The sequence below is a fragment of the Nuphar pumila genome, chromosome 3 (genome assembly GCF_984573655.1).
Source record: "Nuphar pumila chromosome 3, dmNupPumi1.hap1.1, whole genome shotgun sequence".
NCBI lineage: Eukaryota > Viridiplantae > Streptophyta > Magnoliopsida > Nymphaeales > Nymphaeaceae > Nuphar > Nuphar pumila.
Genome location: NC_143251.1, coordinates 120,320,966 through 120,393,054, shown reverse-complemented (window position 1 = coordinate 120,393,054; position 72,089 = coordinate 120,320,966). Strand labels below are relative to the sequence as shown.

The 72,089-nt window shown below is 37.2% G+C and overlaps 1 protein-coding gene and 1 long non-coding RNA gene across 13 annotated transcripts in view; both read left to right on the top strand.

Annotated features, from left to right (window-relative positions):
• Window positions 1-1,322, top strand: part of LOC149843493 (uncharacterized) — an 11,568-nt gene extending 10,246 nt beyond the window's left edge. For 2 of the 3 annotated variants that reach the window (XM_090001851.1, XM_090001849.1), the window contains exon 5: window positions 937-1,322. In XM_090001851.1, coding sequence (XP_089857977.1) covers window positions 937-938 — 2 coding nt within the window. In that variant the 3' untranslated portion in view covers window positions 939-1,322. The remainder of the gene's footprint in view (window positions 1-936) is intronic. The other variant, XR_016431138.1, reaches the window with a different exon arrangement.
• A 33,059-nt stretch (window positions 1,323-34,381) lies between these two features.
• On the top strand, window positions 34,382-52,816 carry LOC149843492 (uncharacterized). Of its 10 annotated transcripts, none has more exons than XR_016430894.1 (4): window positions 34,387-34,498; window positions 34,641-34,887; window positions 35,148-43,057; window positions 43,212-46,344. It is a non-coding gene; the product is annotated as an uncharacterized LOC149843492 (long non-coding RNA). The 10 variants fall into 10 exon arrangements; XR_016430893.1 differs by having other exon boundaries at window positions 34,395-34,533; XR_016430895.1 differs by having other exon boundaries at window positions 34,414-34,533; window positions 34,637-34,887.
• Window positions 52,817-72,089: the final 19,273 nt, after the last annotated feature.

The following is a 72,089-nucleotide window of genomic DNA, read 5'->3' as shown; positions in this document are numbered from 1 at the left end:
CAAGGTGCACCCGGTGTTCCACGTGTGCAACCTTAAGTAGTTCCATCCAGATGATGGAGACCCGGAACGCAATGTGCCGCAACGCGCTCCCATCATGCAGAGGGCCCCGGCAGCACAACGGGCCGAGAAGCACCTCAGTCAGATCCTTCGCCACAAGGTCAACTACTTGGGGCAAGCGAAGAAATACTTGGTGCAGTGGGAGGAAACAGCGGAACCAACGTGGGAGCCTGCATTTCGAATGAACAGCCGCTACCCGGCTGAAGTCAGGGCTTACCACGAAACAGATGGCGCCGAGGACGGCGCATGATTTGAAGGGGGGAGCATGTTCCCTTGCGACTTACAGTGTACAGTTGCGCTAGAGTCTGTTTTGCTTTTGTTGAGTCTGATGTAAGCTGCCCGGTTCAGGTGAATCAATACCCCGAAGGGGCAGCTCGTATACTTGAACTGTAATAGCCTGCGGGCAAAATTGTGAATGAATTAAATGCGTTGAGCTTTCTTTTGTTCACCCTCGTTGTGATTGCAACTTCTCTCCCTCTATTCTCTCTTGCTCTCTTGCACTCTGATCATAAGCTTCCGCGACCGGCAAGCGAGCTGACGAGTAGGCTTGCGGCGGTAAGGAAGGACCGTCGCGCCGCGCTGGCCCATTGAAGGAAATAGGCCCGTGACATCTACTGTAGCTCATTTAATTGGCTGTTTGAGTTCTGCTGCGGTATTTTTCTTCTTTTATACTTGGGTAGTGCTTGATAATGTTATATTGTTGCAAACCAGCTAAAAACTGAGCAGTCTATTAGCTTTGTGATTGTTTGCTCATCAAGCGTGCAAAAACTGAGTAGTCTATTGGCTTTGTGGTTGTTTTTGCTCATCAAGCGTCCAAAAACTGATTTGTCTATTGGCTTTGTGATTGTTTGCTCATCAAACGTGCTTTTGGCATTGCAGAAGAGGAGGGGGCTCAAGGGTCTGGAAAGCATGGAGAGTGATTCTGACTAGTTCTGTGAACGGTACATAGAATTGGTCCTTTGAAGATGAATGGAGAAGGAGAAAAGTTTACCTCAATCCACCACCTCAACGTGATCAGGCCATCTAGAGGGGGGAGCAGATTGGTGTAGTTCTTGTTTTTACATTCATCACTGCATATAATATCTCTGCTTAGTCCTATTTTAGCCGGGGAGCTGACTGTGCCCAGGTGAGACGTAAAATATTTTTTGTAAAACACCGCGCAGAAGAGAAACATTTCCGCCATTGTGGAACTTGCAGCTACTCTGCGTACCAAACTGGACAGTGTCTGGGCTTGTATTTCCTTTTTATATTACGCTTGTCACCCAGTGTTTTCCCTGATCCGCTCTCGCTCAAGGTTGACTAACAAATCAAAGAGCAGTGTGATTGCTGCTCGGCTTGTTGCGTGCTTGTTTTGCACATGAGGAAGCAAGCTGTGTGTTTCCCTTGTGTTTGTTCCATTGATTCAGTTTGATCAGTGCAGACCTTCCACTGTGCTTCCCCTTGATTCAATTTGAAATGTGGGGGTTTCCCCCCTTTTTTGCCATCTTTTTGAGTCCTTGTGAACTCCTGCACTTGTGCAAAAGCAGTTTGGTCAATGAGAAATCTGTTCAAGCTTCGGGTGCATGCGTCCGCACTGCGCCTGCTTGCATGAGTGTAGGTGACTTTCTTCTCCTGTTAGGATGTTTTGAGATTAGCTACAGTATTGGACTCTGGAATTGAAATTCCAACTTAGTTGACATTTCCACAGTTTGGAATTGGATCATCCCAATTCCAGAACTTGCTTTCCAATAAGTTACAAAAAGTTGTTCAATTTTCAGGATTTTAGATCCGCTAATATTTTGAAGTTCACAATAAGTGCGGGAACTTGACGACTTTAGAAAACTTTAACTAAATTCTGGGTTACAATTGATGAAAGGCACCTGAATTTCCATTTCCAGCAAGGTTGATAAAAAACCTACCAAACAACAAATTTTCAATAGAAAAAAGAAAGTGCTATAACTTTATTTTCAAATACGGGCCTCTGTTTGCATGCATTTATTGTTCTCCTTTAATTCAATTTTAATCATAAAGAGTTTAAACTGTTTACTTTTTCTTTCTTTGTTTAAGAGGAAAATTCAGTATTTTTCAAGTTTCAACGAACAATACCGAAAACCAAAAATAAATCAAGTTTTCCGATATGATAGATGTGAAATCCTTATTTGACTGTTTTCAGCAAAAGTTTGGCTCATATCTGGAATTTCAGAAAAATGTAGCTCATATATAGAATTATAGGTAAAATGTTGGCCCCTAAATCAATTTTCTCAAAAATATAACTATGACAGAATGGTGCAAATAGATTTGAAGGAAATCGGTGGAAATCAATCACAAATCCTGATTTTGGGATTTTTCTTGGCAAGGTTTGTTTTTCTTGATAAAATAGGGTTATGTTTAATTTATAAAAATATGTTCGGAAATATATAAAATATATGAAAATGATATATTGCGTTATTAATGTAATAATTTCACTATCGAAAACTTGTCTGGTAGGAGCAGCTAGTGCAAGTCCCCTTGCGTTGGGATGTTGTAGGTTCAAAATCCATGGTATAGTTACTAATGGCAGTGGACTGAGTATGAAGGGTAAAATCAAAACCCATGCAGGGATGAAGGGCAAAAATTTGAGACAGAAAGGGAGTGGCGACCTTATCCCCCACCTCTCCCCCGTTCTACTGTCATCCCTAGGTATAGTTGGTCTGCCTAACCTCAGCTTGCCTTTAAAAAAAACAAAAGGGAAACCGATGACCTATCATCTCCATCTAGGGATGTTAATGGACTGGCCTGGATCCGATTAGTGATTCGGATTCGGTATTAATTTTGCATTGAAATCTGCCGAATCCGATTATGTGAAAATATTGAGTTTTAGACTAGTCGGATATGGATATGGACATGGTTTATCTTTTTTTTATCCAACTACAAATCCGATTAGTTCGGATCCATTTCAGTTTTATCTTTTTTCATCCAAATCCGATTCCAATTGGACCCGCTGACATCCCTAACTCCATCCAATGGAAAAATAAATTTAGGTCAAAGGGATTTTCATGAGATTTGCAGGCACACCTCAGGTGTGACTTACTATTGCCATGAAAGTCTCTCTCTCTCTCTCTCTCTCTCTCTCTCTCTCTCAATTGTACGTAGGTTGGATATAAAAATGCCAAATTCAACTTAATCGGATCTAATATCAAATGGAAATCGAATTTTGGTTTTAATGTGATAAATTGAAAGATTTGATTTTTCTTGTGGTTTTTTTTTTATCAAAATCAGGCTAAAATTTCAAATAAAAAACCAAGATTTGCAATTTTAACAATCCAAAAGTATAAAAAACCGCGATTTTTGTCAGCAGACATTTTTGCGTTTTTCGTTTTTTTTGAAAAAATCTCTGATATCTTCAGGCCTGATCTTTTGCTTTTATTTGTTTGTTTTAGGAAATTATATGGTATAACACTTTTGTAGAGAATCTTATCACGTGTTTGATGAAGATTAGAGAGAAAAAAAGGGCCTGTTTTATTTTTTTCTTGCTTTTAAATTTATCCCTTCCGACCAAGCCTTGAAAACCATCCCCACCCGATTTTTATAAAACAAGTTGCGGGAAGGTAGAGAGTGCCGCTATTGGTGGGGCAGGTAGGAGTCAGGACATTTGAACATGGGTATCATGGTGGGACCCACGTGTGGCTGCCCTGTGGGACCCGCTGGTTTAAGTAGGGGTGTCGATGGGTCGGGTTTGGTTTGGACATAGGTAAAACCAAATCCAAACCTGATTTGAGATGATGGTACCGGAATCCGGGTCTAATCGGACTCACCATAAGAGAAACCATACCTGGATCCTATAAGGATTCTATGAACTAGACCCAGACCATACCCAGTAAAATATTAATTTTTTTAATCTTTTTTACATTGAAAATTCATGGATCTTAGTTGAAACTCGGGTAAGGCGTGGGTCTGGTCCAAAATTTGGAAACCATATCCAGATTCATATATTAATCAAACCCTCTGGGTCCTTCCCAGATTTTAATCAAACCTTGTTTATCACCAAACCCTGACCCTATAGGTTCAGGTCAAACCCATCGCATTGACAACCCCGACTTATAGAGTCTTGGTCCAGCTCTTTTTGTGGGTCTCAAACAAAAGTCAGTTTGGTCTCGTTAGGTGGCCCATGGGCACATGGCAATAGTGGCAAGTGACAACACACCACTAGCTCTTTCAACGATTACGCTATGCTCCTAAAAGAATTACATCAATGCCATCATCTTGTCGAAAATCATGAGATTCGTGACCCACCAAAAATAGAGGATCCCTAAGACATAGGCCCAAATCTAGACCCAATATATATGGTTTAACTGATCCTTTAGCTATTCTTTGTTCATGAAGTGGGTGGGTATGTTTGATGTCTCGTCCAAGCTTTGACGACATGAATGAGCATAATAAGCATAACACATGTTTTGTGTAACAATTGTACTAAATTCAACATGTTTTTTTTACTTGTGCAGACAATGTAGACACACATGGATAATGGGTTGGATAACTTACTCGATCAGCCCAACCATACGAGTGTTTTAACATGTTAATATAGATTTTAGCCTCATATATGCGTCTAGGATTGGATCTAAAAACTAAAAAAATATTTAAAATTTGAGTAATTTAAAAAAAAATTGATATATATATATATAATTTTTAATCAATGTCATATTACATTTAATTATAAAATTTTATTATAAAAATATCAAACTCTAAAATCAAATTAACTATAAAAATCATATTATCAAACCCTACTAAATCACAAAACCTTAAAATGCAAGAGAATAAATCATAAATAAACAAAAAACCTTAAATTATAAGAAATAAATCATAAAATTAAATAAAAACCCTAACCAAAGAAAATAAAAAAAATAGCCGTAATTAATTACAAGAAAAGACTTAATTAAATTAACAATAAAAAACCTTGATTAAAAATTTTGATTCAAAGCCCTATTCATAGAATCAAATAAAAAATCCTAATCAAATTAACTACAAAAAGCTCTAATTTAATGAATTTGATTCAAAGTCCTAATTAAAAAATCAAATTAAAATTTTTAATTAAATTAACTAAAGAAAAATATAATTTAAAAATTTTGATTCAAAACCCTAATCAATGAAAAAACAGAACATAATCAATAAAAATCAAGGAAAGACTTTAATTAATAAAAAAAAAAACTAATCAAACCCTTAAAAAGAGGAAGGAGAAGATAAAAAAGAACAAGAACTAAGAAAAAGGAGAGAGAAAGGAAAAAAGAAGCGAAAGAAGGAAGAAAAGAAAGAAAAAGAGCTCACTGTCGGCCTTACCCCTAGTCATTGCTCGTTGTAGGTGACCAATGGCTTCATCGCTTGGCTGCAAGAGAGAGAGATGAGAATGAGAGTGTCTTGGGACTCCTCTCTCCCGACTTTCTTTCTTTTTTTTGTTTAAAGAGTGACCCCTCGTCCTATTTCCACCAGGGGGTGTACGTGTGTTGCACGCATTTGCCACGTCCATAGTTTGTTCCAATGAGCGTGATTTGTGGTCGTACCGTGCCAAATCACGCCTGTCACACGGCATCAAACATGCCCTTAGTTGAACATATCGGTCTGATTTGGTTTTAATAGGTCATTACTTGGATACGGATATGGATAACTATATGGATCTTAATGTTGGATCCGGTTGAATCATTTTGCTGATCTTGGTAGGAGCGGACTTGAATCCTAGAGGACAACAGCTCAACCCTTATTTTATCGTATAATTGCATAGTGTTGAATAACTTAAATCAGTTGTGGGACCCATGCTCCCTTCCTCAACAAGGATTGCCCTTGGTGTGGATATACGGATGTTAGTTTTTGGGGTAATTACCATTTAGGTGGAGATGCCATTGGATCTGATTTTATCAGATATCCAACAGAACTCTACTTTCTTTATTCAGTTTGGTAAGCCAAAGCCATATCCGATTAAAATGGAGTGTAGATACGGTTTTTATTTTTTGCTACTAAATCCGACATATATCTGAATCCGATTATATATATATAAAAAAAACAGATTTTGTATGAGCTTTTTACCATCGTATAAATTTAGCCAATATCTAACTAGTTGGATTTGGTAATGCTTACATCAGAACTGAATCCAAACCATTTACATCCTTACATCGAGGTAAAACTATTCACTGAAAATTCCAAAGATACCAATACTTTTTTTACCTTAGGGATGGCAGTGGACCCGGGTGGGGGCGGGGGACAAGGTCTCCACCCCCGCCCTGTTTCAAAATTCGAACCTCCATCCTCCCATGTGGAGATTTTAACCTCTACCTTCGCCTCCATCCCGTTTCATATCCTTCATCCCCTATCCAAACGGGGGCGAGGCGGGGGCCGTTTCTCCTTGGTCTATAGTCATCCCTTGAAGGATTGGGGACGCTTCGGGGCAGTGCGGGGCAAGGCAGGGATTGGGGTGGGGATGGGGAGGGGTGGGGGAAAGGGTAAGTCTATCCCCGCACGGGGATAAATTTTAACCTTCATCCCCGCCTCCATCCCCATTTCATGTCCTTCATCCCCGGTCCAAACGGGGTGAGGCGGGGCGGGGCCCAGTTGTCCCCCGGTCCACTGCCATCCCTAACTTAAGGGCCTTCTTTAAATCAATTTGTTTATGATGTCGCCTAAAAGAATCAAGCATCATGTAAGTTGTAGCCTGAAAAAATCAAGGGTCATGTAAGTTGTTGCCTGAAAAAACAGACGTGTAGGTGACAAAGGGCAAAAGTGCCAACTGAACAGTAAATTGCTAATGCTTGTTAGTGTGGATAGGAAACCGTGCTGGTGAAAGACAGCCCAGGTCAGAAGAATCTTGCATCACCGGATCCAAAAGTCGGTCCAAACCTGGATCAGTATTCTGAAGAGTGGATGGATTCTAGATCTGGATCTAAATATGATCGCATAGTATAGTTTGGTCCAGTTATGATATGAGGCCTTGCAGTACTGGATCCACTGAAAATGAGTAAAAGTATAATGATTTTCAAGTGAAAAAGCAAAAACTGATTGCGTTTGACAAAGTTCCAGTTTGACGCCAGACCCGAACGTATTCATTTGCCTGATTCTGTCTAAATCTGAGTATGCGTTTGTCTCGGATCAGGGTTTTCCTGAATGCACCCAAATAATAAGGTTTGGGTACCCAACCCTGATTACGTCGGGTCACGAAAATGAATCAATCCGACCCATATAATTTAGAAGGGTAACTAAAGCGCATATTTACCCTAAGAATACATATAAAATAGTTGGGTGAGATGTCTGGGAAAAATTATATCCCAAACCCGATGCAAATGTCAGTCGGGCCAGGTTCAGCTCGACCCGAATGTTATTTGGAACAGAATTTTACATGACCATAACTGACCGGGTTTATGTCAGGTTGGGTATCCGACGCAAACCCGACCCCCTAAGTATGCCCAACAATATCTGCTCAGAATCTGATCTGGATTTCGATATATACCATCTGGATCCCAATATAGGTGGAATCAGGTTGGTACCAGGTCATATGTCTGACCCATTTGCATCGCTTATAAAAGCGGGTCATAATAATGTCAGATCTACATTAGACCTGGAACCAGTTTCATCTCCGTACAATTTGCAATTGAATCCGATTGGGTATGTAAATTGTTCGGACTCGGATTGGATGTGACCGACTCTATATCCAACTAATCGGATGTTGGCTAAACTGATTCGAACTCAAATTTGGATCCGGATGGTGAAAAGTGCATACCAAATCTGATTTTTTACATGTAAACAGAATTATATATCCATTAAATCTGTATATTCTTCGGATTCAACAGTAAAAATTCAAAACCATATCCACATCTGCTTACAATTGGATATGGTTTTGGCTTACCAAATCGTACTAAGTGAGGTTGGATTCGGTCGGATATCCTGTAAAAACTGATCCATTCAGACCCATAAGGGTAATCCTCTATTACTATCCTCTAAATTTACAATTCTAACCATCGCTGCCGCGCAACGCAAGGACGCCATAAAATGAATGAATGGTTGCATGCCCTCAGGCAAGGGTGCTGACTGTTTGGACTTCGGACCCAGACTCCGAACAGCATGAAGATATGGGATCCAAAAGGGCCTTCAAAGTTCAAAGTTTTCACTACTTCGCACTCACAACTGGATTTCACAAACCTGGGTCTGAACCGTTTTGCAGACCCATTAAGGGTACCCTAAAAAAAACATTCAAATTTCTAAACGTTGCGTCCCGCCGGTAAGGCTTGGGAAGGGGTTCATCCCCACACCAAAGTGAGGCGTCCCCTCTGCTCTAAGCGCCACCATGAAGGGTCGCAGACTGCTAGCGGTTCAGGCCTTCAAATGGCAGGGACTCCAAACCGCTGGGGTCCTCCATCGACACACCTTCTGCCCCTTCCAGCAAAGACGACCAGACCGAGCCCACCACCGAACCCAGACCTGAACCATGGACCATATCACAGACCATGACCTCAGGATGTTTTATGGCAACGAGAGACGGCTTTTCCTTCTCTTGGTTCAGGTGTATCACGTTGACCACATACAGGCAATCTTTATCATTGCACTGTGGCTATTCCTTGAGAACTCTGGGAAACCAGAGGTGGTTTACAGAATCTTAGGAAGTGATGACCCTGACTGGGTTCGGCTCCTGGTCATGGAGGCCCAGACCATTGTGGGGTACCTCCGCGACCCCGGCGCACCCGTTACCACAGGCATTGGCCTGACCGCCGGTCTCACGAGAACCGAGCTCGACATTGAGGAATTTGCGGAACGACGGACGGAGATTGTAGAATTCATGAACGATTTGGTGGCCGGAAGCCTTAGCAGGGCCTTCAGGGACATATATGTTCTACCTGATCATGCACTGAGGTACCTAACTGAACTAGTTGGGTTGAGCTATCAGCCGCACAGGGCTACCTTGATCGGTAGTGGTACCGGTACCGGGCTCTTCCCACATGCTCGTGCCCACCCGTACCCGTTATTAGAGTCCTGGACCGAACATGCACAGGCTTCACGAAACGCGGGACGTGTAAGTATTATACATCATGAAGATTTGAGAATGGAGGACATCCGGGGGAGGTCGCGATCGCCGGCAGGACATGAGGGAACGCAGTTTGTGCCCGTGGACAGGCCCGAGCGTAACTGGCTTCCGGCACATGGTGGGAGCTGGGGGTCGGGTCAGTCATTTCAGCAGCGGGTACTGTCATTGGGGAGGCCGTTTTGCCCCAGTAGGTATTATAACCGGGAGGCTGGTAATCCACCATCTGCTTTCAGACCACCAGTAAGTATAAATATACAGCCAGGACCGTCGCCAATGCCAGATCCGATACAGCCTGGAGCCGGGTTTTACCCGTACCTATATGATCCGAATTTAAGATGGATTGCTGTGCCCCGGTATATGGATGAGGGTACGCCTGGTGCGGTGCAACAGGTGCCGAACCCAGTGCAACCTATGGCAGTGAGGCCACATGTGGGGTACCCAAGGGATAGGGATGAGCAGGAGTCGATGACATACTGGACAGGGCAGGGGTTTGAGTGGGAGGAGTCTGGGTCCGAGCTGACCGAGAGCAGCACGAGCCCGGGTGGCCCTGTTGGGCGCACCCTGTTCGTGACCTTCTCTAAGGGTCACCCCATCGCCCCTATGGAACTGCGACACCATCTTACTAGGTGACCCTACTTGTGCCTCTCTCTCTCTCTCTCTCTCTCTTGTAAAGCATATTTACCTTTGAAAATATACAGTGTGTATGGGGACATCGTCGATGAGGTGATTCCTGAAGAGACGAATGGTAAGGAGAGCGCCCTCTACGCAAAGGTGGTGCTGAAATCCCCGGACTACGTGGGAATGGTGCTGCAAGGACGTGGGAAGGTGCGGATGGTGGTTAACAACAAGGACGCCTGGGTCAGGCTCTATGTCAACAGGAAGTCCAGACAAGGCCGAGGCCAAGGACAAGGACAAGGCCGCCCTCCTCAGCCTCGTCAGCCTAGGAAGGACCGCAGTGCCTAAAATTATAAGACCACCTTCTTCTTCTGTCTGCTTTTTACTCCTTTTTTGTGTGTTGGTGGTGGTGAGTGCCTTGGAATAGGCAGGAGGTGCAATTTGCTTTCAAATAAATGTTGTTTCTCTTTTCTTCCTTCTTCGTGTTATTGTTGGTGAATGATTTGGACCAAAAGGAGCAATATGCTTTAAAATAAATGTTGTTTTTGGAGACTAGTGAATGTGTTTTGATGCTAAAATGCACTATTGTGTGTGCAGTCTGAAATTTGAGTTGGTTGAAGGCTAACTAAAACCAGTGGGACCAATCATAGTACAACCAAAAACTTTTGGACCTGGACCTGATGAACCACTCGTTTCAAAGCGTCCCTATGTAGGTCCTGATGTGCAATTTTGGCATGATATATTTTTTTTGACGAATTTGGCATGATATTTTAATTTTGAAATATAGAGCGCAGTATTGCTGATGATTTTAGACAGAGATTTATTGTCCAAATGTAGAGCAATCTGAACGTCCACATAGTACAAAAGGTAAGACCTAATAAGAGAAATTAACTTTAGCACAACACGATATGGGATAGAAACCTAATCCTAAAAAGGAGAAAAAACCATCACTGAATAATCATAGGAATAGAAGAAATAGGTTCAGACCAAGTTACAAAACTCTCTATGAGTTGGGCTACATAAAAGATCCTATTCTAAAATGGATGTAGGCTCAACTAAAGCCCAATGCAGGTTGAACTCTATGGAATCTAAGCCTCACTACCCTCTTAGAGGGTTACAAGGAATTTTTGGCCGGCCAAAGAGTTTCAAGTTTGGGTTAAACCATAGGTGAAAGATAGCCTAAACAAGCTAGGCCTAACAGAAGGCCCCATATAGATTCAGCTTAGGGGTTTATGACAGATTGATTGATGGACCTAAGCTAAACTTATAAGATTGAACCTAAACCAAAGCCTAAAGTGAAGAAATTGGGTTCAACTAAGCCCTTAACCCACTGCGCTCACCTCTACATTCATAGCTTTAACCCTAACAGGTCACTTCACTCGCTTTCGAGATGGATTAACTCAGAAAATAAGATGTTTTGTCGAAGAATAAGAACCTTCTATTTATTATCATTATCAAAGACCATCTCCGGTTCTTGGAGTGGGAGTAGGGTCTATGTTGAACATCTTCCTCTACCTGCTAACAAAAACCCTGTCAATGAGAGAAGAGGATTTACCACCTTCTGATAAACCTTATCTTGCAGGTGACGAGCTTGACCCCAATATAGGTGTCGGGGCTAAAGTCATTTCGTATGTGATCAATGGGGAGGAGCGAACGGGATTAATTGGTTTGGTGTTCCCCTCATTTAGTTTAGGGACACAAGTTTGATTCCCATAAGGGATACCATCATGCAGTAGCTGGAGACAAGGGACTGGAACTCTTTTAAGGAATCCTCCTCTAAGGCGACCCTTTCTATCGTATCATGCCACGTGATATCTGATCTTGGTGGACCTGCTAAGAAAGAAGTTCAGCCTTTACCTGAGAAGATGACCAACTTTGCATGTATGTAACGGTGGGTGTGGAGAACTATCCTATCGTCGCGTAAGGACAAGGCGCATTAGCCTATCTATAGTAAGCCTAGTTTTGGAGTTTTCCGTAACCACTAATAAAACGTTGGTTGGTAGAGGAATAAGTGCCACCAAAATGTTTAACTCATCTGGTAGTCCCTGTTTCTGGTGTTCCAGTCACCTTTCAATGGCTCCCTTAATGTATGTGACAGGAAGTGTCTAAAGAAGGGGGCTACTCCCCAAAAATGCTCGTTCGTTTGTCGTTGGAGGAATTGTTGCCTAATTGGTTCCTCTATCCTTCCCTCGGGTGGGCTAATTCTCACATAGTTGTTCAACAACTGGAGCTACGAGTCCATGTTGTTAACATCCGATATTCTTGTACATATCTTTCTTACTCAAATACCCCTTACAATGATACAAAAGAATAAAGAATGAGAGAACATATACAATACACATGCGCTATCACCGGGCCCCGAATCTTTGGATTTCTTTTATGGATGCCCAGAAGGGGAAGAACCCCGTCTTCATTGGACCAGGAGGAAGGAGAAAAGGGGGTCATAACCCAGCTTCATGGACTTGTAGCATTCAGCTTGTGGTAGTCCGGTTTGATCTTGTTGATTTTACACTTAGAAGTCGATTCGATGAAAATACGTGTAATAAAAAACAAGATGCATCCTCCTTGCAATATTAAGGAGTAACGAAACTTACAGGGGCTCAACCCTTGAGAAGATTTATCTCACAAGCTAGCATTCGATGTGCATCCATGACTTCTCAATCAAGAAGAATGCGAAGTTCGAATGGACTGACAAGTGCAAGGAAGACTGAATACTGCTAAAAAGGTACCTCATTCATACGTTGATGACCTCCAATCCCTGGAAGGCCACTACTCCTTTATGTGTCTATCACTGACACCGCAATGGAACTTTGGCACAACATGACGACACTGGAAATAAAGGGAAACTACTCGACTCACTAAAATAGTTGCTAACTGCCTTAGCTACCCCAGTAGAGTTAGCTGCTAGAACCGAGCTACAGAAATGCCAACTGTCTTTGCTGCCTTAAAGCAAGCTGCTAAGACAAGGCTAGCAACAGAGGTATGCCATAAGGAGAGGGGGCATCCCATCTGTAGGGTCCAGAGCAGAGCGAGATCATGCCAAAGGGGTTTTGTCATTTTGATTCATTTATATACAGAGTAGCGGGAACTACCAACATTCTGAAAGCTTAACTACTGTTTCCTAACTAATAGTGGGGGCGAACTCCCTATCTTGGTCGAAGTCCTAAAGGGCTGAGTTATGGTAGTCCTAGGTCTAGAAGACGTAGGCTTGCTGATGGAACTGCATAGTAAATAGGAACCAAGTGCTGGTGGTCGGAGCGTGGGGAACTCAGGCCGCTGGTAGTAGAGGAGAGGCTCAAAACCCATTTCATGGCTCATACTAGATGATATGGCCGGGAAAGGTTGCTCAGTATCTTACTTAAATTACTTAAAAAGGAGATCTTGCTTGAGGGCTTAGTCTGACCAATCCAGTAAAGGGGCGGCGTGCAGTCTTCCTCCGTTCCCGCTTTGAATCAAATAGCAAAGAATGACCTCCATTCTCTTATTTATAAAGAACTGCATTTCATTCCTTGCCGAGCGGTGAGAGCACGAAGCCCTTTTTCTTCGCTCTGATGGTAGCCAGATCCTGAGTCCATCTCTGAACAAAAGAAAAAGAAAATACAACTACAATAGTGTACTCACTTGGTAACTCATCGACTTGAATAATCAAGTAGTGAGTACTGATGTGCCACGAACTTGATGCGAAAGCACAATGTCCACCATTCTTCCAACTAGCACCTGTCGTGCATTTTTTTGGACTGGGACTCTGCTTAAAATAGTCCATGTCTATTTGTTATTCGAATTTTCTCTCCAGTTCCATGTTCTGCATCATTGGTTGCTCTCGGGAGACCTTGATGACTTGGTTGAATCTCTTCTCACAGTCGGGCATGTATTCTATTCTTTCTATAAGGAAGAAATCCATTATGTAAATCGTGTTGTCACTGGTCTTGTCATTACTGATTCCCATTTCTGCTTCTTTTCTTTCTTCGTACTAAATGGGAAGGAATTGATTGGGTTCATCTGGGAATCTGTGTAAACCCTGTCAGCTACATGTTGAGTGAGATTGATTAATGGCTGCCTTAGGATCACACGCACCTCAATCTGGAAGCTATCAACATTTCTCCTAAGTCCTTTACCAATAGAAGACAATGGAGTCCATGGTTAGCAAGCATCAACATTAAGCCTACACAAACCTTCGATTCTGATGAGGAGAATAGAATAATTCAAATAAAGATTGACTTCCTCTTCCAATGGCCATCCTTTGAACTCCCTTATTGCAGATCAAAAGAATTTCGTTAAAGTCAATCATGACTGCTTGCATCATCCGTAGAGAAAGACAGATCAAATTCCATACTTCTTGAAGTAACTACAAAAGAGTACTGCTTTCTGCTATAGGAGTAGGAAGATGACAGTCCTTTACCAGTTTCAGCTCATGGGTCTCGTGGGGAAGACCTGTTGTTTGTTGATATTGAAGCACTAGTAGCATTTTGCTGCTCCAACGATCCACTGTATTACTCCTAACACTTTGGCTTCACTATTTTCACCTGCGGTGGATTCTGATGCCGCATCAGTCAAGAAAAAACTAACTAACAGGGATAAGACCTCTGGCTGCACACCTGTGATATAACTCCCAAACCAACCATCTAAAACAAAGACCCTTTCTCTGAGGGTTCTCCTTTGGATTTTGCACATCATCGAGTTGCTTAGTGAGAAAAGAGGATCTAAATAAGTCAGGCTTGAGAGACAGACCGACGAATTGCATGCTCTAATCTGGACTTTCGGGTCTTTTTTCGACATCAGTATCTTTCTTGTTTGTGTGGCCTACTCTCATCTAAAAGTGTTCTGGTGCTCTTGAACTTGCCTATAACAATCTTACCAAAGATCTTTGAAGTCTTTGGTTGACTTTGTAGAAGGTCTTTTTTTAGCTCCCTTCAATCCAGTCATAGTCCTGTTCCTTTTTTTATTTTGAGAGGACTTCCAATCTTCAGACATGTACTCATCATAGTTCTATATTCAGGTTATATATCATCACGTGCTGAACTATTCCTTCGGTTCCTCCTTGTTGATTATAGTTTAGGCCGAAAATCAAATGGTTTCGAAGAAGTAGAAGGATTTGGTGTTTTACTGACTCCTTTTGACTCTTCCTTGCTTCTGTCACTGTACTTGTCCTTTGAGATTCTGCATCATTGCATCCATCTGTGCTATGAGCTCCTTCTGTGAAAAATCTGAGAAAATAGAGTCCATCATCTTCATTCCTATTTCGCTACACATATTCCTTAATCTTTAATTGTATGGATCTCATGAGCTTCTAATATTTAATTGTAAAAAAGTCACTGTCAGCGATGAAGGTCCCCCCCCCCCCCCCCCGACGGCCTGCTGCCTACGAGAATAGCCGCTTTGCTAGCTGTAACAACCAACAAAGAGGCTTGGAGTCTCGAGAGGTAAGGACTAAATGTGAGGGCATGACAAGGCAAAAAAGACCGATAGAAAGCCCGAATTCTAGCGAGCAATGCAAGAATGCCAACACACCCATATGTGCAGTGAAATGCGAGGTGTGGGCCCATAACTCAATGTTGGCGTTCTTAAAAAATCCAAAACCGAAATGTTAAAAACAACCAACAGAGGCTTGGAGTCTCGAGAGGTAAGGACTAAACGTGAGGGGATGACAAGGCAAAAAAGACCGATAGAAAGTCCGAATTCTAGCGAGCAACGCAAGAATGCCAACACACCCATATGTGCAGTGAAATGCGAGGTGTGGGCCCATAACTCAATGTTGGCATTCTTAAAAAACCCAAAACCGAAATGTTAAAAACAATAACACATACCGATAGACGTCATAGATGAAACGAGCATTAGGGCAGGTGTACAGGCCATCAAGTGGATGGTGAGTAGGACCCTGAACCCAAATGAGAGAAAGTGGAGACCTTGGTTGCACTCAAAAAAACCATGCTCGAAGGAGAGTGGAGGGTTAGATACATAGCATTCATGTATGTGAACCCTTCACATGACATATTGAATGTGAAGTCTTTGCATTCACCTAACCCCATCCCTACTAACTCCTCGCGAATGCCTTCATTAGTGCCTTGTGTCAAACCCTGTCAGTCAGGATTTGACCCGATCCAAAATGTCCAACACCAAATCCTCACAGGCAGTGCAAGCATTCACTAAGTTGGACAATCTAAATTCACCAGTCTTCACCCCACAACAAATCCTGTCATCAAACAAAAAGACGGCTTGCTCACTACGATCATTCCTCACATAAGCAGAAAATAAAGCATTCCATGACACCTCAATTCTTTCACGCATTTTATCAAAGAGCCGGCGTGCTTCCGGAAGCTTCTCACATTTCGCATACATGACAACCAACGTGTTGGCGATGAACGCATCGCACTCGTACCCAGTGACAACCACCACACCATGGGATGCTCTGATTCACCTAGTGAACAACATTGCTCTGTATCCTTTCACAAACACAAGCACCATGGGATGCATGGCCATCGTTGGGCCAGCCAAGTACTCGGCCCGTTAATTGAATCTCTTGCCCTCGTGCGTGGACTCAGGTGCAACATCCAGTAGGGCAGCAAACAGAAAATGGTGTTTGAATTTGGGTCACTGGGCCGAGTTTTTGTAGAGAGCCGATCCACAGGACTATTAAGATCACTTCAGTTTGGTTTGATTGAGGTTTACCCTAACACCTGCTCGGTCATTTTTGGAAATGCGTCATGTTTATCGGTCATTTTCCAAAGATCTTTCTTATTGGTCCTACCCAAAAGAAAGGAAAAAGGAAAAACAGAAAAAGAAATCACTCCAACCACACAAAAGACCCTCTCTCTGCCATTGCCTTTGCTGTGCTGACTTAACATTTGCCTTAAATAAGGTGGCCGGTATTTGGGGTCCAAAGGGATGCTTGGATAGTAAAGTTGCACTATCATAGTCGTAACTGAAGGGTCTCAGGTTCAAATCTCACCAGAGTTATCCCCTGTCTTGCCTATATTTTAAATTTTTTAATAATAATAATAATAAGAGTGACCCATCTCCATGAAAATGTCAAAGACAGGAATCAGGCACTGCACCCCGCCTCCCCCCGGCACACATGCATGCACAGCAGAAAACCAAATGATAGAGGAAAAACCAGCTGTGTTCAAGGATTTTATTGTTGTTATTCTCACTTACAAAAATTGTGCTTAAACAGAATGAACCAACTCATGCTCCTCTTTTAAGCAGCTTGCCATTGACTTGCCTCTCTTATTTATCTGATTCTGTACAAGTTTACAAGCCAGGCAATGGGTTTTCTGAACCAAGGAACCGTGGACGCTCCTAACAGAGGATCCATGGTCATATCAGTTTACCACCCAACAAATCCCAGAAAACTGTAACAAGATGAAAGCAGAAAAACATGTCAATGGATATAGAGAACAAATTAATAAAAACGCTCAGCACTTGCAGGAGCAATTTAGAAACTGTACCAAGATTAAAGGAGAAGAATATGTCAATGAACGTAGAGAACAAATTAATAAAAAAACGTAGAACTTGCAGGAGCAATTTAGAAACTGTAACAAGATGAAGGTGAAAGATATGTCGGAATGTAGATGACGAAAACAGTAACAAGATGAAAGGAGAAAAACATGTCCCCGAATGTAGATAATGGATTAATAAAAAACTGCAGCACTTGCATGAGCAATTTATGACAAACAATGGAGCAGTAGTGCTATAGAGCTGACCAGTTAATCACATACAGCATAGCTCCATCAGAGGACATTTGAGTAAAACTAAATTTGAATCCCCAGCCCAAACAAAAAGAGACTGGTGACTGTCGGCACAGCAGAACTCACACTGCATGAGAGTCCCAGCTAACTGACGGCTTGAGTGATCCTATCCTATTTATCAATATACTAGTACAAGCACAGAACGGGTGTGGGGGAGGGGAGAGTTTTACTAGATCGACATGGTAGCAGCTACCATAACTACAACAACTAAGCCTTCACTAGTAACAAATAGATCACAAGGTTATAGACAACTCAAGCAGAGAGGCTTAAATCGGTTTGATGCCAGAAGCATTTCATGGATGCAGCTGGGGGTCACAACCAACTGCACTATTTCCAATGATGATCAACACAAAGAGCTTTCTGGGTCTCGGCAGAACAACCAATAAACAATTGATATCCTGGGCTAAAACTTTGATCTAGAAAAGGTACTTTAGTAATTCTGTCAAGTTATGCACTTTTATGTATCTGTCTGCTCAAGCTCTAGCAATATATACAAAAACGAAATATTCTCAGAACGATCATAGTTACACATACATGATGACAATGATGATTTAGTCTGTAAAAACTGAACTTCAAACAAAGAAATCAAGAACCACAGGTCAAACAGGAACACTGAGCATGAATATGTAACTTCAATTATATCGTAAATATTCGGTGCTTTCACATATTAACTCTTGTTTATTAATGACACAGCTCATCCATAGATGGAAACTACATGGTCCCAATCATCAGGTGTCAATCATCATGTTTAGAATCTTCTTAAATGGCACAATACTCATCCATGTCATTGTACACCTATAAGGGTGGATCTTGATAGATAATGAAGGAACAATAATTGTCCCCTCCTTGTCTTTATCAGTCTAGCCACAGTGCCTGAGCATTCAACTAATAGATGCCTTTATCTCTACATCTTAACTTCATAAATCCATCCAATTTCATTTCCTTTTTCTAATAAATTTTCATTTTGTCACCTTTTTTACTGGTATCCATCATAGTAGGTCATGGTAGATGATATAATGAACCATAAGAGAAAAAGATTTAAAAGAAGATATAATTTGATGACACGATTCAAAAAAGAGAAATCCAACTTTGTAGCTTGATAATCTTTCCTTTTTCTGCCAATATTGGAAGCATAGATCCCACAGAATCTTAGAGAACAGCATCATCCATATCAAAAGATGACACCATATACAACAAGATCATTGTGCAGGTGCAAGGTTTTCCTGCCTAGCAAAAAGGTTCCACTTATATGCACTTCTATTCATCCACAACAAGCAAAATATTGAGATCACAATGTTGATTTCAAAAGAAGCAGGAAAAGCACACTGATCCCAATGAATATCTGGTCTAAATAAATGACTTAGGAAATTTTCTTACATCATTTTGACCAAATGAGATTTAAAGTTCCTCCTAGGTTTGATTTCACCTGAAACTAAATCTCAAAAGCACCTAACATGGAGCAGACAAAGACTAATTCTGCCTCTACAAACAAAACAAGAATTTAATAAGACCAACAAAATAATAACTCATGGCGATACAATCAAAAGTGACCCTAAAAACTCCTTTCATCACTATGCAATTCGCTAATAGCCACTCAAGTACATATATACAGAACAACTTGGGGAGAAAAGGATCCCTCAGAGTATGCGATAGCAATATGCAAGACTGTTGCCATTATCTATCCAGTACCGAGAAGAGCCGGAAACTTAACCAGTCGACACCATCAACAATTAGATGCCGTCCTACCCAACTCATATGAATATCAAAGAAGATGACTTAAAAATCCAGCACACCCATCTCTTCCCTCAATTCAATTTTTTCTCGAAGGGCCAAACTACCTCACCTATTATCATAACACAAAATCCACCATACGAACTTCCCTCGCCCAAAACCCATAGTCCTTGACGAAGATCTCTTTCGCTTTCTTCTATTCGATAAAGGCAAACAATTCCACTAAAACAAACTTAGATAGCACTAAAAAGCAAGTGTTCGATGTCTAGGGCCGCCAAAAGATGAACAACAACATTGAAAGATTTCTCTGCAATCCACTTTAACTAAAAAGATGGGGAAAAAGTTCAGCAAATTTAAGCAAAAAGGACGACCATGCGATCACGCTGATGCAAGAACCAACAAATTCAGTAAATACCAGAGGCAGAGCCAGAAATCCGAATTAGGGTGGGCACAAATCTCTCTCTCTCTCTCTCTCTATCTATCTATCTATATATATATATTGGTTACTTATGAAGGTATGAAACTAATGAATAGAAATAACTCTTTTCTTTAAAAAGTTTTAATTTTTTGTTGATCAAATGTTAATGTGCAAAAAATTATTTTTTGTCTTTTAAAGGGGTCCAAAAATCAACAGCCCACAATGTGCTAAAAATTTTTAATTTAAAAGATCACAATTTTATATATCCTTAGCAAACAAACCAGGTTGAACACATCTATGTGGTTAGATTGAGTCGATACAAGCAACTATGATTTCTAGCTCATTAGTTCCATACTTTCATTAATAGCGAATATTTACCCTATATAGAGAGAGGGTTTGGGATGGGGGAGGCACAAGATTTGGGTTAGGGTGGGCACTGCACACCCTGACCCAAATCCCCTTACTGGGGAATTCAGGGTCAGGGTGCCCACCCTCATCAGCATGTGGCTCAGCCACTGGTAAATACTAAGGCAAATTTCAAAGTTTACTACAGAAAAACATACATAAAACAAAACAACGAGCAGGAACGCTGGCTTTCTTTCCGATCTATTAACCCTTTCGACGAATCGATAACTAAAAATTATCAGTTCCGAACCAACAAAAATACTCAGATCGGAAAGAATGAGCACAATGTAGAACAAAGAAGAGAAACCGCAAAAACAAAATGCGACACCGTCATTTCCAACTCAAATTGATCAGACATTCAGTCACAAATAATCCAACAGAAGACATGAAACAGCTCGCGCAGTTCTTATCACCGTCCTACAAACATTTTGAGAGAGAGAGAGACAGAGACAGAGACAGAGACAGAGACAGAGACAGAGGAGTACCTGACAGCACGAAGGGCAACGTGACTGGAGATGTAATGGAAGAACAGATTGGTTCCGTGCAGGAACACCACCACCCCCGTGCACCCCAGAAGGAACAACCCCAACATCCTCTCTCTCTCTCTCTCTCTCTCTCTCTCTCCTGTTGGCAATTGAAAGCAGTCGGCAGCAAACCACCAACACCGGCCGCAGGCCACCAAACCAGCACCCTTCCTGACGGAATTACCACTATGGACCTCCCTTCTTACCTAATGACTGGCGTATTCTTTTGTTCTGGATTTGGATCCTGGGTTCGTCTGGTCCCAATGGTTAATTCGTGCATGCAAAATAGTCGATCCGATTTTGATGATATGGGCTTTTAAACTGAAAGGAGTACAGTGAAGGTCCACTAAGTTTAACAGGTCCATAGGAGCTCTTTGGGTAGAGTCCTGCTCTTGTTCGCCCATGTTGCCGCAGACGAAACGTGGTTACTGGATCAGTAGAGATGGGCTTGAAGCATCAGTAGGATTTTGCATTTAAGAATGAGAGTGAAGAGTTGATCAGGCCAGGAGTGCAGATCCAACTCTGAGATGGACTCTAGCTCCAGCCTTCGTGAGTCCAGATCCAATTACATCGGATTCCGTCATATTGTGACGATGTGGCTCTAGGAGACTGAAAGGACAGTTTCGTCATATGATATTATGTATGACCGTTTTGCTTCCCACGTGCGCCTCGGGGGTTTCTTCTCAGACCTTCATGGTAAAACGACGGGCATTCCTGTAATTGGGCTTAAAGAGTATAAATAATAGTACGCCCCGCCCGTGGATAATCACCAAGGGAAGAAGACGTCGGAGACACGTGTATATACTTTTTTTTTAACGAAAATACCCTTTTTTTTTTGTCCAAAACACAAGATTGCCCTTCTTGTCACGTTTTGTTTCTTTGCTTCCTTCCCATTCACGCGTCCAACCTGGATTGTTAGTTAGTCCCTTTCCTTTGTTACCAAACCCTAGCAGATAGAGTATGGGTTAAGATCTGGGTCGTTCCTAACACATTCTAAAGATATAGTGCTAATTTATTAATTTTGCTTATAATTTCATGAATCTGAAAACATCATAACAGACCATATGTTTCATGGGAAACACATACTTTCATGTGAAAAAAGGCTTCATCTTCTCACAGGACTTAAACAAATGAGGTCCCTTGGGAAAGGCCCAGTCTCACATGGCAGGGCACGCCTGTTTCCTAAGAAAACTCCTTCCCCCATTGCAGAAGGTGGGTAATTAATCCCTTTCTCACGAGGAAAGAGAGTCAGCATCCCATTTGGGAGCACAATTTACAAATGAGACTGGATCAGTTCATAGGCTGCTTTGACCGGATCAGCCCATTATTAGCCGTTCATTTTATGCCACTCGAATGCCGCCCATCCGGATCATGAATGGAATCAGGCAAAAAAAGTGGGACCCATCCAAGTAATGGACATACCACTCATGGTATTTTGGATTCCATCAGCAGGATAAAAGAAAAGGTGGGCCCCCCACCATGCCATGTAAGACCCCTGGTTTTGTAAACCCTTTTAATATCCCAATTTATTAATGCATATGATTTTCTTTTGCCTATCGTATGATAATTGAATGGTTTATAAGTTCGTTATGAAGTTTGGATATTGGGTTCGGATTCGATATATTAAGTTTTGGGGTCACAACCATCATTATCGCCATTGATGAAGGGTATTATGGGCAAAGGATTTTCTTGAAATTTCTGTAACAGAAAAAAGACATTTTTGCCTTGGAGATATGAAAGGGATTTTTACGAAAGAGTTTGGCTTTTAGGACTTGGAGCAGATGTGTTATTTTTTAAGCCATCAAGGGCAATATGGGTATGAGCAAGATTCTTTAGGAAATCCTTCTAGTTGTAGGGGCATTATTATCTTTTGGGTTGAGGCAACTGTCGTTTTTACACCCAACCCAGACCATGCTACATAAGCTTTTTAACGTGCGGCTTAAAGCCACTTAAACCCTTTTTAAGCATAAGATAAAACCTTAAGCTCTTCCTCTTTCTCATTTTCACACCATTCTTGTTTCTCTCCCTCTCATATTCTCTCTTCCCTAGACCAGTTTACCACGATGTGAGGCCTCATCCTACACTGTTCTTTTTCTTAAGCGTGGCTCGGTGGAGGTCGAGTTGAGAAAGGATGTGACACCCAAAAATCTAAGTCATTTTTTTTTAATTTATTAAAAGTTTTGATTCAAAGAGGTTAACACAATGAAAGTAAAGCTATTAAAAAGGTTTCCTTTAAAACCCAATTGAAAGAACATTTCAATTATATTTAGAATTTCATTTTTTATATACTTTTCATAAAACATCATTTTATAGCAAAGGTCAAAATCATCTTATGAATATTTTCAAGTTTCAAGTTTTTATACAAAAGTTTGGTGAACTATGAATATTGTTTACAAAATATTTCAACAAGATAATGAAAGTAATAGTTCTAAAATACAAGGTCTCAAAAACAAAATAGACCCCAACACAAAAAGCAACCCCAATAATAGAAGAGTTTATGAACCAACTCTACAAATATTTAGAGTTCTCAACATTCATCACCGCCAACATCACCGACCCATGAGTACCTTAAAGGGAGAAAAAGTAGAAGGTGTGACCAACATATCTCAGCAGAAAACAACACCTCTTGTCTTGCAATAGCGACACGGATATGTCACTAGCCTAAATGCACTCAAACCAAGTTTGTGGCTCACATGAGTCTAACTCTGGACTTCTTTCAAAATCTGACTCGACTCTACCTCTAACTAAGAAGGTGAACATCACATATGCATATTTTAAAGGAATGAACATATTTTATTAATTTTTCCTTAATCTTTATCTTTTGCTCTCTACATTATGCAATTACTTGTTCTAATATTAATTATCTAATTTCACACGGACACCACTCCTATGTCACTATAGGCTTATTGGTCTACATGAAGTTATATTTTCAATCACTTATTATTTATATCTTTTATTAACCTCATTAGCATATGGTTACACTAACACCAAGAGTTCGGAACCCTTCATCAAAGATTTCTTTTCCTGAAAAAATTATTATGCACTATCGCTAGTATACATAACTAGACTTCCTCTATAAGAAGTTCTCATCCCCAAAGCCACCATGGTTGAGGATTGGTCCACCTTAGTGACCAAGATGGAGCCCATAAGAACAATTGTCATCGTTGTTAAGAAGGAATCTTTTGACAACTCAGCATCCCATGGGGTTAGTGCTAACTCGCTCAATGAGCCCAGTCCATTTACATGTACCCCATCTTTTAGGGTATAACCTTTTATATTTGTATAACTTGTTTCATTTTTAATTAACATTCATTATTAATTTGATTTTCATTGTACTCGTTAGGTACATAGGGCCTTACCCAACAAGTTACAACCAATTATTTAACTTATAATATTGTCAATTACTTGTATAAACCCTTGGTTGCACGCCTAGGGTCACTTTCTTGCTCCACCAGCATTATGTTTTACTAAGACATACTGCCAACCACAGTAGGCTCAGCCTCACTATCATCCACGGTAGGCTCACACCTGGCAAGTTATTTTTCATGATTTAAAGCAACTACCAACGGTAATTTCATAAAATGACCTTTTAACGAATCTTGTACCACAATTCGTAGTTGAATCAAGCATATGTCTTTAAAGAACTACTCAACTTAGTGCTATATTAATCATAGGTTAATTATTCAAATGATTATAGTAACCTACATGATGTCCATAAACTAAATATATATATATATATATATATATATATATATATATATATATATATATATATATATATATATATATATATATATACGTAGACATTCACAAAATCATGCTTAGTCTTATATTGCTGCATATCATGCTTTCATATATGAAATCAAAGAGCATACAAATATGAAAATCATAACGTCGTCCATGTAAATCATACCATACCTCTCAACAGGGTTCAGGTCTCTCTTTTGACCACCAAACTCAACTAATGCATTCAACCCAAAGGTATATCAAACACAAGTTAACCTATTTCAGGGTTGATCTATATATGCAATAAAACATTACTAAGCTCAACTAGAAGAAAGACAAATTTTGGTTGCAAAAGAATCAACTGCGTCAACTCAGACCCCACGCGACTTTCCAGGAAACAAGATTCGATTTGCCCAAAAGCGAGTGAAGCATTCATGGGTCGATTCTCAAGTGCAGGAGTCGACTCTTGTACTTCGCCCACTCTAGTACCACGAAAATACTCATCTTAATAAAATTTACAAATCCAAGAAACTGCCAACTCTTAGAATTATAGAGACACGTATACAAAATATGAAATTTTGTAAAATAATCTAATTTTCAAAAAACATTTATAAAGAATGCATAAATTTGTAATTTTTTCAGGATTTTAAAAAGTATTGGAAAAACATACACGAGTTTGCACTTTTAAAAAATTTAAGAAATCCTTTCCCAAAAAATATACTAGTATGCAAGTTTTCAATTTTTTCCAAGAATTTCATAAATTGGTAAATTCTTCAGAAATACATAAAAAATGTTTCTAATGCATAAGTTTCTCAAAACCTTAAATGAAACAAGTTTTCAATGAAAATGATAAGCTAAACAAAAATATTTTATTATTTTTAAAAATAACCCTTTTGACAGAAATATTGAGTTGAAGTAGAAAGTTTTCTTTTAAAAGAAAACTTAGTCTAGCCACAAACACCATTTTTCAGCAAATGAAATGCACAAAACTTACTTTTCTCATGCATAAATTATACAAAACTGCTTTGTTGTATGAAATCCTTTAACATGTATATTAATACGAGATTAATTATTTTGAGCATGCATGACGAACCCATAACAGTCTCTTTCATTTTTCGAAACTCACATTTATTTTCAAAGAAATTGACTCCCCTACAGAGTTTGTTTCTGATTTCATGTATTTACTGAAAACAATTAGCATGATACACATTATTTGAATCATGTTCAACTCTTTGCAGATACATTTTTTTGAATCACACAATGTGCCTTTGCATGACACTACCACGAGAGAGAGAGAGAGAGAGAGACTGCGTCTAACTTTATCTTGTCTCTTTAAAAAAATACAATTATGACAGTACATGATCTACCATCTTGAGAATATTCACCAATGGCACTCAACCCTTATGAGCTTGGCAATTGGCTCATTAGAGATAGAAACCAATGTAGTTGTCCTGGACGCTGAATCATACAAATCGCCGAGTAGGATCGCAATTCAAGTTGTAACCAAGGTAAAATCAATGATTTTATGGACGAATCGTTTGAGTGACAAGTCGGCAATGAATCGGCCACTGAAAATCACGATTTCTCACGAATCAATGAAAATTTGCTATGTTTTCTCAAAAAAGGTTATAAAATCATGAAATGAACGACTAGAATTGCTTGAAAAGTTGTGAGGTTTTCTTCATAAATCATTGACTGAGCATGAAATTGATCATTTTGTCCTAAATAATTTGATTTTGGTTTGTGTTTTTTGGAAAATTTCTTCCCTACCAATTAGTATTCAACTGCCATGGTTTGTTTCTTTGTTTATATTGTTGTGTTCTTTTGGCAAGTGATCTTTTATGTTTTCAGATTGCAATACCATTTCTAATAGCATATGCCAATCCCATCTCTATCTTTACCTCAATTGCGTATGGTGTTCAACCTTTTGGCATACCTCAACAAATTCACTGCCCTACAACTTTTGACATACCTTAAGAATTTCAGTTCTCCTTTATGCAGTAAGAAATAGGAAAATTCGGGTCAGTTGTAAACGGGAACCCCGTGTTCTGCCCATGGCTTCTGCATGTTTCCTGTCTTGAATTATTTAAAAATGGTGAGTCGTTCAAACTCGTCTCATTTAGACCGGGGATGAAGGACATGAAATGAGCAATAGACAAATAATAAAGGTAAATATCACCTCACCAGGAGGGTGTTGTGTGTTCTCCCAAGAACACAATATCGCATGTTCCGGTGTGTACGTAGGAATATCTTGGGACCCACCAAAATTCATATGCCAATGTTGCCCACAATGACTTTATAATAAAATAACATATAAAAAAGGTAGATATGTTTTTGACAAAAATATCCTCCCGTAAGATAGATATGTGTTGGACAAAAATGTCCTCCCGCTCCTCATAAATAGATTTGCATGTTCCGTCTTTGTTTTTAGCTTGTGATACAAAACATGACCGCCTTGTCATTTCTGCCTTGTGTTAGATAGAAAGCATTCTCGGGTTCGTTCCTACCTCGTTGAGATAACTATAAATCAAACGACTGGTGCGATCATTGGTGGGTGTCATAGAGGGATTTGCCGGCCATCTCTTTTTACAGTCTTCTCTTCTTCTTCGTTTTCGTTAGGTAGTATGAAAAAAATCAATGATGCACAAACATTCCAACAAGTGCCATTAAGGCGTCGTGAGTACATTTCCATATCATCATTCTATTGTTGAAGAACGTATGTCGTCGTGAGTGCCATTAAGGTGTTTTGTTATTACAAGTGGATGTTGTCTTTTCAATGGTTGAAAAATTAAAGATATTTGTAATACCCTAGGACCTGTCTACAAGAATGCTTGTTTATAGATGCGAGGAAGGGCGTCTACCCCATCTGGTATCGTCAATTCACTCAGTATATACAATGTAACGCAAATCACGGTTGTAGTAACATACTAACGATTTGTGAAATATTATTTTGTTTGTTAATATCATTTTGTAAGCTATTGTGTTGAATTTTCGTATCAATTTGTAATATATTATGCGATATGTATACCGATTTGTCAGATATTATGTGTTTTATAGTGTCGATTTGTAAGCTATTATGCTAAATTACTGTATCGATTTGTAATATGTTATGCAATATGTATATCAATTTGTGAGATAATGTTTGACGATTTCGTCAAGAGATTTCCTCTTTAACAACAAAGTGTTTCTTCTCTTACGAATGTAAGCCATTGGTAACCTGTACAACACAAAAACTCATCAAGATGGTAAAGGGTGCTCTGGCGAAAGAAGACGAAGCGTTAGATTTTTTTGTGGAACATTTATGGGAAAATATTGCGAGGATCTCTATTTATAGCAGAGGAGTTTAATTCTTATGGGACCCGCCAAAGATTTTATAATAAAATAACATATACCTTTAAACGGTTCACGTTTTAGGCGGTTTACGCAATGACGTCTTTGTCAGCCATAAATCGATATGGAAATTCTTGTTGATAGTTTATAAATCGATATACAAAATCAGGATAGAAATAGATATTAAGAATCAAAACAATATCTTAAATCAATATCAAGAATCAGCATAGAAATCAATATTAAGATTGAGAACAATATCTTCAATCGATTTGGAAATTCGTATTGATATCTTACAAAATTGATATTTAGAATCAAAATAATATCTTAAATCAATACTAAGAATCAATATAACATCTTAAATCAATATGAAAATTCATATTGATATCTTACAAATCAATATTTAGAATCAAAACAATATCTTAAATCGATATTAATAATCAAAACAATATCTTAAATCAATATTAAGAATCAACATAGAAATCGATATTAAGATTCACAACAATATCTTAAATCGATTTGGAAATTCGTATTGATATTTTAAAAATCGATATTTAGAATCAAAACGTAATCTTCAATCGATATTAATAATCAAAATAATATCTTAAATCGATATCAAGAATCAACATAGAAATCGATATTAAGAATCAAAACAACATATTAAATCGATATAGAAATTTCTATTGATATCTTATAAATTGATATTTAGAATCAAAATAATATCTTAAATCGATATTAAGAATCAAAATAATATCTTAAATCGATATTAAGAATCATCATAGAAATCGATATTAAGATTTAGAATAATATTTTAAATCGATTTGGAAATTTGTTTTGATATCTTAAAAATCTATATTTAAAATCAAAACGTAATCTTAAATTGATATTAATAATAAAAACAATATCTTAAAAATCATTGTAATGTTTAGTCGATTTGCCTTTGTTATGAAAATATTGTCATAGTATAGGGTTTAGGGTTTACGGTTGAGGTTTAGGGCTTAGGGTTAGGGTTTTAGCGTTTGGGGTTTAGGTTTAGGGTTTAGGTTTAGGTTTAGGGTTAAGGTTAGGGTTTAGGGTTTAGGGTTAGGCTTAGGGTTTAAGATTTAGGTTTAGGGTTTAGGGTTTAGGGTTTAGTAATATATTATGGGTTTAGGGTTAGGGTTTAAGGTTTAGTAATATATTATGGGTTTAAGGTTTAGGGTTTAAACATTAGGGTTTATGGTTTAGAGTTTAGTAATATATTATGGGTTTAGGGTTAGGGTTTAGTAAGATGTTAAGGGTTTAGGGTTAAGGTTTAGTAAGATATTAAGGGTTTAGGGTATAGGTTTAGGTATAGTAATATATTATGGGATATATGTACCGATTTGTAAAATATTAAGTGCTTTCTAGTATCGATTTGTTAGATAATTGTAGTATGTAATTGAAACCTGTGCGTGAAGAATTTACATTGTAGCGGCGTGAGGTAGCCATTTGCATGTTCAAATCATTGCTCATTTAGCGATTTCTATGAAAATCGCTTCAAAGCTTCGTACCTGTAATTAAATAGCTGGCACGTGAATCACTATCATCATCAAGTATAAATCGCTATTTCATCAAATATATAAAACATTCATGCTTTAAACATACAAATTGTTGCTTTAAACTTACAAATCGATGTATAAATCACACCCTTCATAAGTACATATCGCGGTTGTATAGAAAATATTGGAATAGTATAACATAAATCGCGGTTGTAGTAATATACTATCGATTTGCGAGATATTGTTTTGTTTGTTAATATCAATTTGTAAGTTATTATGCTAAATTTTTGTATCGACTTATAATATATTATGTGATATATATATATATATATATATATATATATATATATATATATATATATATATATTGATTTGTAACAAATTATGTGTTTGCTAGCGTCAATTTGTAAGATATTTGTATTACAATATTGAAACATGTGCGTGTGGTATTTATATTGTTGGGCGATTACGGTGACAATTTGCGTATTTAAATCGTTGTTCATTTAGCGATTAAATTTGAAATTGCTTCACAACGTCATAACAATCATTAAATCATTGTCACATGAATCGCTATCGTCAACACACATATACGATAAGTCATTTATTTTATTACCAAAGTAAATAACAACTCGATGCATAGTATAGTACGATACAACTAACGATCATGACAAATAACATGAAGAAAGATGTGCATGTAAAATTAATTTTGCATGGTTGACAAGAAGAAATCCTCTTGCCTCATAAGTGTGCGTAGTTTTCATTCTCCTCCTTTTTTTTTTCCTTCTCTTCGTCATGCTTCTTCTTCTTCCTCTTCATTTTAGTTCTTTCTCATTTTTCTTCGTTTGCTTTTCATCTTCAATATCTGATGGATCAGGCTCCGCATAATAAATATCCACCAATTTGTTCATGTCTTTTTCATTCTCAATGTTCATTATATTTTGGTACTTTACATAACCTTCATATATATCAGATTGGCGGATGATTTCTCCAAGAGTCATCTCCTCCAACGGCGAAGGCTTTATTGTCTTACGAATTATAGTCATTGCTAACCTGCACAACACACAAATTTAATCGCATCATTATATGTTACACCCCCCCCCCCCAAAAAGTATATATTATTATAAATTATCACATTTGTTAAACAATTACTAACATTACAAGTCGTCGCAATATTTGGCTTTATAAGTACACATCGTAGTACGATTTAGCAAAATTAAGTACAAATTAAGGTAACTTCATAATTACACATCGCTATAAATAGCGAAATCAAGTACAAATCGATTTATTAATGTTTGGCCTTCATAAGAACAAATCGTGCTAACTATTTTTCAACGTCCAAAAGGTGGATATATACAAATCGATTTATTTCAACATGAAAATAGGTGTTATTTAGCATAAATAGTACAACCAGTTGTAAGATTTAGCATTCAGATTTACAAATCGATTTGTTTACATAACGAAACCTTAAATGAAACTCATCGAAACACCATGAGTTTTGCTAATCCGATAGTGGAGGAGAAGCACCTAGAAGGTAGATGCAGCCGATGGTGGCAACGGTTCTCCGACTACGCTTCGACGATAGTAGACGACGAAAAGGGGTGCTTCAACGATAGCAGACGATGCCAAAGGGGTGCTCCGGTGGCAGCAGACGATGTCAAAGGGTGATCCCGCAGCAGCAGACGACGTCAAAGGGAGCTCCTGTTACAGCAGATGGTGCATCGTCAAAGGGTGAGCCAGAACGTTTAAGGTGAAATATTGCGAGGAGCTCCTGTTAAAGTATAGGAGTTTACTCCTTATGGATAAAATGATGATAATTTTAACCCTTTCTGATGGGAAAACATTTTTGTCATTTACTCGAAACATCGTTTCATGGTGTTATTGACGGAAAAGGGTAATTAAGTCTTTGCAAACAAATCGGACTCCGATGCTAAGTGATGCCGATACACATGGAGAAACGAGCTCCACGTGCTTACATACATGGCACTCATTCAGACTCGAGAACACGCACCTGCATGTTTCGGGGGGGGGGGGGACATATAACCTGCTTCGCACCTCACCCGGTCTCCGTTAATGAAATTATTAATATATCTTTATATATTAAAAAATCTTTATATATACACATATATTCTTAACCCTAAACCCTTTCTCTCCTTATTTTATTCTTAATGCTCTTAAAATATGCATAAAGTTAGTTTGAGATGGGATGAGGACAACTATTTTATTCCCCTTTAGTTTGAGACAGAGATGAAAGAGGGATGAAAAGCAAAATTTTGAGATGAGACGAGGGTGGAGACCTTGTCCCGGCCCAATTCCATTGAATATACATCATCAAAAACATAAAAGTTTAATTTCAAAAACAATTCCTGACTATGAAACTTCCTCCCCAAAAACTAATACCTGATTTATTCACAAGTATCTCCACGACTAGCGGGAATTCCAGGTTCAATTCTTAGGATGTATCTCCATGAACACCCACTTCCCCTCTTAAGCAGTGATGACGATAGATTTCTCCTAAGCAAAGGTAAAGAACTCACTTTTTTTTGAAGAATTTGAAATTTATAAATTTTGTTTTATCTTTCACTTTTTAAAGATGTGAACAACGAATTTTCACCGATTGGGTTTACCTTTACAGCTGTTTGGATAAGAATCCCAGGTTGGGTGCGGACAGAGTTAGACCAGCCACAGTAAAGTCTGTGTACTGTCTAAGCCCATAGGCTTCAATTCCCATGGGCTCATCAAAAAGATCACGCCTTCTTGGATATAAGCTTTGCCAGTCCCACTGTCAACTGGGGTCATGTCCATGTTCCAGTCGCAACAACTGTTGGGTTTGGAACAATGTTTGTCAGTATCTGTGCGTATACTGTTTTGTATCGGCTGATACATATTGTATCGAACAAAAATCGATAGGCTTCAATCTTGAATGACTATTTTTAATAAATATAAAAATACTTAAAATTATTTTTATTATTATAGTGACAAAAGATTAAAACTCGGTTTTTTTTTGGGCAGTAAAAAAAAAAAAACTCACGAGATTTTTTTTTTTAATTTTGCATTTTTAGGCAAAATATCGGCAATAAAAAATAATTAATTAAAAATTATTTTTTATAAGAAAATATAAATAAACAAATTTAAAAATGAAAACTGCACTATTTTTTCTCGATAAATAGCTGTTCAAAACATAAATATCATGTTTAAATCATGATATTCATGTTTTGCTGAAAATCATGATATTTTGAAAATCTTGTGGAAAAATTACCGTTTTAAACTTTCAAGTAATTTCTCATGATATTATCAAAAGATTTTCATAAATCTCTCAATATTTGTCACTACCATCCAGCCTCTTCGCACGCACAGGTCAGCCCACAGTTTGGAAAAAACTAGTTGACAGTTGACAAGATTAGCATGAACTTGGTGCATGTACCATGTGATGACCACAACCAACAAAGGGTGGCAAAAATCTGACCCGCCAACCCGCTTCTTAGTCGGATTAAGGTTTGGCTTAAACGGGTCAACCCGCCTGACCTGTTTATTTAACGGGTCATGTTCGTGTTCATGTTAGGGGTATACCAACCCGTTTGATCCGTTTAATAAATGGGTTAGGCAGGCGGGTCAACCCGTTTACACGAACCTGTCAACCCGCAACCCGTTTATATATATATATATTAACTTATCTAACCCTAACTCCTGTTTGACCAATAGTCCGAACCAAATCAAATCGTAAACAAAAATGTCTATGTTATCGGGTTGACTCGTTTAATAAACGGGTCACCATGTCATGTAATCGTGTCGTGTCAACCCGACCTATTTATTAAACGGGTTAACAGTGTCGTGTCGGGTTACCCAATTAATAAATGGGTCATGTTCGTGTTTGCCACATCCAACCCGTTTAATGAACGGGTCGTGTTCGTGTTGAGGTATTCTGACCCATCAACCCGTCGACCTGACCCGATTGCCACCCCTACAACCAACTTATCAGAGTCAGATCATGTCCAATTGGATCTGATGAACCATGCCAATTAAAACTTGGTTTGACTTGGAATCCGGCCTTCCTAATTGACTAATCGTGGTCGTCGGGCCAGACCCACTGATTGGCTGGACGGTGGCCTAGTTTTGCTTGACTCAGGATCCATTTCAGAGTTTATGGGTCTTTCAAGACTCCATTAAGCTGGTCCGTGTTTGGACTCAGATCCATTTTACCTGGTTCCACCTAATAGTAATCCGAAATTGGTACCACCGAGGATGAATCTATAAGCCTGTTGGGTGGAGTCTGCATGATATGAATGCAGTTGGGCCTGGATCCAGTTTGTTTATTCAGTTATACATATAAAATTTGCGATATATAGTTCTTACCCATAAGAAATGTAGGGTCTGGATCCATACATGAAATGAATTGGTCTAATCTGGTAGAAAAAAATTTGCTTCGAATCCAAAAAGATCAAATTAGATAAGTCAGGATCCCATCTAAATACACATTTGATCTTATTTTGTATGTAGTTGGTAGCTTATAGGAATATATCCGTGTCAAGTTGGATCAGATCCAATACACGGGCAATCCTGCTTGTTGGATCGGATCATACCTCCATGGTCCAAGGACTGCCTCTATGATATGTCCAACCAAAGTCGCTTCCAGTTTTGGTGCAAATGGATTGGATTGGTTTTGGAATTTTGAATTGAATCTGACACTATGAATAAAAATTCGATTTGCAAATAGGATTTGGTTGCGAGTGTGGATAGATTCTCCCTATCAGATCTATGTTCAAATCTGGATCAAACCCCAATCTGTTTTCACACTTTTACATGTTAAATTTCAACCTTTCTTATTGGATCCAGAATTATCATTTACAATTAGAATCTTGATTCAACTCTACGCTATCGGATAAGGTTCGCATCCAGATTCGGACCAGGATTGCCCCTGATTTTCGAATTCGGACCCCGGTCCGGAACTACTATAATGCGACCCTATCCGACCCGTCCAAACTCGAGGGGTGGCCCATTTTCCGCGTGGGAAAGGCGGTTCTCACGTCTCTCGCTGACGTGTCATATTCTTCAAAACTATTCTAGGTTCGTCAGCAGGTCCACCTTGCCAACCACTTACCTCCTCAGGAAAGTAAAACCAAATCTAGCCGTACGTTGTGTTGCCAACCGCTTCATCAGGACCGTAGATTCATGACCTCTCTGCTTATAAATACCCCAACCCTCGCTCCTTTCCCTGACTTCTCGTCCTCCAGTGTGGGGTTAGGGCGAGTTTGTTCCCGTGTGTTATGTCTGCCGTGCGTTTTTTGGGTTTCTTGCTCTGGATTTAGGGTCTTCCTTCCTTCTTCCACCATGTAGGGTTCGGTTTTCATTCTTTGGCTTTTCCTGATTTCTCTATCCAAGAGGAGAGCGAAGCAAAGGGCCAGATCGGATCGCTATCAGTAAGCGTTTATTCGTTTGATTCGAGTTATTTAGGGTGAGGACTCTTCTCTGCTGTTTGCGGTCTGTTTTTGCGGCAAATTGTGTTGTAGGTTTCGATTTTATTTGATATAAGATGATTTTGAGTTGTCGATCTGTAGCCAGTATGATAATAGGACGAGAATTTGATGCTGATTATCTGGAATAGAGAAGCAAGGGTTCTGAGGTTACGGGAGGTTGAATGCAAATCTTGTGCTCGTCTTTCTGATCTTGCTTTAAAGGATTCGTGGTAGAGAAGGCATCCTTCTGTTGGTTAGTCATCTGCTGGCATGCCGCTCTTCTGCATATGATTGATGAGTTGAGATTTATGGATTAGATGAGTGATTATGAATACGATAGTAGAAGCAAGCAGGTAAAGTTTTAGTGTCGGTTTTGGGGCAATTGGTGTAACCTTGCCCTTTCCCTTCACCGTGATGCATAGCTGTTTGCTTATCAAGTTTGGATGATTTCTCTCCCTGTCTTGGTCTAGGTTTATGCTGACCGCAGACTTTACTTCGTGATTAGCTGTGCGGTGTTATTATGGGTTTAAAAAACGAGTTTTACTGGACTTGCCCTCTTTTAGTAGGACTAGTATACATCTCATGTTGGTTCTGGTTCTGTTGTTGAATCTAGGGCTTGCTGCCATGGTCGGAGCAAAAGCATTTGGATGTGCGGCAGTGTGTTCTCTGCTATGAAGAGGGTTATCCGTTTTGTAATGGAGGTTTATTATTATTTTTTTCAATGGTGGGTATCATTGCGAGGTTGATATTCGGCACTTGTTTTGTTGATGTAGTGCGGATTCTCTTTATGGATGTGGTCAAGATCAAATTTAATCTTTTCTTATCCATCGATAGATTGATTATGAAAAGGGAAGGCTACTTCACTTGGTCAACACTGTTATCGTAGTGCATGAACTATTCTTCTTCTGCCTGTATATATGATCCATCGAATTAAGAATATTCTTCTTCTGGTCGCTCCTCCTTCAGGTATTGATATTCAAAAGTCATTGCAGGGGACAGGAAATGCGTACCTTTGGTGCTTAGGCTGGGTGACAACCAATCTACAAAAAAACATTTTTGTAGTTGTATTTGCGGGGTAGACATGATCATCTGCTCTTTTTTATTGCTATTTTATTGGCCTCGTCTTTGCAACTCTTTTTTTCTTTGGGTCTTTTCCCCTACAGAAGAGGGTGTTGATGCTCCGGATTTACTGCAGGAGATTATTTGCTGCAAGCAATACGAGACCAAGAAACACAACTTGGAGTCGTGTTTGTAAGATGTTTTTAATTGGAATAGTCCGTTCTGTTGTAGTCGTTATCTTATCCTCCCATCTTTACTTCTTTGGACTATTTTATTTGGATTATTCTAGACCACTATCTTATTGTGATTGCTTGGTAGTGCAAGCATCGACTGTCATATTATGAACTTTTTTTTCTGTTTGGATGGCAAATGCGCGTGGCCATTGGAGTTGCTGTTGGCCATAGATAGGCTGCTATATGAGGCTTTTGTGGTGGTTCGTGGTTGGTAGGTTGGAACCTCTGTTGGTTGTATCGTTCTTAAACTCTTATAGGGGAATGTCAGAGTATTTAATTGGCCATCAGTGAATAATTTGGGGGTGATGCCTTGTCTGTTTTGTCCTTTATGTATCAGGTAAGTTATGCAGCAAGGTGCTAGGGTGGTGGAGCATACTGCGATTTATGTGGATGTGTAGATAAGAATCTTGCAGCATTTTATTAGGGTTTTCCCATCTTTATTGCTGCCTGATTAGATTGTGCCTTTTGTTAGTTTTTTTCCTTGTAATTTTAATTTTTCTCTTTTGAATCTTTGTTATTCAATGATGGTTATATCCAATTTCTGTCTCGTAGTGAATTTTGGGCATTTTAATTGGTATTGCGGATTGTTGGAACATATGGGTGGAGCTGAGATCAAGGTGGCAGAGGAATCTTGGCACCATTGGCAGAAGAGGATTATAAGTTCATTTGTTATTTGTTATGGTTTTGTTTGTTTGGGAGAGTCTGTGATTTAGTTGTTGGTTTTGTGAACAGGCAAACGGGTAGGATTATTGCTGGTGGCTTGAAGCAAAGACCTAACTTTATCGTGAATTGTATTTTTAGTTTTTGTTTTTCAATATTATCTTTCTTCTTCCGGATCAGATGCTTTGATGTTGATTCATCCCATGTTTGCTGTCTGGATCTGTAGGGTCAGATTGTTGGTTTTGTTAATGAGCTGTGTTCGTGGGCGTGGTTCCAACATCAGCAGACTCCATTTGGTTATTTGATTAGATTGCTGTCTGATTAGATTGTGCCTTTTGTTAGTTTTTTTCTTTGGAATTTTAGTTTTTCTCTTTGAATCTTTGTTTTTCAATGATGGTTATATCCAATTTCTGCCTCGTAGTGAATTTTGGGCATTTTAATTCGTATTGCGGATTGTTGGAACATATGGGGGGAGCTGAGATCAAAGTGGCAGAGGAGTCTTGGCACCATTGGCAGAAGAGGATTATAAGTTCATTTGTTATTTGTTATGGTTTTGTTTGCTTGGGAGAGTCAATGATTTAGTTGTTGGTTTTGTGAACAGGCAAACGGGTAGGATTATTGCTGGTGGCTTGAAGCAAAGACCTAGCTTTATCGTGAATTGTATTTTTAGTTTTTATTTTTCAATGTTATCTTTTTTCCTCCCTGCTCTTCTTCTTTTCTTCCGGATCGGATGCTTTGATGTTGATTAATCCCATGTTTGCTGTCTGGATCAGTACGGTCAGATTGTTGGTTTTGTTAATGAGCTGTGTTCGTGGGTGTGGTTCCAACATCAGCAGACTCCATTTGGTTATTTGATTAGATTGCTGTCTGATTAGATTGTGCCTTTTGTTAGTTTTTTCTTTGGAATTTTAGTTTTTCTCTTTGAATCTTTGTTTTTCAATGATGGTTATATCCAATTCCTGCCTCGTTGTGAATTTTGGGCATTTTAATTCGTATTGCTGATTGTTGGAACATATGGGGGGAGCTGAGATCAAAGTGGCAGAGGAGTCTTGGCACCATTGGCAGAAGAGGATTATAAGTTCATTTGTTATTTGTTATGGTTTTGTTTTTTTGGGAGAGTCTGTGATTTAGTTGTTGGTTTTGTGAACAGGCAAACGGGTAGGATTATTGCTGGTGGCTTGAAGCAAAGACCTAACTTTATCGTGAATTGTATTTTTAGTTTTTAGTTTTCAATATTATCTTTCTTCCTCCCTGCTCTTCTTCTTTTCTTCCGGATCGGATGCTTTGATGTTGATTAATCCCATGTTTGCTGTCTGGATCTGTAGGGTCAGATTGTTGGTTTTGTTAATGAGCTGTGTTCGTGGGCGTGGTTCCAACATCAGCAGACTCCATTTGGTTGTTTGATTATATTGCTGTCTGATTAGATTGTGCCTTTTGTTAGTTTTTTTCCTTGGAATTTTTATTTTTCTCTTTGAATCTCTGTTATTCAATGATGGTTATATCCAATTTCTGCCTGGTAGTGAATTTTGGGCATTTTAATTCGTATTGCGGATTGTTGGGACATATGGGGGGGAGCTGAGAGCAAAGTGGCAGAGGAGTCTTGGCACCATTGGCCGAAGAGGATTATAAGTTCATTTGTTATTTGTTATGGTTTTGTTTGTTTGGGCGAGTTGGTGATTTAGTTGTTGGTTTTTTGAACAGGCAAACGGGTAGGATTATTGCTGGTGGCTTGCGGCAAAGAGCTAACTTTATCCTGAATTGTTTTTTTAGTTTTTATTTTTCAATATTATCTTTCTTCCTCCCTGCTCTTCTTCTTTTCTTCCAGATCTGATGCTTTGATGTTGATTCATCCCATGTTTGCTGTCTGGATCTGTAGGGTCAGATTGTTGGTTTTGTTAATGAGCTGTGTTCGTGGGCGTGGTTCCAACATCAGCAGACTCCATTTGGTTATTTGATTAGATTGCTGTCTGATTAGATTGTGCCTTTTGTTAGTTTTTTCCCTTGGAATTTTAGTTTTTCTCTTTGAATCTTTGTTATTCAATGATGGTTATATCCAATTTCTGCCTCGTAGTGAATTTTGGGCATTTTAATTTGTATTGCGGATTGTTGGAACATATGGGGGGAGCTGAGAGCAAAGTGGCAGAGGAGTCTTGGCACCATTGGCAGAAGAGGATTATAAGTTCATTTGTTATTTGTTATGGTTTTGTTTGTTTGGGAGAGTCGGTGATTTAGTTGTTGGTTTTGTGAACAGGCAAACGGGTAGGATTATTGCTGGTGGCTTGAAGCAAAGACCTAACTTTACCGTGAATTGTATTTTTAGTTTTCTATTTTTCAATATTATCTTTCTTCCTCCCTGCTCTTCTTCTTTTCTTCCGGATCGGATGCTTTGTTGTTGATTCATCCTATGTTTTCTGTCTGGATCTGTAGGGTCAGATTGTTGGTTTTGTTTATTGAGCTGTGTTCGTGGGCGTGGTTCCAACATCAGCAGACTCCATTTGGTTATTTGATTAGATTGCTGTCTGATTAGATTGTGCCTTTTGTTAGTTTTTTTTCCTTGGAATTGTAGTTTTTCTCTTTGAATCTTTGTTATTCAATGATGGTTATATCCAATTTCTGCCTCGTAGTGAATTTTGGGCATTTTAATTCGTATTGCGGATTGTTGGAACATATGGGGGGAGCTGAAATCAAAGTGGCAGAGGAGTATTGGCACCTTTGGCAGAAGAGGATTATAAGTTCATTTGTTATTTGTTATGGTTTTGTTTGTTTGGGAGAGTCTGTGATTTAGTTGTTGGTTTTGTGAACAGGCAAACGGGTAGGATTATTGCTGGTGGCTTGAAGCAAAGACCTAACTTTATCGTGAATTGTATTTTTAGTTTTCAATATTATCTTTCTTCCTCCCTGCTCTTCTTCTTTTCTTCCAGATCGGATGCTTTGATGTTGATTCATCCCATGTTTGCTGTCTGGATCTGTAGGGTCAGATTGGTGGTTTTGTTAATGAGCTGTGTTCGTGGGCGTGGTTCCAACATCAGCAGACTCCATTTGGTTATTTGATTAGATTGCTGTCTGATTAGATTGTGCCTTTTGTTAGTTTTTTTCCTTGGAATTTTTATTTTTCTCTTTGAATCTTTGTTATTCAATGATGGTTATATCCAATTTCTGCCTCGTAGTGAATTTTGGGCATTTTAATTCGTATTGCGGATTGTTGGAACATATGGGGGGAGCTGAGAGCAAAGTGGCAGAGGAGTCTTGTCACCATTGGCTGAAGAGGATTATAAGTTCATTTGTTATTTGTTATGGTTTTGTTTGTTTGGGCGAGTCAGTGATTTAGTTGTTGGTTTTGTGAACAGGCAAACGGGTAGGATTATTGCTGGTGGCTTGCCGGCAAAGAGCTAACTTTATCGTGAATTGTATTTTTAGTTTTTATTTTTCATTATTATCTTTCTTCCTCCCTGCTCTTCTTCTTTTCTTCCGGATCGGATGCTTTGATGTTCATTCATCCCATGTTTGCTGTCTGGATCTGTAGGGTCAGATTGTTGGTTTTGTTAATGAGCTGTGCTCGTGGTTGTGGTTCCAACATCAGCAGACTCCATTTGGTTATTTGATTAGATTGCTGTCTGATTAGATTGTGCCTTTTGTTAGTTTTTTCCCTTGGAATTTTAGTTTCTCTTTGAATCTTTGTTATTCAATGATATGGTTATATCCAATTTCTGCCCCGTAGTGAATTTTGGGCATTTTAATTTGTATTGCGGATTGTTGGAACATATGGGGGGAGCTGAGAGCAAAGTGGCAGAGGAGTCTTGGCACCATTGGCAGAAGAGGATTATAAGTTCATTTGTTATTTGTTATGGTTTTGTTTGTTTGGGAGAGTCGGTGATTTAGTTGTTGGTTTTGTCAACAGGCAAACGGGTAGGATTATTGCTGGTGGCTTGAAGCAAAGACCTAACTTTACCGTGAATTGTATTTTTAGTTTTTATTTTTCAATATTATCTTTCTTCCTCCCTGCTCTTCTTCTTTTCTTCCGGATCGGATGCTTTGTTGTTGATTCATCCTATGTTTTCTGTCTGGATCTGTAGGGTCAGATTGTTGGTTTTGTTAATGAGCTGTGTTCGTGGGCGTGGTTCCAACATCAGCAGACTCCATTTGGTTATTTGATTAGATTGCTGTCTGATTAGATTGTGCCTTTTGTTAGTTTTTTTTCCTTGGAATTGTAGTTTTTCTCTTTGAATCTTTGTTATTCAATGATGGTTATATCCAATTTCTGCCTCGTAGTGAATTTTGGGCATTTTAATTCGTATTGCGGATTGTTGGAACATATGGAGGGAGCTGAGAGCAAAGTGGCAGAGGAGTCTTGGCACCATTGGCAGAAGAGGATTATAAGTTCATTTGTTATTTGTTATGGTTTTGTTTGTTTGGGAGAGTCGGTGATGTAGTTGTTTGTTTTGTGAACAGGCAAACGGGTAGGATTATTGCTGGTGGCTTGAAGCAAAGATCTAACTTTATCGTGAATTGTATTTTTAGTTTTTATTTTTCGTTATTATCTTTCTTCCTCCCTGCTCTTCTTCTTTTCTTCCGGATCGGATGCTTTGATGTTGATTCATCCCATGTTTGCTGTCTGGATCTATAGGGTCAGATTGTTGGTTTTGTTAATTAGCTGTGTTCGTGGGCGTGGTTCCAACATCAGCAGACTCCATTTGGTTATTTGATTAGATTGCTGTCTGATTAGATTGTGCCTTTTGTTAGTTTTTTCCCTTGGAATTTTAGTTTTTCTCTTTGGATCTTTGTTATTCAATGATGGTTATATCCAATTTCTGCCTCGTAGTGAATTTTGGACATTTTAATTCGTATTGCGGATTGTTGGAACGTATGGGGGGAGCTGAGAGCAAAGTGGCAGAGGAGTCTTGGCACCATTGGCAGAAGAGGATTATAAGTTCATTTGGTATTTGTTATGGTTTTGTTTGTTTGGGAGAGTCAATGATTTAGTTGTTGGTTTTGTGAACAGGCAAACGGGTAGGATTATTGCTGGTGGCTTGAAGCAAAGACCTAACTTTATCGTGAATTGTATTTTTAGTTTTTATTTTTCAATATTATCTTTCTTCCTCCCTGCTCTTCTTCTTTTCTTCTGGATCGGATGCTTTGATGTTGATTCATCCCATGTTTGCTGTCTGGATCTGTAGGGTCAGATTGTTGGTTTTGTTAATGATCTGTGTTTGCGGGCGTGGTTCCAACATCAGCAGACTCCATTTGGTTATTTGATTAGATTGCTGTCTGATTAGATTGTGCCTTTTGTTATTTTTTTCCTTGGAATTTTAGTTTTTCTCTTTGAATCTTTGTTATTCAATGATGGTTATATCCAATTTCTGCCTCGTAGTGAATTTTGGGCATTTTAATTCGTATTGCGGATTGTTGGAACATATGGGGGGAGCTGAGATCAAAGTGGCAGAGGAGTCTTGGCACCATTGGCAGAAGAGGATTATAAGTTCATTTGTTATTTGTTATGGTTTTGTTTGGGAGAGTCTGTGATTTAGTTGTTGGTTTTGTGAACAGGCAAACAGGTAGGATTATTGCTGGTGGCTTAAATCTAAGACCTAACTTTATCATGAATTGTATTTTTAGTTTTTATTTTTCAATATTATCTTTCTTCCTCCCTGCTCTTCTTCTTTTCTTCCGGATCGGATGCGTTGATGTTGATTCATCCCATGTTTGCTGTCTGGATCTGTAGGGTCAGATTGTTGGTTTGTTTAATGAGCTGTGTTCGTGGACGTGGTTCCAACATCAGCAGACTCCATTTGGTTATTTGAATTGTATTTTTTAATGGTTTTTAGAATATGTGGCTATTGTGGTTTATTCTGCTGAGTATCAACTTTTATTTCCATGCAGTTGGATAATAAATTATATTTGGTTGGTCATGGAATTGGAGGTGTGTATTGATGGTATTCAGTTAATGGATGGCTGCATTTATTTATTTTGTTAAATTTTGAGAATTTCTTAATGTCTACTCCACTGACTATTTGTTTTGGTGATTTGTTAATTCTGTCACTTGCACCTACTTTTAGGGCAATTGGATGTATTGGTGCTCGAATCATCCTTTAAAGCTTCCTGGCTGTAAGGTTGAGAGTCTTTTGACCCTCGTCATGTAGCAAGTTGGTTCCTTATTCTGCTTTTGTAAATTGCAAGCTTTTCTTTTAAATCAGGAACAATGTTCTTATAAAGAGATGTCACTGGGCATGCATAAGCTGCAAAAATCTTTTGTAAGATGGTCTTCGGCTCTATTGTTTTGTTTACTTCTCTTTTTCCTCTTCTTTCTTCTTCCAGGTCTACAATCTTATTTTTGTTTTCAAGGAATTATTCTTTTTGGTACTCTTGATGTGTTGCTTTTTAGGCATCTTTTGTTCTTGCTATCGGGGACTTTTTGTTGGTGGTGTGTGATGCCTACTGTCTGCTATAATCTTTTCCAGCGTTTTGGTTTCTTTGCTAGGACGTCCTCCTTCCCAATTTTTCTCATGTTGCTGTTGTTTACAGTGCGATTTTCCCTTCATCACTGGATACAATGAAATGGGGACAACATTGTTCTGTAAGTGATTAGCTGAGTGGGTCTGTCCAGAACATTTTGGTTCAATTTTGTTTTCCATTTGTTGCTGTTAAGCTGCTGCTGCTTAAGTACCTGATTACCTGTTGTTCGTCTACTTTTTCTGTTTGTGCTAACTGGAAAATTTTAATTGTGCTAGGGTGTGACTCATCTGGTGTTTGTGTCAATTTCTTCTTATTCCCTTCAAAACTTTGAAGGGTCATTCTGGTGGCTGTGGTGTTGGGTGGAAAATGATGGGATCTGTGCTATTGTTATAGTAGATCTTAATGATGGGCATTATATATAACTTCACGAGCTTCTAGATATCTATGTAAAGCATTTGTTGTACTTGTTGCTTGTACGGACTCACTGTTGTAATATAAAAGTGGTAATGTTGTGGTATAGAAGAAGTGCAAATAAAACTGTGGAGCATGGAAGTTTTTTGTGGTTTACAATCTCTCTCTCTCAGGAGTTTCTTTCTACCGTTTCTCCTCTAAATACTGGAAAAGTGACTTGCTATAAATCTTTTGTTCATTATCAATCTATTTGGTTGTCAAATTTATTTTCTTGCTTTCGAATGTCTGTTCCTGTTAACATCATGTTCCCTGGTTAGTCTGCAGCACTACTGCGCCTTTTTTGTTGCTTCTTTGCAGACTTCATGCCATCTTGTTGATTCATTTTTCATAATCTTTGTCTTCCTATTTCAAGGCTTCAATGTGGGTTTGCTTGTGTACTTGGGTGATTCATTTTTTCTGTGTAGTCGTCTTTAAGGAGTTTCTTTAGAGCACGTCTGGAAGCAGGTAAATAACAGGAAAAGTTATAGTATGAATGAAAAATTAAAACTTCCCATCTATTCGAAACAAGAGAATTTCTGAAAGGAAGTTTTTCTAAAAACTTTTGATAGGGGTTGAGGAATTTTTCCTATCAAAATTTTTCTTTTTGCATTATGGCAGTCTTGCCCTCAAAGTATCTCTCTGTCAGCTGCCACTCCATTGCCTTCATTTTCATCTCTCTCTCTCTCTCTCTCCATTTGGCTGCTTGGTGCTGCCCATCTTAGGTTCTGCAGTTCCATGTATGAAAATTGCAATTGTATCTTCTTTGATGGGTCCCTCTTCTCCTTGAACTGCTCCAACTCAATCAATAATGAATTATAGGTTGAGCTTATGGAGACCATCATTGAATCTTTGCTGCCATTCACTATGGATGGATGGGACTTCTGAGCATGTTGCTGCTCTCCAATTAGGATGATGGAAAAGGAATGGGTTGCTGCCCACCAATGGCTTGTGTATATGTTTCAGGAAACATTTTGAGTTTTGACAAGTGGGTACACAATATTATCACATTTATCATATTTTTTTAACTTCATTCTCTCAGCTCTCATTTGACACAAATGAGAGAATTTTTTCATATGAGAACTTCTCATGTGTACAATTTTCTTTTCCTATGAGAATGTTTCTCACTTCTAAACATGCCTTGGTGTAGATAGGTGTTTTGTCTTGATGCGGTTGCTTTGGTGATCCAATATAGGTAAGCTCAGCCACCTTTGCAAGTGAAAGTGGTGCAGATTTGGTTCTGTTTTACTACATTACATGCATTGTGGGTGATCTGTGCTGTCCTGAAGATTTTTCCGTTGGTCTCTTATATGTGCCTTTCTGTGGTTTCTTTATTGATACTGTTGGGAGTACATTGCTCTTGCAATCATGGCTTTGTAGGTCATGTATCAGTCGTTAGTTTTTTATACTGGAAAGCCATTCGGTTTTGTGGGGACTTCATGCTGCTGGGAAGCCTTTGGGGTTTGTATTATTGCAGTGTAAGTTGGTGATTCACGAGTTCATTTTGTGCTGTTCAGGAGTGTTCCCAGCTTCCATGATTAGGCAGGGCCACATTTTTCCTGTGAATTTTTGGCTTAAATCATGCAATGCATGCCTAGGATTTTGGATGCCTAGAGTTTGCCTTAGGAACAATTTTCTTCCTTTATTTTTGTTGTTTTGGTCCCAAGCCCGGATAAAGGAGGGTTGCGGTAGGCCAGTGTCGGTCAACATAAAAACTTAAGTCACACCCTATGAATATGAATTAATATGAGAATTTCGTTGGGGCGTTCCCTACTGAGCGACGCCCTGTACTCTATAGGCCCGGAGGCAGTGATAAATGGGCAAGGGTTGCTAGGTCTCCCATAAGCTATGCGTCACACCGGCGCCCGGGTGTGGTGTCAAATAGGCAAGGGTTTTCTCTGTTGGATGGGTGAGGGTAAAGAAGATAGTTCAAGACTATAAAATTAGTAGATGTTATGTGTAGGAGAAAGATTGATATTTCATGTCTACAGGAGACCAAATGGGTAGGTGAGAAAGAAAAATTGATAGAACCTTGGGGATATAAGATTTGGTATAGAGGAATAAATAGGAATAGGAATAGGAATGAATTAGGGATTGTTATTAGTCGTGAGTTTATAGATAATGTAGTTGAGGTCCGTAAAAAGGGTGATAAGATTTTACTTGTTAAATTAGTATTAGGTACGGATATTATTAATATTATTAGTGTTTATGCACATCAAGTAGGTTTAGATGATTCCATTAAGCGCAAATTTTGAGAAGATTTGGATTAAGTAGTACAAGGGATATTTTATGGAGAAAAGCTTTTCATCGGCGGTGACCCTAATGCATGTAGGCATTAGTAGGGATGGATTTGAGAGTATCCATGAAGGTTATGGTATAGGAGAAAAAAACGAAAGTGGAGAAAGGATTTTAGATTTTGGGTTGCCTATGATATGATCTTAGCTAACACTTGGTTTAGGAAGAGGAAGTCTCACCTAGTAACATTTAAAAGTGGCGTTAATACGATTCAGATAGATTTTTTCTACTTATAAAGAGAGATAGGGATTGTTGCATCGATTGTAAGGTTATACCGGGAGAAAGTGTAGCTACACAACATAGAGTCTTAATTTTAGATCTTAGATTTAGAAAATGCCACAAAAGAGATAGACATAAGATAGAGCCTAGAATTAAGTGGGGGGTACTGAAAGGAGCTAAACAAGGAATGTTTGTAGAGCAGGTAGTTAAGAAAGTTGATTGGTGTCTCGAGGAGGATTCAGAATCAACGTGGAATAAAATAGCGGGTTGCATGAGAAAGGTGACTAAGGAGGTATTGGGTGAGTCTAAAGGCGGTGCACCGTTAGGTAAAGATACATCATGGTGGAACGAGGATGTCAAATTAGCTATTAAGGTTAAAATAGAGTGTTATAGAAATCGAAGTAAGAGTTGTGATAATGAGAATTTGGAGAAGTATATGATAGCAAAGAGGAAAACTAAAAAAATAGTTCAAAATGAGGGATAAGGTATATAAGGAGGTTTATGACAAGTTGGATACCACAGAGGGCGAGAAGGATATTTATAGGCTTGCAATGATGAGAGATAGGAAATCGAGAGATTTGGGTACGGTTAGATGTATCAAAGATGAAACACAAAGGGTTTTAGTCAAAGATGAGTAGATTAAGCAGATGAAAAGATTATTTTGATAAGCTATTTAATGTAAGTCATGCTCAGGATCTTTGAGACTTTTCCATTCCTTTTCATGAAAGGATATGAATGCTTTGAACTTCACCGACGACATGACATTGGATAGAAAAGATTGGAGGACAAGGATTCATGTGGAAGACCCATAATGATTTTCTTATTTGGTTCATATCGCCGACCCCAATTATTTTGGGATGAAGGCGTAGTTGTTGTATTTTTGTTGTGGTAGTTACATTTTATTGGGCATCTTTCCGTCTTCTATTGGGTCTTTTCATTTATATTACTACATGTAGCGTGAGGTTAGAGTTCTAGGTTTTGCTTTCTGCATATGGTCGCTCAATTTGGTGTCTTGGCAAGTGTTGGCTTTGACGAACTGTGAAGTCCAGAGACCTGCATGGTTAGTTGGTGTGCTTTCTTGTAAATGTTGCGCAATTAACTGAAAACATTCTCCTGTTTTGCATCTAATCTGGAGATTAGAAGGAATGGGTGCCTGTTGTAGGTATCTGATGGCTTGTCTGCAATCTTTCTTGAATGGTTGCTTTGTAACTACTGCAGTTTCTTGTTAGGCTCTGATCTTGTCTATTGCTTCATTTGCCATTCCTGTCAATAGTAGTTGTCTCATGTGGGCGTCGGTGGAAGTTGTGTGCTTTTTGATGGGGCACTTGTCTCTTTTCTGTGGACCGAATTTTTCAGGAGCTAATTTTGGGACTCTTGGTTGAGTATGGGGACATGACTATATATATTATTAAATCACATAAATACAAAATAAAATGAATATAATCTAAATATATATGTTATATCTAAAATATATATTATATATACTGAAAATATAATTATAAATTATAAATTATAAATTGAATATAAACCTGTATGTATGGAGGGTAAAATGGTGTGTCCGGTTGACTGTGTCGTGGGCAAAATGGAGTTTCTAATGCATCTTGCTCTAGATCATAGCCTACGGGTCTTAAGTGACCCTATTTATGTCTCTCTTCCAATCACATGCATCCTGCTGTAGTTCATATCATGCTAGTTTTTATGTGACCTCTGTTCGTTGGGCATATAGATGTTGCACCTATTCTTCTAAACGTTTGTACCTTAACGTGGTTTGTCTTTTTGTGATAATCTTATTGGTCTACTTTTTTTTAAGCGGTTTCAATTGTTAATCATCTTCATGGTTGATTGTCAGGTTTTGTTTGTTGTCTTTTTTATTGGAATTGTCCCAACTTTTTTGGTGATATATCGTGATTAATTTTCAAAAGGGGAAAGATTCTGTGTAAGAGATCTATTGCTTCTGCTCTCTTTTTATCCACTTCTGGCCTTACTGGATTGCTTATAGCAGTTTAATGTGTAGAGCCTCGTTGAGATTCTTTCATATGGGACATTATCATTCTGCTGGCCTTGGTTGATTATGTGATCTACTGCAAACAAAGAAAGACTTTCAACCTGCATCATGATATGGTATACATTCAGAATGCTGTCAGAGAGGTGATTGGAATGGAAGAGCCATCATGAGATTAGATCTGCTCTGTGCGTCTTCATTGGTCCAATAGATACCTGTCATCAACCTTTGGACTTCTTATTGTGTTCCATTCTTTTGTAGCTTTTTTTCCGTGTGAAACTTCACCTAGCTGAAGTCCTCTTCTGATGAAGTGCCAGATGACTTTGGTGAGTTGCTTGTTAGGTTATATTCTCTATTGGTCTTTCTTTGATTTGGACTATATCAGTGCTGCTGCTCTTGTTCTTATGTGTTGGTTTCCCGTGGGTTTTGTTAAAGATATTTTTGACATAAGGGTTGGGTTGATTTTTTTTTTAAAAATCATAAACATATGTAACAATGATTTATTGCACAAAATATAACCATGAAATTACATGTGAAACATTTGTCTCCATGAGCTGCATAAGTCTTCCGTACCAAGTTTTTAAAAATATGACATTAATTATTTTCTTCTTCCCCTCTTTCCGCAGTCACATCATTTACATGAGATCATCATTTATGTCCTGAGTTCTTTCTGCGTTTATCCTAGAGTTCTTTCTGCGAATATCCATTGAATGTCCTATTTCATTTAGAATGTATGCTTCTTTTTGAATCCATGCATTCAATACATCAAATTTATCCAAACTAATGGGATCTAGTTGCCCTTTGTGCCTCTTTGATAACTTTTTTAGTTGCTCAAAAAGATTACGTGAAAAAATTAAAATTAGTTGTGTTTTTTCTTGCTATTTTTTTAAATAAACACATGAAAATAATAAATTAACTTTATAATTTTTTTTACCTTTGCTACACGTAAGTTGCATCGAATGTAGACGAGGTCACTGAGTCTTTTATGCTTCAATCTATTTCTTCGTTTTGTATTTATTTGCTTAAAAACACTCCAATTTCTCTCGCACCTATTTTTTGACTAAAGATGTGAATGACAGCTTTCAAGTTTGGAACATCACTTTCAAACTTGATTCACCACGTCATAGAAAAACTATAAAATGTAAGACTAACAAATACAATCATACAAAACATTATAATTAAATAACTATATGAAATTGAAATAAACAAAGTAAATTTTTTCAACGCATCGTGGTATGGTTTCGCACTGTCGTAGGTCTCCTCGTATTATACAATGCATTATCATAAATTTTTATATCTTTTTGAATTTGATCTTGAATGCCATAATTAGGATTCAACATTTCAATGTGTATCTTACATGTAAGATTTAAATAATATGTTGCATAGTGGTATGGTTTTGCACTGTACGTTGGTCCCTTTGTATCGGACAATGTCATAATTGGGATTATCTTAAATGTAAGATTTAAATAATATGTTGCTTCTTCAGCATGAAGTTGCCTATTCCACTTATGATTAATGATATTATATATAGGGATGCACCACTAGTGTGCTTTATCTCAGTGTCCTTAACCACGAGTTTTATGTAATAAGAAACATATAGGGTTTAAAAAAAATGACCCATAATTTTTAGCTAATTTTTTATTTGTTGTCTATAATTTGCTGCATTATTTTTTAGGCCAAAATATCTGTTGTTTTGGATGCATCCGACAAATCAATTGCCTTCAAAAATATAGTTTCTTTTGGGGGCATTATACGAAATTTATAAGGTCCTTTGGCTTTTTGTCTGTCCATTCATTTGTCATGATGATACACACTCAATTTCTCTCCATGAGTGTCTCAACTCATCATGTTTTAAATGTTGGTGTCATGGCATTACCCCATGGGTAGTTCTTGGATTGAAAAAACTCCAAATAGATCTTCTTGTACCTCTTATTCTTTTTTCTCTTTTTTTTTTTTATGCTTGTGACACTACTACTACTAGTAGTATCAGCCACACATTTTCCCTTCATTGCAAAACTTCCTACTTATCTTAGGGGTTGTAGGATCTCATCTTCATCCTCCCAAGGTTGTGCATGCACCATTTTTGCCTCTCTTTTTCTAGTCTTTTTTTCTTTATACCAATAATTGTTGATATTGTCATTTCATGACATTCATTAAATTTCTTGACGTGCAGGCTGCAACATTGAGATGTGTCATGGCTAAATGATGCTTCTATCGAGAGATACCACTCGGAAAAGTAGTATGACGCAAATAATAGAAAAAGCATTTGATACACTATTCTCAATCAATTTTCACTCATGACTTGAGTACCCTATTGCCATGCCACACTATGATTTCAATTACTTTTCACTCATTGAGTATCTTATTGCCATGCGATGCCCTTTCCCAAAAAAACTCAATAAGAAGCAAATAATAATTTTTTTACCTTCATTTGAATAGAAAAATAGTGAAAATGTGAGTTCTCTTCTTTATGCATGAATTAACCCCCAAATCACTTTCACGAGTTTTAGGGTGCTTGGATACCTCTCTAGAGTATTGATAAGGTCTCTCACACACCGGTGCTGATAGAAATTTCTTTGAACTCTTTCAAGGGCACATTGGAGAACGGAGAACCCAATTGTTGTACTCTAGTTTCACCTGCCTATAATCTTGCTTCGTCGACTTACACTTCTGTTGTGCCTCCCTAGGAATCCTATAATGGTTGGATTAAGGATTGAATGTTTAAATTATGTCTTGTAATTTATTATATAGCGTTATGGTATGTTTTATTTTTGTATAATGTGGTTATGTAAATAAAATAAATTATGAATATATATTATGTTTGTCAATACAAGAATTTATGTTAATTCTTTCAATCTAGGAAAAATGGCAAAATCATGGGAAAAACAGAGGGATTTTGTATTGGATGCCCTTGGTACGTTAGCGAGAAATGCATAAACCCAATATTCATAGCTACAAAATGTCTTATATGAGAAATTTTTGAAGATAACCATTTGACCTTTTATGGAAAGGCTGATAAGGAAGCAACAAAGTCTTGGATCCACGAAATTGAACATATATTCGTTGTCCTAACGACATGACATTTTACAGATTCTTTCGACTCAAGGGTGATAAGGGAAAGTGGTGGGAGATCACTTTTGAAATTTAGTTTGAGAGCTTTGACATTCCTTGTGAGGAATTTAAAAATGTTTTTACAAGACCTATTTTCCTATCTTTGCCAAAGAGAAATTGATGTTGAAATTCGTAGGTCTCTCTATAGGGAACATGACTTATAGATTACACTACCAAATTTAGGCATTTAAAAAGATAATGTCCAAATGTCTTTACGTACATGTGCACAAAAGTATGTTCAAGGTTTAAGGGGTATACTCTAGGTCTGGGTCCTTACAAGAGGGCAAAAGAGGACTCTACCTTTGAGGATGACTTTCATAGAATCAAAGAGGTTCAAACACATTCAATATTTGAACAAGGATCATACTAGAAGAGGCCTTTTCCTCCCTTTAAACAAGGGAAAAGTGCCGATGAACAAGAGGCCATGCCCCTTCTATGGAGGATTTTGTTTTAATCAACCTGTCGTAAGAACATAGGCTGTGTCAAAAATATCACCCTAGACGCTTTTGCCCTCGTGACACTGGTGCTTGTATCTTTTGCAACGAGTTGGGGCATTACATCAAGAATTGCCCAAAATTGGCGGCACAACCTCAAACTCTACCTCTAAAACAATCGTTACTGGCGTGACCTCCACAACGATTGTACTCTCAGTTGAATCTACATCAGAGGCGGAATATTGGTCAAGTTAGCCGAGTTTATGCCGCCATGACAAATGAAGCAGGCTTGAGTCATAGGGTCATCGAATGTATAATCTCTATAGCTGATCACTCTGCTCGAGTATTATTTGAATCGGGTGCTTTTCATTCTTTTGTGTCGATTTTTGTAAAACTTTTTAATATGCCAACAAAAGAATTGAATATGGGTCTTTAAGTAGTTAATACTTTGGGAACAAGGAAGGTCCGTGTTAACTACCTTCCTAGTATATAGAGGTGTCTATTGAAGGGCACATTTTTAGCAAATCTTACTATACTAGAATTGATAGACTATGATCATTTTGGGATAGATTGGTTGCATGAGAACTTTGTCAATCTAGAGGGTCACGAAAGAAAGGTATTGTTAGAGCAACCTAACTACTCGACTATTGAGTTCAATTTTGTATTTCATTTTGAAAAGAAATGAATGATCTTTTCTCTAAAGGTGAAGAAATTTTGTTTCTCTTACTAATATTATATATTTTAAAATAATTATGAAACAAACATTGAAAATATGATAGTACAAAAATTCAAGCACGTTTTTTTTGGAGAATTATCGGGTCTACCATTTACGAGGGAGATAAATGTTTCTATTGATTTAATACCTGAAACTGCCCTAGTTTCGAGGGCACCATATCGATTGGTTCCAGGCGAATTGGCTAAGCTAAATAAGCAATTAGAAGGATTGATGAATAAATGACCCAGTTTGTCATCATGGGGGGTACCTACCTGTCTCATTTGTAAAAAAAAAGATGATTCACTCTAACTTTGTGTTGATTACCACATGTTGAATAAAGAATAAATATCCTCTACCTATAATTGAGAACTTTTTGATCAAATAAGGTAGACTTAAAATCAAGCTGTTATCATATGCACATCAAGGCTGATGATGTTCAGAAGACGATCTTCAGGATCAGATATGACCATTATGAGTTCTTAGTAATGCCATTTGGACTCAGGAATGCATCAACAACCTTCATGGATCGTATGAATCACATTTTCAGAAAATTCTTGGAATTAGACAAAGGGCTTTTCGGTATATTTTATAGGTCTTGAATTTTTGGGTTTTCAAAAAATCCATACCATGACTTTTTGGAAAACCATTTCTCAAAAATTTGGGAGACATAGTTTTCAAAGTGTTCACACAAAGAAATGAAAGGACGAGGTGATTTTCCCCTTGAGCTCACACCTAGTAGGACCCCTTACATATGAATGTCAACCAAGGGGGGTGACCCACCCCCTTCCTTGTAAACATGCCTCCCCCTTCTCTCTCTAACAAATTCTCCTCTCCTCATGCCCCTTTCTCCCTTCTCTATCTCTCTAATTTTTGTTCCATATGCCAATTTTTTCGTGATTCGTTTCATAAAATCTCATGATCCTTTCCACTACCTATCAATGATCTTCGTTTTTTTTTAAAGAGTCCTTACAATTCAGAATTAGCTTTTGGAGCTTGACCACCAGAGGCTCTTGCCCAATTTAGAGGTAGTCTTGAGACCCTATGGAAGCATTATCGAAATCTCCACTCATCGTCAAAGATTTTCATATAGTACAGCAGAAGCGTTGCTCGATTTTTTTTACTACCAAATAAATGAGATGTACCTATAGGGCTGATCTGGTCCCTCCTATGAATCTATAGGACTTCCTAAGCTCTCTCTTGAACCCTTAAGATTTTTTTTTTATAAATTTAAATGTAGTTAATGTTAAAATTTCAGTCCATTTGCGCCCTCGTATAGGGGCGGTTCAGTCAAAAATTTTAAATAAATTTTATGATTTTTCATACTAAAATAGGGCAAGTTTTGTTAAGATTTTCAAAATAATTTTTGGGTTTTTCTTACTAAAATAAGGCAGATATTATCCAAATTTTCATAGATTTTTCAAATGTCATGATTTGATATTGGGTAAATAATGTTGAAATTATAATACGAATGAATTCTGTTTGATTTTAATTTGAAGTGCTCAATTTAATTAAATGAGAATTGTTGTTATTTTTAAGAAATTTAAATTGTATATTATTTGTTAAGGATTTAATTGGATATATTATGGAGGATGTGAAATGAAATCGTTGGCCCCATGAGGTAGCACTATTTTTCTAATTTTATTGAAATATTTGGCATTTTTTATTTTTAGGGATTATGGTTTTAAAACTCTAAATATAATTAAATTATTTTATGAGATATATATATATAGATACATAAAGCGTACAAATTGTGGTTGAGCTATGAGTGCTAACCATGATTCTGGAATTGTCCGGCGATTTATATTGAATACTCATGCTCTATGTGTGATTACAATTGTGGCAAATTCTGTGATTGCATTTTTATGTATTTTGATTGCATGAAATGTTTTATGAGTATTGACTTGTATAATTATTGTGAATTTTGAGGAAGTTGTGTTTATTTTTAATGGCATGCATTGAAGATCATCTCAAAAAGATAAGGTTCCCCTAATATTTGTGGAGCTAGTTGACAGTGAGTATTTGTTTGGCCATCGAGTCGGTCAAGTAGTATTGTTGCTTCATGTAATCCCTTTGGAGGGCTATGAGGATGAAAACCAAAGATCAGAAAATCTATCGCTAGGAAGGGCTGTAAGGGTGAAAACTAAATATCAAGAAATCTAAAGAACAATTGATCCTGTCCTTGAACCTCGGCTGATGCAAAGAGGGATGGACTCGATTGACAAAGCCGAGAGTTCAACCATGTACATGTGCTTAGCAGTTGACTGTGATCCTTGCCGGTTGCGATAAGCCTTGATGATGGTTCCTTTAGTGCCAGCCTTGTGAAATAAAAATTGTGAATGAACCTGAAAGTATGAATACTCAATAGTAGTCCGAGCTAGTGGCACCTCGGGATGTTAAATCAGGATAATCACTTAATTTTGTGAAATGTTGGCTATCATGACATTTAATACAAAAATATTTTTATTGGAAAGATAATAATAGGGTTTATGTATATAGGATAGACATGTAGATATATAATTATTTGTTTTATTACTTTAGTGCCAGCCTTGTGAAATAAAAATTGTGAACCTGAAAGTATGAATACTCATAGTAGACCGAGCTAGTGGCACCTCCGGATGTTAAATGAAATGTTTGCTATCATGACATTTAATACAAAAATATTTTTATTTGAAAGATAGTAATAAGGTTTATGTATATAGGATAAGACATGTAGATATATAATTATTTGCTTTATTAATTACGTAAATTAATTTTTATATTTATAAAATAAATGTGATACAAGCAGTTCTTTATTATTATTTAGATAAATTATTTTAATTATATACATAACTCATAAAGGATCCTGAGATGCAAGCAATTTCTTATGATTGTTCAATTAAATATAAATAGTTTACTTTAATTCAGTTAATGAGATTGCCATATGAATAAGTATTGTTAGATTGTGATTATAGAAAAATGCTTGAAACATTTGTTTTATGGACTTGACATATTTCTGTTTACATAATTTCATACACACTAAAAACCCGAGAGAGATTTATTAGTAAATAGGATGACATTAAGTTGTGTCACTTGTTTTTATTAAAATTGCAAGTTCACATAGGTGAACGGCCACAATACACATGACTCACCTGTGATTTTGATGTAGACTAGGTTATCAGTTTGCATCTTGCATTAATGCAAGTTTATAGTGACCTCAAATGTTGCTGTTAAAATTTTAATAAATCTGTCGTCAACGTTGTTCGACTCAGTGTTGACTGATGATCCGATGGTATGACAAACATATAATGAACCACTAAATGTTGCTATTAAAATTTTAACAAAATCAATTCTATCGCCAATGTTGTTTGACTCAATTTTGATTGATGATCTGATGCTATGAGCTGTTAATGCTGCACAATGAAGTTTATAAGCAAGTTGAAAATAAGTAATGTAGATGGGCAACAATGTAGACCTTCAAGTAGCGCAGGACATGGTGGCATCTGCCTAAATTCAAAGCTTGTCCTACACAAAATCAATTCATTGAGCTGATAAACCATTAAATGTTGTTAAAACTTTAACACGTAAATCTATTGTGAACGATGTTCAGCTCTGACTGATGATCTGATTGTATGACAAACTGAGTATCCTTGGCACGGCTACCCGTCTGCCTATGCTATTTTGTGTGAAAATTTTGGTTTTCTTTTCTTATTGAACATGGGGATTTTGAAGTTACCTGATTTATCATTTTTCTGAACGGTACATGTAGATGCTGGTTGTCCAGAAATTAGCAAGAGACATCTGTGCTAACCTTGTGCACTTTGTACCAACTGTGCTTCCTGGGATGAGTTTAGAAGAATATAACAATAATCAACTTCTACAAACAGTAGTAAAGATGACCCACCATTAATCAAAATAATTTACCTGACAAACTATGGCAACAGAAATTTCTGGCATGCTCATATCCCCTTAGAGAAGCAATTTCTGCCTATAATTTTCAAGAATTTAAAACAGTGAAATATGAGACTAGCAACTCAGTTACGAAAAAAGAACAAAAAAATGTTGTCTAGATTGTTTGTTTTGTCTCTCTAACAAGCTCACAACAACATAACCACCAAGAAAGACATGGCTATAATTGTCCATTCTAGTTAATACTATTTTTATGAATGTTTTTTCTATACTTTTGTTTGCTACGTGCTAATTGTTAGGTATTACCTATGTCACACGAACTCGGCTAAGGAGGCCCCGCACCTGAGTCGACACGCCTTGACACAGGTGCGACTTTGGACACGGCCCGGGCTCGGTCAACGTTAAGTCAGACTCGGTCAACAAGTCAAGGCCGAGTCCGTCTTTGTTTTGGACTTGGTCAATGTTGATTGAGTCTATTTTTGTTCATTTTTTAAGATAAAAAATATATCAAAACTAAAAAAAATATATCTTTTATATATATTTTATTAACTTTTCTTTAGAGAGAAAGATTGTGCAGAGCAGAGTCTTTACCCGACTGTGTAGATATATATTTTTTAACTGTGCACATGTGTCCTAGTGTCCAAAAATTTTAAATTCAGCTTCACCCGCACTCATGTGACATAGGGTATTACTATTATCTGAAATTGTTATTCACTTGATATAACTCATTTCTTCAATTGTTAATCTGTTAGTTGTAGCTTGTTGCTTCTCAGTTCTTCCTTCAATTTTGATTCTTTGAATAAGTTCCTAACATGTCAGTTGCTTGTTAAATGTTAAATTATCTTTGAATTTATTTTGTATTTATGCGATATTTAATATACATATCCATCATAAGAGAAACCATACCAGGATCCTACAAGGATTACTTGAACTAGGACCACACTGGATAAATTTATAGTTTTTATCCTTTTTTAGATAAAAAAATTATGGATCTTTGTTGGAACTCGGTTTGGGCCCAGGTTTAGTATGAAAGATCACTAACCATACCCAACTCCATACATTAATCGGACCTTTCGAGTCGGACATAGATTCTATTCAAACCTTTTTATTTATCACCTAACTCTAACCCTATAAGGTTCTATCGACCCTCCCATCCCATCTAGGGGGATGCACAAATAACCTAGGGAACTCAGGCTTGACTCTGTTAAACTCGACTGGAGCTCATTTCAGGCCGTAAATGAGCGTATTATCTCTGAGGCTCATACCGAGCAAACAAGCCGAGTCTAATCAGCCTACCGAGCTCAATAAGGTTCAGTAGGTCCAATAAAGCTCATTTTGTTCTTCGCCACCCTTCTTGAGCCCCACCCCGCCCTTGCTCTCTCTCTTTTCCTTATGCACACGACGCTGATGAAAAGTGGCAGTATCTTATTATTTTAATTTTAAAATTTGTTGTTGATATTGTGATATGAGATATATGGTTATATATTAAAATGTAAAAGATATTTCTAATAAATTAAATAAATAAAGGTGTCTGTCCTATATTGGTAAAAAATAAAATGTGAGACTACTCGTGTCAAATGTTGAGTTTCATTTCTTCCCATGCACACGAGGGGAGCGGTTCGAGCCCGACCGTGTGCTTCGTGTGAAACACTGACCCGGGACAAGCTCGAGCCTAGCCTGAACGACCGTGGTTAAAGATCCGACCAATATTGAGCTGAGCCTGTACACACTCGTACCCACATTTTTTAGAATTGTCATGTCTTACCCTCCGTCGTACCCAGGTGACAAATGACTAATATATAGAGAACCACCAAATGTTGCTATTAAAATTTGTATAAAATTAAATCTATTGCCAACGTTAAACTCAATTTTGACTGATTATCTGATGCTATGAGCTGTTAATACTACCCAGTGAAGTTTATAAGCAAGTTACTTTTTATCTGATGCTATGAGCTGTTATTACTGCACAGCACAGTGAAGTTTATAAGCAAGTTGTTGAAGATAGATGTCATGTAGATGTAGATGGTCAACAATTTAGACCCCACTTAGGACATGGCATCCAACATAAATTCAAAGGTTAGCCTACACAAAGTAAATTCACTGAACAGATAAGGTTTTAAAAACATGAATTCATTGGTGGCACTTAAAAAATATAATGCAACTGAATTGTGAGTAACGATATTGCTTCACTTGGAGAACTTGGTCAGGAAACTGTTTTTTAAGTACTATTGGTATTGATTTGGGGTCTGCTGCCTAATAAAATGAGCATTGTGTTGGTCGGTCCTGGAGTTCTTCCACATAAAGAAACCACTGTTTTCATTTTGTAAAAAGAAGAATTTGAATTTCAAAATTGGTTGGTGATAAACAGGAGTTGCTCACACGAGGTAAAAAACTGTCTAGATTTCAACATCTTCTGTTTCATATGATTATACTGTGTTCTGAAATGAAACTGAGTTAATTCAATATGCGCTTGATTAGGCTATATTTTGAGTAGCTCTCTATTCGTCCAATCACAGGGTAAGTTTCATGCTAATCTTGCGGGTTAACATTTTGGCATGCAGAGAAAAAATTCATATCAATATAACTGGGAGCTAAAAACACTAAATACTAGCAAGCTGTCATGGTTATATTGTCTACAGCTATGATTAAATTTGAGAATGTTAAGAGTCTCGCAAACCTTTTTGGAAGTTTCTCTCAAACTAGCAGGTTATTTGCTTAGGAATTTATTATATGTTCCTTTTCCTTTTTCTAACCTTTTATGGAAATGAGAATTCTGTTTTATGGGGAATCAGATATTGATATGCTTTAGCATCACTGCTGCATTTTCATTGTGTGGGAATGTCTTGTTTGCGGTATTTATTAGTTTTGGACATTTGGTGCTTGATAGTGCCCAACTCATTGCCTTAAAAAATATGAATATGTTCATTGTGTAAGTTGTGTGCTTTAATTTAAAAAATATGAATATATTCATTGTGTATGATGTGTGCTTTAATTTAAAAAATATGAATATATTCATTGTGCAAGTTGTGTGCTTTAATTTAAAAAAATATGAATATATTCATTGTGTGTGATGTGTGCTTTAATTTAAAAAATATGAATATATTCATTGTGCATGATGTGTGCTTACTCAAGGGCGTCGTTGTTCCAGAGTAATGTCATATTGAGAATGTCTTTGACATTACCACCAACGTTACTTAGTCCTTTCATTTTGTATCGGCTGATTCTGACTGCAAACCGAATCAAGCTCGAATCTGTCTGCTAATTTTCAACCACATGACGTGCTAGGAAAATATCGAAATAATAGAAAACTATGTTACACCATTTTCTAAAATGTATTTAAAATTAAGCCCAATCAACTCAGTTTCATATTGATTTTTGGCTTACACGGTTGCAAACCGATCAACAATACTGACAACATTGGTCTCAATTCCTGGCTAAAGCGGGGGATTATTAAAGTTTTTGTGGGTGTTTCAACTTTTAGTAAATGGCTATTGAATCATCGATTTCATTTTGAGTGTTTATGCATGTTCGTCCAGGTACAGGAATATTGTCTTACAATGCATAGTTATGTCCCTACTGTTCCTTCTGGTGGTCTTGTTAGATGCACTGTGGGTGCTGTTAGTAAAAAAATATTATTTCAATTATTGGTGGTGTTAGAAAGAAATATTCTTTCATAAAAATGCAATGCTAGTATAATAGGAGATTATAAAAAACATACAAACATTAGGTTGAATATGTTAACTCCGCCATTAGTTGAGTTTTTTTTTTTTACTCTACTAGTGCCAGTCCCAAGCCTGGATAAAAGGAGGAGGGCATTCAGTTTTTTGTTGGAAGTTGTGTTAGAATTGATGTGTGCTCGCGAAAGGAGCGTTACTTGTCCGGGGATACGTTATTGTGATTAAAGTAGCGCGTGTTGATGTGTGATTGTCTGCGGGTTGTTGTCCAGAATAATTATGTCTTCAAAGAAATGTTTTTGACATTAGTTTTATTAAAAATGTTTTGACACTTGTCCACATGGTTATCTGTTCTAGTGTTTTTGTTAAAAGTATGGCTTGCTAATGTAAAACGTAAATGCAAATGTAGAATATATCAACACGGTTTTTTGTTATAGTGTTTGTGTTAGAAGTCTTATTGATGTAAAAAGCAATGCAAAGGTAGAATATATCAGCATGGTTTTTTGTTAAAAAATGTCATATGTAAAAAATAAAGCCAAGGTAACATATCAACATGGCTTTTCATCCTAGTTTTTTTTTGTTGAACGCATTGTTAAATATGAAACGTTATAGAAGATGGTGCACATATTAGTCAAAAATCATATATAACCGACTTCAAGAAGGAGAAGAATTAGGGGTTGGCCCCCATACATCAAAATGAATAATTTCAAAGGGTTTAGAAGCTCTTTTATTGCTGAAAATAAATGAAAGTACATGACTTGGGCACTCAACAACTATGACAAATAAGACTCAAATTCTTGACTCTCATTAGAAACAAAAATTAGCTTATTGAAAATGAGCTTTCTAATGAAATCTTCATTACAATGCCCAAGACTAGAATTATTTGGCATGGACTCATTAACAAAATATGAGGTCAAATACACTCTTTGACTGCTGCAATAACTTATTGACTCAAGCCAATGGATCTTCCTTGAAGAGGTACATGTTTTCTTCTCTCAGACCTTCAACGTATGTCCTCTTCATGTGAAGATCCTTCACATGAACACATTAATTGGTATCATCAACTAACTTGGAAACAAATACTAGGCTCTTTTTAATATTTGGAACAATAAAGATGTGTGCTTTTTGATGGGGCACTTGTCTTTTTTCTGTGGACTGAATTTTTCAGGAGCTAATTTTGGGACTCTTGGTTGAGTATGGGGACACGACTATATATATTAAATCACATAAATACAAAATAAAATGAATATAATCTAAATATATATGTTATATCTAAAATATATATTATATATACTGAAAATATAATTATAAATTATAAATTGAATATAAACCTGTATGTATGGAGTTTAAAATGGTGTGTCCGGTTGACTGTGTCGTGGGCAAAATGGAGTTTCTAATGCATCTTGCTCTAGATCATAGCCTACAGGTCTTAAGTGACCCTCTTTATGTCTCTCTTCCAATCACATGCATCCTGCTGTAGTTCATATCCTGCAAGTTTTTATGTGACCTCTGTTCGTTGGGCATATAGATGCTGCACCTATTCTTCTAAACGTTTGTACCTTAACGTGGTTTGTCTTTTTGTGATAATCTTATTGGTCTGCTTTATTTAAGCGGTTTCAATTGTTAATCATCTTCATGGTTGATTGTCAGGTTTTGTTTGTTGCCTTTTTTATTGGGATTGTCCCAACTTTTTTGGTTATATATCGTGATTAATTTTCAAAAGGGGAAAGATTATGTGTAAGAGATCTATTGCTTCTGTTCTCTTTTTATCCACTTCTGGCCTTACTGGATTGCTTATAGCAGTTTAATGTGTAGAGCCTCGTTGAGATTCTTTCATATGGGACATTATCATTCTGCTGGCCTTGGTTGATTATGTGATCTACTGCAAACAAACAAAGACTTTCAACCTGCATCATGATATGGTATACATTCAGAATGCTGTCAGAGAGGTGATTGGAATGGAAGAGCCATCATGAGATTAGATCTGCTATGTGCGTCTTCATTGGTCCAATAGATACCTGTCATCAACCTTTGGACTTCTTATTGTGTTCCATTCTTTTTTAGCTTTTTTTCCATGTGAAACTTCACCTAGCTGAAGTCCTCTTCTGATGAAGTGCCAGATGACTTTGGTGAGTTGCTTGTTAGGTTATATTATCTATTGGTCTTTCTTTGGTTTGGACTATATCAGTGCTGCTGCTCTTGTTCTGATGTGTTGTTTCCCGTGGGTTTTGTTAAAGATATTTTTGACATGGTTTGCAGTTTGTTGTTAAAGATATTTTTGACATTGTTCTATGTCGTGCCTTTTCACTAATCATGAGAAGGGTTGGGTTGATTTTTTTTTTAAAAATCATAAACATATGTAACAATGATTTATTGCACAAAATATAACCATGAAATTACATGTGAAACATTTATGTCTCCGTGAGCTGCATAAGTCTTCCGTACCAAGTTTTTAAAAATATGACATTAATTATTTTCTTCTTCCCCTCTTTCCAGTCACATCATTTACATGAGATCATCATTTACGTCCTGAGTTCTTTCTACGTTTATCCTAGAGTTTTTTCTGCGAATATCCATTGAATGTCATCTTTCATTTAGAATGTATGCTTCTTTTTTAATCCATGCATTCAATACATCAAATTTATTCAAACTAATGGGATCTAGTTGCCCTTTGTGCCTCTTTGATAACTTTTTTAGTTGCTCAAAAAGATTATGTGAAAAAATTAAAATTAGTTGTGTTTTTTCTTGCTAATTTTTTTTAAATAAACACATGAAAATAATAAATTAACTTTATAAATTTTTTTACCTTTGCTACACGTAAGTTGTATCGAATGTAGATGAGGTCATCGAGTCTTTTATGCTTCAATCTATTTCTTTGTTTTGTATTTATTTGCTTAAAAACACTCCAATTTCCCTCGCATCTATTTTTTGACGCATCTATTTTTTGACTAAAGATGTGAATGACAGCTTTCAAGTTTGGAACATCACTTTCAAACTTGATTCACCACGTCATAGAAAAACTATAAAATGTAAGACTAACAAATACAATCATACAAAACATTATAATTAAATAACTATATGAAATTGAAATAAACAAAGTAAATTTTTTCAACGCATCGTGGTATGGTTTCGCACTGTCGTAGGTCTCCTCGTATTATACAATGCATTATCATAAATTTTTATATCTTTTTGAATTTGATCTTGAATGCCATAATTAGGATTCAACATTTCAATGTGTATCTTAAATGTAAGATTTAAATAATATGTTGCATTGTGGTATGGTTTTGCACTGTACGTAGGTCTCTTCGTATCGGACAATGCATTATATCTTTTTGTATTGGATCTTGAATGTCATAATTAGGATTATCTTAAATGTAAGATTTAAATAATATGTTGCTTCTTCGGCATGAAGTTGCATATTCCACTTATGATTAATGATATTATATATAGGGATGCACCACTAGTGTGCTTTATCTCGGTGTCTCCTTAATCACGAGTTTTATGTAATAAGAAACATATAGGGTTTAAAAAAAATGACCCATAATTTTTAGCTAATTTTTTATTTGTTGTCTATAATTTGCTGCATTATTTTTTAGGCCAAAATATCTGTTGTTTTGGATGCATCAGACAAATCAATTGCCTTAAAAAATATAGTTTCTTTTGGGGGCATTATACGAAATTTATAAGGTCCTTTGGCTTTTTGTCTGTCCATTCATTTGCCATGATGATACACACTCAATTTCTCTCCATGAGTGTCTCAACTCATCATGTTTTAAATGTTGGAGTCATGGCATTACCCCATGGGTAGTTCTTGGATTGAAAAAACTCCAAATAGATGTTCTTGTACCTCTTATTCTTTTTTCTCTTTTTTTTATGCTTGTGACACTACTACTACTAGTAGTATCAGCCACACATTTTCCCTTCATTGCAAAACTTCCTACTTATGTTAGCTAGGGGTTGTAGGATCTCATCTTCATCCTCCCAAGGTTGTGCATGCACCATTTTTGCCTCTCTTTTTCTAGTCTTTTTTTCTTTATACCAATGATTGTTGATATTGTCATTTCATGACATTCATTAAATTTCTTGACTTTAGGCTGCAACATTGAGACGTGTCATGGCTAAATGATGCTTCTATCGAGAGATACCACTCGAAAAAGTAGTATAACGAAAATAATAGAAAAAACATTTGATACACTATTCTCAATCAATTTTCACTCATGACTTGAGTACCCTATTGCCATGCCACACTATGATTTCAATTACTTTTCACTCATTGAGTATCTTATTGCCATGTGATGCCCTTTCCCAAAAAAACTCAATAAGAAGCAAATAATAATTTTTTTACCTTCATTTGAATAGAAAAATAGTGAAAATGTGAGTTCTCTTCTTTATGCATGAATTAACCCCCAAATCACTTTCACGAGTTTTAGGGTGCTTGGATACCTCTAGATTATTGATAAGGTCTCTCACACATCGGTGCTGATTGAAATTTCTTTGAACTCTTTCAAGGGCACATTGGAGAACGGAGAACCCAATTGTTGTACTCTAGTTTCACATGCTTATAATCTTGCTTCGTCGACTTACACTTCTCTTGTGCCTCCCTAGGAATCCTATAATGGTTGGATTAAGGATCTTGTAATTTATTATATAGTGTTATGGTATGTTTTATTTTTGTATAATGTGGTTATGTAAATAAAATAAATTATGAATATATATTATGTTTGTCAATACAAGAATTTATGTTAATTCTTTAAATCTAGGAAAAATGGCAAAATCATGGGAAGAACAGAGGGATTTTGTATTGGATGCCCTCGGTACGTTAGCGAGAATTGCATAAACCCAATATTCACAGCTACAAAATGTCTTATATGAGAAATTTTTAAAGATAACCCATTGACCTTTTATGGAAAGGCTGATAAGGAATCCACAAAGTCTTGGATCCACGAAATTGAACATATATTTGTTGTCCTAAGGACATGACATTTTACAGATTCTTTCGACTCAAGGGTGATGAGGAAAAGTGGTGGGAGCACTTTTAAATTTAGTTTGAGAGCTTTGAACATTCCTTGTGAGGAATTTAAAAATGTTTTTACAAGACCTATTTTCCTATCTTTGCCAAAGAGAAATTGATGCTGAAATTCGTAGGTCTCTCTATAGGGAACATGACTTATAGATTACGCTACCAAATTTAGGCATTTAAATAGATAATGTCCAAATGTCTTTACTACTGAACGTACATGTGCACAAAAGTATGTTCAAGGTTTAAGGGGTACACTCTAGGGTTGAGTCCTTACAAGAGGGCAAAAGAGGACTCTACATTTGAGGATGACTTTCATAGAATCAAAGAGGTTCAAACACATTCAATATTTGAACAAGGATCATACTTGAAGAGGCCTTTTCCTCCCTCGAAACAAGGGAAAAGTGCCGATGAACAAGAGGCCATGCCCCTTCTATGGAGGATTTTATTTTAATCAACCTGTCGTAAGAACATAGGCTAAGTGTCAAAAATATCACCCTAGACGCTCTTGCCCTTGTGATACTGGTGCTTGTATCTTTTGCAACAAGTTGGGGCATTACATCAAGAATTGCCCAAAATTGGCGGCACAACCTCAAACTCTACCTCAAAAACAATCGTTACTGCCGTGACCTCCACAACGATTGTACTCTCAGTTGAATCTACATTAGAGGCGGAATACTGGTCAAGTTAGCCGAGTTTATGCCGCCATGACAAATGAAGCAGGCTTGAGTCATAGGGTCATCAAATGTATAATCTCTATAGCTGATCACTCTGCTAGAGTATTATTTGAATCGGGTGCTTTTCATTCTTTTGTGTCTATTTTTGTAAAAGTTTTTAATCTGCCAACAAAAGATTTGAATATGGGTCTTTAAGTAGTTCATATTCTGGGAACAAGGAAGGTCCGTGTTAACTACCTTCCTAGTATATAGAGGTGTCTATTGAAGGGCACATTTTTAGCAAATCTTACTATACTAGAATTGATAGACTATGATCATTTTGGGATAGATTGGTTGCATGAGAACTTTGTCAATCTAGAGTGTCACGAAAGAAAGGTATTGTTAGAGCAACCTAACTACTCGACTATTGAGTTCAATTTTGTTTTTCATTTTGAAAAGAAATGAATGATCTTTTCTCTAAAGGTGAAGAAATTTTGTTTCTCTTACTAATATTATATATTTTAAAATAATTATGAAACAAACATTGAAAATATGATAGTACAAAAATTCAAGCATGTTTTTTTTTAAGAATTATCGGGTCTACCATTTATGAGGGAGATAAATGTTTCTATTGATTTAATACCTGAAATTGCCCTTGTTTCGAGGGCACCATATCGATTGGTTCCAGGCGAATTGGCCAAGCTAAATAAGCAATTAGAAGGATTGATGAATAAATGACCCAGTTTGTCATCATGGGGGGTACCTATCTGTCTCATTTGTAAAAAAGAAAGATGATTCACTATAACTTTGTGTTGATTACCACATGTTGAATAAAGAATAAATATCCTCTACCTATAATTGAGAACTTTTTGATCAAATAAGGTTGACTTAAAATCAAGTTGTTATCATATGCACATCAAGGCTGATGATGTTCAGAAGACGATCTTCAGGATCAGATATGACCATTATGAGTTCTTAGTAATGCCATTTGGACTCAGGAATGCATCAACAACCTTCATGGATCGTATGAATCACATTTTCAGAAAATTCTTGGAATTAGACAAACGGCTTTTCGGTATATTTTATAGGTCTTGAATTTTTGGTTTTTCAAAAAATTCATACCATGACTTTTTGAAAAACCATTTATCAAAAATTGTGGGAGACATGGTTTTCAAAGTGTTCACACAAAGAAATGAAAGGAGGGGGTGATTTTCCCCTTGAGCTGACACCTAGTAGGACCCCTTACATATGAATGTCAACCAAGGGGGGGTGACCCACCCCCCTTCCTTGTAAACATGCCTCCCCCTTCTCTCTCTAACAAATTCTCCTCTTCTCATGCCCCTTTCTCCCTTCTCTATCTCTCTAATTTTTGGATCCTATACGCCAATTTTTTCCTGATTCGTTTCATAAAATCTCGTGATCCTTGCCACTACCTACCAATGATCTTCGTTTTCTTTGAAAGAGTCCTTACAATTCAGAATTAGCTTTTGGAGCTTGACCACCAGAGGCTCTTGCCCAATTTAGAGGTAGTCTTGAGACCCTGTGGAAGCATTATCGAAATCTCCACTCACCGTCAAAGATTTTCATATAGTACAGCAGAAGCGTTGCTTTATTTTTTTTACTACCAAATAAATGAGATGTACCTGTAGGGCTCATCTGGTCCCTCCTATGAATCTATAGGACTTCCTAAGCTCTCTCTTGAACCCTTAAGATTTTTTTTTATAAATTTAAATGTAGTTATGTTAAAATTTCAATCCATTTACGCCCTCGTATAGGGGCGGTTTAGTAAAAAAATTTAAATAAATTTTATGATTTTTCATACTAAAATAGGGCAGGTTTTGTTAAGATTTTCAAAATAATTTTTGGGTTTTTCTTACTAAACTAAGGCAGATATTATCCAAATTTTCATAGATTTTTCAAATGTCATGATTTGATATTGGGTAAATAATGTTGAAATTATAATATGAATGAATTCTGTTTGATTTTAATTTGAAGTGCTTAATTTAATTAAATGAGAATTGTTGTTATTTTTAAGAAATTTAAATTATATATTATTTGTTAAGGATTTAATTGGATATATTATGGAGGATGTGAAATGAAATCGTTGGCCCCATGAGGTAGCACTATTTTTCTAATTTTATTGAAATATTTGGCATTTTTATTTTTAGGGATTATGGTTTTAAAACTCTAAATATAATTAACTTATTTTAATATATATATATATATACATAAAGAATTGCGTACAAATTGTGGTTGAGCTATGAGTGCTAACCATGATTCTGGAATTGTCCGGCGATTTATATTGAATACCCATGCTCTATGTGTGTAATTACAATTGTGGCAAATTCTGTGATTGTATTTTTATGTATTTTGATTGCATGAAATGTTTTATGAGTATTGACTTGTATAATTATTGTGAATTTTGAGAAAGTTGTGTTTATTTTTAATGGCATGCATTGAAGATCATCTCAAAAAGATAAGGTTCCCCTAATATTTGTGGAGCTAGTTGACAGTGAGTATTTGTTGGCCATCGAGTCGGTCAAGTAGTATTGATGCTTTGCACCATCTTCATGGAATCCCTTTGGAGGGCTATGAGGATGAAAACCAAAGATCAGAAAATCTATCGCTAGGAAGGGTTGTAAGGATGAATACTAAATATCAAGAAATCTAAAGAACAATTGATCCTGTCCTTGAACCATGTACATGTGCTTAGCAATTGACTGTGATCCTAGCCGGTTGCGATAAGCCTTGATGATATGGTTCCTTTAGTGCCAGTCTTGTGAAATAAAAATTGTGAATGAACCTGAAAGTATGAATACTCAATAGTAGACCGAGCTAGTGGCACCTCGGGATGTTAAATCAGGATAATCACTTAATTTTGTGAAATGTTGGCTATCATGACATTTAATACAAAAAATATTTTTATTTGAAAGATAATAATAAGGTTTATGTATATAGGATAGACATGTAGATATATAATTATTTGCTTTATTAATTACGTAAATTAATTTTTATATTTATAAAATAAATATGTGATACAAGCAGTTCTTTATTATTATTTAGATAAATTATTTTAATTATATACATAACTCATAAAGGATCCTGAGATGCAAGCAATTTTTTATGATTGTTCAATTAAATATAAATAGTTTAATTTAATTCAGTTAACGAGATTGCCATATGAATAAGTATTGTTAGATTGTGATTATAGAAAAATGCTTGAAACATATTTGTTTTATGGACTTGACATATTTCTGTTTACATAATTTCATACACACTAAAAACCCGAGAGAGACTTATTAGTAAATAGGATGACATTAAGTTGTGTCACTTGTTTTTATTAAAAATTGCAAGTTCACATAGGTGAACGACCACAATACACATGACTCACCTGTGATTTTGATGTAGACTAGGTTATCAGTTTGCATCTTGCATTAATGCAAGTTTATAGTGACCTCAAATGTTGCTGTTAAAATTTTAATAAATCTGTCATCAACGTTGTTCGACTCAGTGTTGACTGATGATCCGATGGTATGACAAACATATAATGAACCACTAAATGTTGCTATTAAAATTTTAACAAAATCAATTCTATCGCCAATGTTGTTTGACTCAATTTTGATTGATGATCTGATGCTATGAGCTGTTAATGCTGCACAATGAAGTTTATAAGCAAGTTGAAAATAAGTAGTCATGTAGATGGGCAACAATGTAGACCTTCAAGTAGCGCAGGACATGGTGGCATCTGCCTAAATTCAAAGCTTGTCCTACACAAAATCAATTCATTGAGCTGATAAACCATTAAATGTTGCTGTTAAAACTTTAACACGTAAATCTATTGTGAACGATGTTCAGCTCTGACTGATGATCTGATTGTATGACAAACTGAGTATCCTTGGCACGGCTACCCGTCTGCCTATGCTATTTTGTGTGAAAATTTTGGTTTTCTTTTGTTGTTGAACATGGGGATTTTGAAGTTACCTGATTTATCATTTTGTTGAACGGTACATGTAGATGCTGGTTGTCCAGAAATTAGCAAGAGACATCTGTGCTAACCTTGTGCACTTTGTACCAACTGAGCTTTCTGGGATGAGTTTAGAAGAATATAACAATAATCAACTTCTACAAACAGTAGTAAAGATGACCCACCATTAATCAAAATAATTTACCTGACAAACTATGGCAACAGATGCTCATATCCCCTTAGAGAAGCAATTTCTGCCTATAATTTTCAAGAATTTAAAACAGTGAAATATGAGACTAGCAACTCAGTTACGAAAAAAGAACAAAAAAATGTTGTCTGGATTGTTTGTTTTGTCTCTCTAACAAGCTCACAACAGCATAACCACCAAGAAAGACATGGCTAAAATTGTCCATTCTAGTTAATACTATTTTTATGAATGCTTTTTCTATACTTTTGTTTGCTAAGTGCTAATTGTTAGGTATTACCTATGTCACATGAATTCGGCTAAGGAGGCCCGCACCTGAGTCGACATGCCCGGACACGGGTGCAGCTTTGGACATGGCCCGGGCTTGGTCAACGTAAAGTCAGACTCAGTCAACAAGTTAAGGCCGAGTCCGTCTTTGTTTTGGACTTGATCAATGTTGATTGAGTCTATTTTTGTTCATTTTTTAAGACAAAAAATATATCAAAACTAAAAAAAAAATATCTTTTATATATTTTTTATTTACTTCTCTTTAGAGAGAAAGACTGTGCAGAGTAGTCTTTACCCAGACTGCGCTGCAGAGTCTTTTCTACACTATTTTTTAACTGTGCTGAGCACAGTCTATATATATACACACACGTGTCCTAGTGTCCAAAAATTTTGAAATTGAGCTTCACCCGCACTCATGTGACATAGGGTATTACTATTAGCTGAAATTGTTATTCACTTGATATAACTTATTTCTTTAATTGTTTATCTGTTAGTTGTAGCTTGTTGCTTCTCCGTTCTTCCTTTAATTTTGATTCTTTGAATAAGTTGCTAACATGTGAATTGCTTGTTAAATGTTCAATTATCTTTGAATTTATTTTGTATTTATGTGATATTTAATATACATATCCATCATAAGAGAAACCATACCCGGATCCTACAAGGATTACTTGAACTAGGACCATACTGGATAAATTTATAGTTTTTATCCTTTTTTAGATAAAAAAATTGTGGATCTTAGTTGGAACTCGGTTTGGGCCCAGGTTTAGTATGAAAGATCACTAACCATACCCAACTCCATACATTAATCGGACCTTTCGAGTCGTACATAGATTCTATTCAAACCTTTTTATTTATCACCTAACTCTAACCCTATAAGGTTCTATCGACCCTCCCATCCCATCCAGGGGGATGCACAAATAACCTAGGGAACTCAGGCTCGACTCTGTTAAACTCGACTGGAGCTCATTTCAGGCCGTAAATGAGCTATTATCTCTGAGGCTCATACCGAGCAAACAAGCCGAGTCTAATCAGCCTACCGAGCTCAATAAGGTTCAGTAGGTCCAATAATTAAAGCTCATTTTGTTCTTCGCCACCCTTCTTGAGCCCCAACCCGCCCTTGCTCTCTCTCTTTTCCTTATGCACGCTGATGAAAAGAGGCAGTATCTTATTATTTTAATTTTAAATTTTTTTGTTGATATTGTGATATGAGATATATATGGTTATATATTAAAATGTAAAAGATATTTCTAATAAATTAAATAAATAAAGGTCTGTCCTATATTGGTAAAAAATAAAATGTGAGACTACTCGTGTCAAATGTTGAGTTTCATTTCTTCCCATGCACACAAGCCGAGTGCTTGGCATGTACAAGGCGGTTTGAGCCCGACCGTGCTTCCTGTGAAACACTGACCCGGGACAAGCTCGAGCCTATCCTGAACAACCGTGGTTAAAGATCGGACCAATATTGAGCTGAATCTGTACACACTTGTACCCACATTTTTTAGAATTGTCATGTCTTACCCTCCGTCGTACCCAGGTGACAAATGACTAACATATAGTGAACCACCAAATGTTGCTATTAAAATTTGTATAAAATTAAATCTATTGCCAACGTTAAACTCAATTTTGACTGATTATCTGATGCTATAAGCTGTTAATACTACCCAGTGAAGTTGATAAGCAAGTTACTGATTATCTGATGCTATGAGCTGTTATTACTGCACAGTGAAGTTTATAAGCAAGTTGTTGAAGATAGATGTCATGTAGATGTAGATGGTCAACAATTTAGACCCCACTTAGGACATGGCATCCAACATAAATTCAAAGGTTAGCCTACACAAAGTAAATTCACTGAACAGATAAGGTTTTAAAAACATGAATTCATTGGTGGCACTTAAAAAATATAATGCAACTGAATTGTGAGTAATGATATTGCTTCACTTGGAGAACTTGGTCAGGAAACTGTTTTTTAAGTACTATTGGTATTGATTTGGGGTCTGCTGCCTAATAAAATGAGCATTGTGTTGGTCGGTCCTGGAGTTCTTCCACATAAAGAAACCACTGTTTTCATTTGGTAAAAAGAAGAATTTGAATTTCAAAATTGGTTGGTGATAAACAGGAGTTGCTCACACGAGGTAAAAAACTGTCTAGATTTCAACATCTTCTGTTTCATATGATTATACTGTGTTCTGAAACGAAACTGAGTTAATTCAATATGCGCTTGATTAGGCTATATTTTGAGTAGCTCTCTATTCGTCCAAT